General features: G+C 35.6%; 6 protein-coding genes and 1 pseudogene across 11 annotated transcripts in view; 6 read left to right on the forward strand and 1 right to left on the reverse strand.

Annotated features, from left to right (window-relative positions):
- The first annotated feature begins 19490 nt into the window (after positions 1 to 19490).
- Positions 19491 to 24650, forward strand: LOC106450803 (cadmium/zinc-transporting ATPase HMA2). 3 transcript variants are annotated; one of them, XM_048745335.1, is made up of 8 exons: positions 19532 to 19680; positions 20125 to 20348; positions 20653 to 20910; positions 21660 to 21757; positions 21859 to 22252; positions 22333 to 22660; positions 23045 to 23247; positions 23329 to 24650. In XM_048745335.1, exons 2-8 carry the CDS (start codon positions 20156 to 20158, stop codon positions 24513 to 24515), a joined length of 2661 nt encoding a protein of 886 aa, XP_048601292.1. In that variant the 5' UTR covers positions 19532 to 19680; positions 20125 to 20155; the 3' UTR covers positions 24516 to 24650. The 3 variants fall into 3 exon arrangements, with proteins under 3 accessions (XP_048601291.1, XP_048601292.1, XP_048601293.1); XM_048745336.1 differs by lacking the exon at positions 19532 to 19680 and adding an exon at positions 19781 to 20001; XM_048745334.1 differs by having other exon boundaries at positions 19491 to 20348.
- A 2145-nt stretch (positions 24651 to 26795) lies between these two features.
- On the reverse strand, positions 26796 to 27320 carry LOC125579744. Its single transcript, XM_048743581.1, has one exon. It carries the CDS (start codon positions 27318 to 27320, stop codon positions 26796 to 26798), a length of 525 nt encoding a protein of 174 aa, XP_048599538.1.
- Positions 27321 to 32874: 5554 nt separating this feature from the next.
- LOC106453368 lies at positions 32875 to 35648 on the forward strand (annotated as a pseudogene).
- Positions 35649 to 36850: 1202 nt separating this feature from the next.
- Positions 36851 to 38342, forward strand: LOC106394648. Its single transcript, XM_048745337.1, has 7 exons — positions 36851 to 36973; positions 37059 to 37093; positions 37166 to 37312; positions 37403 to 37603; positions 37690 to 37791; positions 37875 to 38020; positions 38118 to 38342. Exons 1-7 carry the CDS (start codon positions 36965 to 36967, stop codon positions 38138 to 38140), a joined length of 663 nt encoding a protein of 220 aa, XP_048601294.1. The 5' UTR covers positions 36851 to 36964; the 3' UTR covers positions 38141 to 38342.
- A 5050-nt stretch (positions 38343 to 43392) lies between these two features.
- Positions 43393 to 46233, forward strand: BNAC01G08320D. Of its 4 annotated transcripts, none has more exons than XM_013892563.3 (13): positions 43393 to 43653; positions 44069 to 44187; positions 44279 to 44341; positions 44417 to 44530; positions 44606 to 44659; positions 44742 to 44810; positions 44888 to 44950; positions 45036 to 45200; positions 45296 to 45451; positions 45532 to 45600; positions 45692 to 45753; positions 45838 to 45957; positions 46046 to 46233. In XM_013892563.3, exons 1-12 carry the CDS (start codon positions 43494 to 43496, stop codon positions 45920 to 45922), a joined length of 1179 nt encoding a protein of 392 aa, XP_013748017.1. In that variant the 5' UTR covers positions 43393 to 43493; the 3' UTR covers positions 45923 to 45957; positions 46046 to 46233. The 4 variants fall into 4 exon arrangements, with proteins under 4 accessions (XP_013748017.1, XP_013748018.1, XP_013748019.1 ...); XM_013892564.3 differs by having other exon boundaries at positions 44748 to 44810; XM_013892565.3 differs by having other exon boundaries at positions 44417 to 44521.
- A 3869-nt stretch (positions 46234 to 50102) lies between these two features.
- On the forward strand, positions 50103 to 53423 carry LOC106450799 (auxin response factor 16-like). The gene is made up of 4 exons (XM_013892562.3): positions 50103 to 50338; positions 50840 to 51946; positions 52309 to 53117; positions 53203 to 53423. The coding sequence occupies exons 2-4, from the start codon at positions 50870 to 50872 to the stop codon at positions 53270 to 53272; spliced, it is 1956 nt and encodes a 651-aa protein (XP_013748016.2). The 5' UTR covers positions 50103 to 50338; positions 50840 to 50869; the 3' UTR covers positions 53273 to 53423.
- A 15963-nt stretch (positions 53424 to 69386) lies between these two features.
- Positions 69387 to 72089, forward strand: part of LOC106455055 (aspartyl protease UND) — a 4299-nt gene continuing 1596 nt past the window's right edge. The window contains exon 1 of the mRNA XM_048745338.1: positions 69387 to 72089. This exon is cut by the window's right edge and continues 1596 nt beyond it. The gene's annotated coding sequence lies outside the window, so the exon portion shown is untranslated.

Below are 72089 nucleotides of genomic sequence, written 5' to 3' on the forward strand. Positions count from 1 at the left end.
GGGCTAAGGGGTAGATGTTCTAGAGATATTGTATTCGATCTTAGGACGTGTGAGGCTAGGGGAACAAGTCAAGAAGGGTCTTGATCTTGTTCGAGTTCGGTTTAAAGAGATACTTGTAAGTTCACTTTAAAAGAATACTAGTAATAACACATATCTTTGTAAAGATATTCTCTGGTGTCCTATATGCTTTACTCTGTGAGTTAGTTCTTGCATTCACAAGTGGTATCAGAGCAGTCACCCGTTCGATTATATAATAGGTGAGATCCTGCGGAAGAAATGGAGAACTATCATGAGCTGGTGTCAAGCACAAGGGTGATGTTGGATGGATCCAACTACGGACTTTGGAAGTCATGAATGAGGTCTATCATTCGTGGGATTGATGCCATGGCGTAGAAATCTGTGATAACTGGATGGTCAGAACCAAAGGCTAAGGACGAGAATGGTGTTGAATCCAACAAAGAAGAAGAACTTTGGACCGAGACAGAACTCAAGATGGCGAAGTTCAACTCCAGAGCACTCTCAGCTATACACGCCAGTGTTACAAAGAAACACTTTGAGCTGATTCAAGGATGTGAGACCGCCAAGGAAGCATGGGAAATACTGCAAACTCACTTCGAAGGAACGTCAAAAGTGAAAAGCTCACAACTGGATTATCTAGCATCCAAGTTTGAGAATCTCAAAATGGGAGAAAGTGAATCAGTTGAGGAATTCAGCTCACAACTCAGTGGCATAGCTCAGGAATCCTTGGTATTGGGAAAGAAATACAAGGATAAGAAGCTTGTCAGGAAATTTCTAAGATGTCTGCCGTCCAAGTATACCGCATACAAGGCAGCTATGTCAGTCTCACTGAACAAAGATGAGATAAGCTTTGATGAAGTAGTAGGGATGCTGAGAGCACATGAAATGGAGATTGACGGAGGAAAGAAAGGAAAGGGAGTTGCACTGGTATCACAAGGTTCAGATAACAAAGAAGATGACGATGATCCAGTAAGTATGCTTGTTAGGCGATTTGACAGAGTCCTTCGTAGAGCCGAATCAGGTCAGAGAAGAGGAAGTACATCACAACGTGCTGCAGAAGGTGAGAAACGAACATCTGAGTCAGAAAAGAATGATCATAAAGCCGACGTTCAGTGTCATGAGTGCAAGGGCTATGGACATTACAAAACGGACTGTCCAACTGTTCGAAGGAGAGAAATCAAATGCTACAAGTGCAAAGGAATTGGACACACTCAACTGCAATGCGTCAACGATCAGAAGAGTAGATGTGAGAAATCTATTATCGGGATTGATGAGACAGACTCAGAAGAAGACAATGATGAAGAAGAGCTGGCTAACTTCGTAGCATTCATTGGCATCACAGAGTTTGTGGAAGGAGAAACTGATACTGATGATGATCAGTCAAGTGCAGATTGTGATGATGGAATGAGCTACCAAGAACTGTGTCAGACGGTAGTTCAGATTGGTAAAGAGAATATGTGTCTCAAAAAGGAAAAAAGCTGGCTAGAAGACACGGTGATAAATCTCAGGAAAGAACTTGATGATTAAAGAAAGAAGGAGGCAAATACCTCAGACCTGAAAAAGGAGAATGTGAGACTTGCTGTTCATATTGAATCACTAGAGAAACAAGTGAAAAACGAGAAGACTCGATCATCAGACTTTAATGCCAAGCTGGAACACCATTACAAGACTGTCAGAATGCTCACTGGGTCCAAGGAACTTGATAAAATCTTGAGTCTGGGAAGACATGATCAGACTTCTCGAGGTCTAGGATACACTGGGTATGGAAAAAGTGATACAGAACCCATCAAGTTTGTGCCAAGCTCAAATTCCAGAGAGAGAACAACAACTGAAGGTACTACCTCAAAGACTGGCGTTGAGAAAGTTTAGAATCTCCAAAAGATGGGACGATCAGAGATTCAGCAGGAGAGATGATGTTACTACTGTGAAAAATCGGGTCACATCAAGAAGAAATGCTATCACTTTCGGGAAAAAGTAAATCAGTTGCTGAGACAAGGAAGGTACTGGTGGAATGGCTCTCGAAATCAAGTCTGAATCAGAAAATCTGACATAGGACGAACAACAGCGAACTCAACTCAATGATCTAATCACAGAGGTCCAAGATGCAGCATGGCACTTGTATCAGAAGCAGTGGCATTGATATCCAAGGATGAAAATCCATGGTACTTTGACAGTGGTTGCTCTCGTCATATGATAGGAACACACAAGAATCTCAGAGAGATAAAGCCATTGAAAGGAGGTAGAGTCACATTTGGAGATGGAAGCCAATGAGCGATCAAAGGCAAGGGAATGACTGTTGAAACCAAACCACTTCTGAAGGATGTGTTCTTAGTCAAGGGATTCAAATCAAACCTAATCAGCATCAGTCAACTCTGTGATGAAGGGTTGATAATTCACTTCATAAAGAGAGAGTGCAAAGCTGTGAATGAGGAAAACAGAGTCATGCTCTATGAAGTACGATCTGCTAACAATTGCTATGTATGGCAGAGTGTACAACAATGTCTAGTTGCACATGATGAAACAAGTCTGTGGCATCAAAGACTTGGTCACATGAACATGAGGCATATGACCAACATCATCAGGAAAGGTGCAGTCAGAGGCATTCCTCAGCTGGAGGATACATAGAAGACTGTATGCGGACCGTGCAATCAAGGAAAGCAAGTCAAAGTTCAACACAAGATGATTCAAGATATTCAGTCAAATGATATGCTTGAAATAGTACACATGGATCTCATGGGTCCTATGCAGACATAGAGCATAGCAGGGAAGAGGTATGTTCTAGTTCTGGTTGATGACTACTCAAGGTTTACATGGGTCAGATTCATTCGTGAAAAGTCTTATACACTGGAAAGCTTCAAGATCTGGGCTCTTCAAGTTACAAATGGGAAGAGTCGACTGAAGCAGATTCGCAGTGATCATGGGGAGAATTCCAGAATGAAGTCATGAGTAATTTCTGTGGACAACACGGAATAGTTCAACAATTTGCTGCACCTAGAACTCCTCAACAAAATGGAGTAGTAGAAAGGAAGAATCGCACGCTTCAAGAGATGGCGCGAGCTATGATGCATGGTAACAATGTGAAGCAGAGGTTCTGGGCAGAGGCTATTAGCACCGCATGCTACACCATAAATCGTGTCTATGTCAAAAGAGGAACTATCAAAAATCCGTATGAGCTATGGAAAGGCAAAGCACTGAACCTCAGTTACTTTCATGTTTTTTTGGTGTAAGTGCTACATCCTCAACGACAAAGAGCATCTTGGCAAGTTTGATGCAAGAAGCGACGAAGGCATGTTCCTAGGATACTCAGCAAACAGCACAGCCTTCAGAGTCTACAACTTGAGATCCCTGATGATCATGGAGTCAGTAAATGTTGTGTCCGATGATGTCACGGAAGTGGAATGGGAAAACGATAAGGAACAGAAGAAATCTACGCCAGCGGATGCATCAAAGGACCCGTTAACTGAATAAACGAATGACACAACAACTTCCTCAGAATTGACACAGGAGACAATCACTCCAAACATTCACAAAAATCACTCATCTAGTGATGTCATTGGAAACGTGAATGAAGCGAGAAGAACAAGAGGTGTGAAGATCAACTTCAGAGAAATGATGCAGTCAACATGCTTTGTCTCAAATATTGAACCAAAAGATCACACCAAAGCACTTTCGGATGAGTTATGGATTCAAGCCATGCAGGAGGAAATAGAACAGTTCATCAGAAATGATGTATGAGAGTTGGTACAGAAGCCATCTGATGATCACATAGTTGGGACTAAGTGGATCTTCAAGAACAAGATTAATAAGAATGGAATTGTGGTCAGAAACAAAGCAAGATTAGTGGCTCAGGGGTATTCACAAATCGAGGGAGTTGACTTTAAAGAAACCTTTGCTCCAGTGGCTAGATTGGAGTCTATCAGACTGTTCATTGGAATGACATGCATCATGAACTTCACAGTATACCAAATGGATGTTAAGAGTGCATTTCTGAATGGGATACTATCTGAAGAAGTATATGTGCATCAGTCAAAGGGTTTTGAAGATGCAACTAATCCTGAGTACGTGTACAAACTCAACAAGGCTCTATACTGGTTGAAGCAAGCACCTCGAGCATGGTATGAAAGGTTGACAAACTTTCTGGTTGACAAAGGTTACATCAGAGGAAGTGTTGATAAAACATTATTTGTGCTGAAGAACAAAATAGGAATGCTGGTGGTTCAGATCTATGTTGATGACATCATTTTTGGAGGGACATCGAAACAACTTGTAGATGGCTTAACTCGAGATATGACGAAAGAGTTTGAGATGAGCATGGTGGAAGAGTTGAAATATTTCCTTGGGCTACAAATACAGCAGACAGAGGCAGGTGTTTTCATCTCGCAAAGTACATATGCAAAGACATTACTGAAGAGATTTCAACTGGATCATTGCAAGGAGGCAAAAACTCCAATGAGCTCGACAAACAAGAGTTGCAAAGATGAGGAAGGAGAACCAGTGGACACAAAGCTATACAGAGGAATGATCGGGAGCTTACTATACCTCACGGCTAGTCGACCAGATCTAAGTCTTAGCGTGGGGATATGTGCTAGGTATCAGGCAAAACCAAAGAAGTCTCATCTGGTGGCAACTAAGAGAATCATTTGATATGTTAAAGGTACGATGAAACTTGGGATTTACTACTCAAAAGGATCAAATGGAAATATTGCTGGATACTGCGATGCAGATTGGGATGGAAGTGTAGACGACCGGAAGAGTACCAGTGGAGGATGTTTCTTTCTCGTAAACAACATGATTGCATGGTTAAGGAAGAAGCAGAACTCTGTATCATTGTCTACCGCAGAAGCAGAATACATTGCTGATATACCATGGATTTTACTCATTTTTAGTCATGGTATATAAGTGTTTTAAGATATATTTATTATGTTTTAGTCTTTTCAAAGCAATTAAAGGTTCAACTACTTGATAGAAGGAAATGATGCTTTTGGGGCACTTTGGAGTACTTTTACGCGTAGAGAGTCGATCGACGCTTGAAGAGCAATATCGATCGACCAGAGCCAATTAAAATCGATCGACAGCCGTTTAGCGCCATCGATCGATATTGGATCACTCGAGGATTAATCACGAAATTAGAAGATTTCATTTCCATAAAGTTTATTAATTGCAACCTAAGCCCTTAGCCGCCTGTGAGGCTATATGTACTAGGGTTTTGTATCATTTTAGAGGCAGAATGGCCTAAAGACCTAGTTTGGGGAGAAGAAGCATTTTGGCTACCATGAGAAGAGCTTAGGAATGGAGAGATAGATCTGAGACTGCATAACAGAGAAGATCTTGAACTCCTTTATTTCTATTACTTTTATTTTCTGTGTTCAATATTTCATTTGAGTTCTATTCAAACCATCATGACTTTGTCTCTCATGAATATGTCTGAGTAAACCCGATTGTTAGATTTAGGTTTCTCATAAAGGTTGAAAGTATGTGTTGCTAATAAGACTGTTAAAAATGTGTTTTGATTGTTCTTTCATGCTTGTTAAGCTTAATGCTAAAATTATGATTGATCACCCTCATTTTAGGTCTTAGGATTAATTGAGATAACCAACTGTTACCGTCAATACCTGAAATAGCCGGCATGATCTAACTGACTAGATAACAATGAGAGTTGGTCTAGAAAGTTAGAGAACAGCTTCAAACCCTCTCGCAAGGCTTGCTAGAAGAACCGTCGATCGACGCGACTATCGTTGTGTCGATCGATTGTTTGAAAGGTGTATCGAACGATGTGCATCACGTCACATCGATCGACTCTTTCTCGAGGTCAAAAGACGACAGTTGAGATCCGAGATCTAGTAAAGAAAACCTATCTGGTTTTACCATTGTTTGAGTTCAAAACTTGTCAAACCCTTTAGTTTAAACTAAGTTGCATGCTTTCATACCTGAGAATTTGCCTAAGTCTAGCTGTTTTCCCATCCTTAAAACAACTTCAACTTAAACAGCCAAACAATTTCCTTGTTCGACTCATCATTTACTGCTTTTAAACAAACAAACCTCTGAGTCTATCTTTATTTCTAATCCCTTAGATCTGTTGAGTAATCCTAGAGTCCTTGTGGATTCGATCCCTAAGTACTGCATCTGAACCTCTTATTTGAGAGAGTAATTCACTTCTTAGGGTAATTTGAGTGATATCAATTGCGATGGAGAGTTGCTGCACACAGCTGATGTGGATGAAGCAAATGTCTGCTGACTATCGCATGGATACTGGATCATTTCTGGTCTACTGTGACAACAAGAGTGCAATCGATATATCAAAGAATATGGTGCAACACTCAAGGACCAAGCACATCGACATTCGACATCACTTCATCAGGGAACTAGTCGATGAACAACATGTAGTGATTGAACAAGTTGTCACAGAATTACAACTAGCTAATCTTTTCACTAAACCTTTAGATCTTAATCATTTTGTTAATCTTTGAAACTCCATCGGGGTTTGTGAGATGTAATAAGTTTGTGTAAGTGTACAGGGGATGACAGAAGAGTTGATGCAGAGGCACCAAAAGTTCAGATTTTATCTTATATCAGAAGCAAGTAGTGGAAAAGAGCTGCCAAATATGCCGTCATGATCTGAAAAAGTACAGGTTTCGCATTGAGAGAGCAATCAAGAAACAAGGGGAAGAAGATGTCATGTGTCTCCCAGCATCAAAAAGGGAGCACAAGAAAACTCTTAAGAAAAGAAAAGAGAAAAGAAAAGAGAAAGACAAGAAAAAGAAAAGAGGTAACAACCCCCGCTCTCTCATGACGAACAAAGGTTGAAAACTGAGTCAGGACATGATAAATGCATATTTGTGCGAAAGCTAGACATGAAATAAGCCTGATGATCAGATGATGATCTAGTAGAGCAGAAGGGTGCATCTGTAGCAGAAGCTATGTCAGCCTCTGGATCACTTGACGAACAGTTGTCAAACGAGAAAAGGTAAAACAAAATCTTGTGTACTTAAAAATTGAAAATTAATATGTGCGACACGTGTTCTCTCATTGCTTGCATGTTTTATGTACTAAATGTTCTTTTGTCTAAGTGGTTGTGTCAGCAAAAGTCATTGAGTAAATGTTACCAGTCTATGTCATCAAGTGTCACAGTGGAATAGTGAAGATTTGGTCTAATCAAGTCATAAGTGGGCAATACGTATCGACATCAAAGGAAAAGGAAAAGAGAGATCGTGTGAGCCTAAATGGAAGATTTCGAATTTTTGAAATTTGAAAAACTTCCATTTTGGAGAGAGTGGGAGATATGGCGAATACCTAGGAGATCATGGGGTAATGAACCAAAAAAGAAATGATTACCCCTTGATAAACCCTAGACGCCAACTTGTTTCTCTCATAACTCTCTTTGCTCTCAAAACTCAAAGCTCAAAAGGAAAGAACTCTCTCTCTCTCAAGAAATCATGTCGATGAACAAGAACACCTCCGCCGCCGGAAAATCCTCAAACCCACCACCGCTGAGTCTTGTTGATTATTCCGATGATGAAGAACAGACGACTCCCCAGGGAAGTCAAACATCCCAGTCCAGATCTGATGTGTTTGGGACTGCAACTGAGCACCTCAACACAGAATCAGACGCTGACTCAGATCCAACAGAGCCTCACATCAAGGATGAACAGATGACAGAGAAACAAGACCATGCAGAGCCAATCATCGAACCAACGCAGGTTGAGACTCCCGCTGAGAACGAATCCGAAAAAGGAGATGAGTTAGAGAAGACTGAGTCAGATGACGTTGAAGAAATTGATGTTGAGGATGTGGAGTTGTTTATCAACATCAAAAAGCAGGCCAAAAGCAAGAAACGGAAGGCTCCATCATCGATTCAAAGAAACAATCCTGTGAGAAAGACTGCAAGAAAGGCTACCTCATCTTTCGCGGAGACTCAGACAGCTGCACCACCAACTATGGCAGAAGGAGCTTCAACAAGGGTAACAAGGAAATCAGTGAACGCAGATCATGTAGCTGAACAGAGGTATGAGAGTTTCTCCTCTAGAAAAATCATACCAGAAAGATCTGTTGATTTGAACGCTGAAGACACCTGGGGATTTATTGATATCATCAAGAAAGGTCACTTAGAGAGAACTGTCTCAGGTCTGGTTGGGTACATTCCAGAAATTGTGAAGGATTTCTATGCTGCACTACCTGGAGAAATTACCAGAGCATCAAAGGAGAGGGTAGAAGTGACTGTTCGAGGCCGTAGGTTTGAATTCTCTCCAACCAAGATCAATGAGTATCTGAATATCATGCCCCTATCGGAAGAAGAAGTGAAAGCTGATGAGGCGGCTGATGCACTCACGATTGATGATTTGGCAGAATTCCTGACAGAAGGCACATTGAATCTCAGGAATCTTACAACGTGATATCTGTCTCCGTGCAAGGCTGCACTTGTGATCCTCTCAGCATACAACTTGGTGCCATCCTCTCACAAGAATGCTGTATCATCTGATCGTTCTCGACTCATCTACAAGATGTTTCACGGAATAAGAGTTGATGTTGGAGAGATGTTCTATGCTCAGATCCTGAATCTAGCAGTGCTTCAGAAAGAGGGAAGAAAGAAAGATACGCGCTGGCTGATTCTTCCTCGCACAATCTGTGGGGTCCTTCAAACTCAATTCGAGTTGGAGAGAAAGCCAAGGGAGAAACTTTCTCCTGTAATCCCATACAAGAAGGACGCTCGTCTGGGTGAGATTTATCTCAAGAACCAAGAGGAAGAACGAGAAGCTGCAAAGAAGGCTCAGAGGCAGGCTAAGAAGAAAGGAAAACCTGCATCAACATCAACGGCAACACCTTCTTCTGGACCAACCCCAAGCACTCCTCGATCTGAGAGGACTGCTCCTTCTGGGTATGTGCCACCAAGACAGTCTCCGCGGGCTGCTGGGAAGTTTCTGATCATTCACCTGGGATCCATTGCATCCCCAGGACAATCGATAAATGCTGAAGAGGCAAAGCTGGCTCTGGATACGACCTCCAAAGCAATTCAACAGCTTGCAAACGCGATGCAGACTCTGACTAGCGTTGTGGGACAGATTGCAAGCATGATGTTTCCAAGTAAGACTTATGTCTGATTATTTATTTACTCTGATCTTTATGAATTTTAACTATGTATGCTCTCAAGCAGGGGGAGAAGAAGAGACAAACGATCCGCAGCAGCAGGATGATCAGGGGAACTAGATTATGGGGGAGAAAAATTTTAGTTTTCTCGGTTTATTATTTTGGGGGAGTGAGAGATAAAACAATGTTGCTGGTTTTTTGTGTTTTGGTTTTATGTTTATCTCTAACTCTTGAACTCGCATGTTTTGAACCTTAATTTCGATTTCAATGCACGTATTATTCAGGATATATATGTTCGAATGTGTGTGGTTGTTTGAGCGGATCTGTGCAGGAACTTGAGAGACATCCAAAGCTAAAAGGGGGAGATTGTAGATGCAAAGATCAGATGGACGTTCTGATACAGACGCAAATACAACAGCGATTGGAGCAGAGTCTGCAATAGAGAAGTGTACATGCGGATGAACAAGTCAAGATGAAGATTGCGACTTGAAGAATGGATTGCGGATCAATTCTAAGTTGATACGAAGATATTTTGGGGAGCAAGCTTGGAGATATTCACCTTGGAGAAGAGAGATCTCACGATGGAAGTTTTCTAAAAGACTTTGTAGAGGTTTTAGGGAACTTGCCATATTTGGATAGATAGGAAATATTGGGTAGATAGGCGTGGATAGCCGACTTGGTTGTATTGTATATATATTCACACTCGACCTGTGGATTAGGGTTGACGAGAGAATTGTATTCTTAGCATAAGAGTGGAGTTCGCTAAGCTTGTAAGTGAGCGAATAACACTAAGGGCTAAGGGATAGAGGTTCTAGAGATCTTGTATTCGATCTTAGGACGTGTGAGGCTAGGGGAACAAGTCAAGAAGGATCTTGATCTTGTTCGAGTTCTGTTTAAAGAGATACTTGTAAGTTCACTTTAAATGAATACTAGTAATAACACATATCTTTGTAGAGATATTCTCTGGTGTACTATGTGCTTTACTCTGTGAGGTAGTTTTTGCATTTACATTAATAACATGTTTATCTCGTCTATTTTAACTGTTTGTCGAACCAAAACATTTATGGTAGATGCGATCTGCTTATGTATTTCATAGTCTTGGGGTTAGAGAGATTATAGTGTAAGTCAGCTACATCATATCCATAAATAACTCATCTAATTCTAAGTATTGATATTAATAAATACAATTTATAAAGTAATCTCTCTTAGGAGTCATGGCCTAAAAGGAGGAATCACTTTTTACATCAACAAAAAAGATTATGTGGCCATGTTGGGCCAAGTCTTCGGTTTGACTCTGGTCTGGTACAATGGTCCCATTTCTTTTTGTATGTGGTGGTTTTAACTAACACTTGTTCTATGATACAAATTCATTGATGTGAGAATTAGAGATTTAGTGAGAGTTTAGGTTAAGACCATGAAGAAATGATTTTCCTTTTAATCTTAACAATGATAACTACATGAGACTAAAAATAGGTTTATCTTTCTAGGGCAACTAAAAAGGGCTTATTGGTTAGATAGCCAGATTTCAAAGAGAAATAAAGAAAGTAACAATGATTTTGACGTTATTGATTGTCAAGCTTTTTCTTAATTCCACCCGGTTATGCCCCTTACCATAACAGGTTGCCGGTTCGTTGTTATAACGTGAACCACGTGGAGGGTTTGTCTGCCACAGTAACAATCAAATGTAATAGGGATCGTTGTGGAGCAGTCTTAAGCACATATGAGGGAGGATATAAATCAAGAGTAGTGACGAACATATGTGAGGGAGATAGAAACTCTGTTAACATAACAGCGATCTGAAGATGATAGCCAGATTTCCTATTCCGATTGTATTTTTTTACATACCACATCACGTATGTGGAATGATTTATTGTAAGTTCATTTACAATGGAGTGATGGTGTTCTAAGTTTTAGAACCGTGATAAGGTGCATGGTGAAAGTAAAATACGAAATGGTTTACATAAAGTCAAACCGAGTTCAGTAAAACCGTCCAATTTAGACGACGAGACTTTCCGTTTGACATGAGTCAGATGGAATGTAATATATACTATGAACGTAAATAGATACATGGGAAGAATTTTCTTTCCATTCCACATAAACTACATAAGCTAGAATAGTTGTATGCACATGAACCAAAATAACCACTTACGTAGACGCTGATGTGTGCGGTTGTGCATAGATGATGACGTATTCCCTGCAGTAAATGGCCACTAATGGAATACAGCTATTCCATATAAATGATTAGGAGGAAGACACGTAAATAGGTGGAGTTATTAGAGATGTTTTACTGTGCATAGTTAAACAAGTGGTGTACCATCTTATGTTTCGTAAAACTGCAAAGAACACAAGGTTAAAATCAGAAGGTTACCATCTTATGTTCCCTTCATAAGACTGCAAAGAAGTTTAATTTTCATTTAACAACTACTACTACACATAATAGAGGATACAATTTTATATAGCGTAGAACTATTCCATATGGTAACAATCCATATTATTTATACAGTTGGACGCAAATCAAACACAACGTACTGGTGGTTGGGTTATAGAACACAAGATAGAAACGGAGAATAAGAAGAACAAGGTACAAACTATCAGGACGGAACAAAACATGTCCAAATATGTAGTCATTTTGTATTGGTTTGTTCGATGAAATAGATGCGAAGACATGAGGCAGTATGGAAAATATAGGTTTGGGCATGTGTAATAGACGTACACGTGGAAGTCGGGCAGAGACAACCAAAAACTTTGAATGAAACAACATGTTATAAAGCATCCATTTTATATGGGGGTAGTTTCCATTCGATACGACTAACGTAGAATAGAACCCTATTTGTAATTTACTAATATAATCACGAACAAAGCCGGTGAAGTGTGCGGTTGGGGGAGGCAATGATGTATTTAGTGCAATAAATTTGCAATTGTGGGTTACAGCTCTTCCGTATTTAAGAGTAGGAGAAAGCCACATACAAAAGGTAGATTTACCGAAGATATTTTTACTGTGGAGAGGTAAATGAGTGGTGGAAATTAGTACCGGTAATCTTAAATGGTGTATTCAAAGAAAACCATAAATGGTGTATTCCATATAATAATCACTGTAAATCTATGTGAAGAAACTCAGAAGCAACAAAGTACTCAGAAGCAACAAAGTGAAGGAATTTAAAGATTCACCGCTTTGAAGAAAGGAGGAGGTAATTTCGTGTGCGAATATTCTAATAAACCGGATTTTATAGGAAATTTACTCTTTTGTGATAGAATAATACTATTCTGAATCTGTAATGGAATACATTTTAAAATATAAATGGATTTCCACTTACTTCTAACTGCAGATGAATAGCGAAGACTTCTATACTATATATAATGTACTATTTAAAATGATATTATGTGCATACTAGAGCCAAGATTGAGCAATATGAAATACAAAGCTAATAGGAATGGTAATAGAACACTTAACAGTAAACACTAAACCCAAGTTAAGGAAATATAAATCCAATCCATAGGCAACCCAAATCTCCAAGCAATTAAATCCACCTGCCATAATACTGGAGACATATATTTACATTCCTCATGAGCCACATGAAATACAAAGCTAATGGGGATGGTAAAAGAACACTTGATAGTAAACACTAAACCCAAGTTAGAGAAATATAAACCCCAATACATAGGCAACCCAAATCTTTATGAAATTAAATCCACCTGCCATAATACTGGAGACATGTATTTACATTCCTCATGAGCAACATGAAATACAAAACTAATAGAGTTGGTAATAGAACACTTGACATTAAACATTAAACCCAAGTTAGGGAAATATAAATCCCAATCCGCAACCCAAATCCTCAGGAAACTAAATCCACCTGCTATAATACTAGAGACATGTATTTACATTCCTCATTAGCCACATGAAATACAAAGCTAATAGAAATAGTAATAGAACACTTGACAGTAAACACTAAACCCAAGTTAGGTAAATATAAACCCCAAAACATAGACAAACCAAACCTTCAGGAAATTAAATCCACCTCTTATAATACTGGAGGTATGTATTTACATGCCTTATGGGTAACATGAAATACGAAGCTAATGGGGATGGTAATAGAACACTTCTCACTAAACACTAAACCCAAATTGGGAAAATATAAAACGCAATACATAGGCAACCCAAATCTACAACAAATAAAATCCACCTGCCATAATACATGAGTCATCTATTTACATTCCTCAAGAGACATGGAATATGCAATGGGTTAAGACATAGTATAATACATAGTATAGTATATAAATAGTATGATATATAAATAGCAACACCTACACATCAGATATGAACCCTTCACCTCACGGTGAGCGTCCCGTATTTCTTCACAATTGAGGCCCGTTACAGAAGCAAAGCTTGTATAGCATAACAAATTGGTTCCCCCACGAAGAGCCACCAGAGTTCGAAGTCCTTCTCAAGAACCAACTGTCGTGCAAGAAAATAATGAAGAAGCATAACAGAGAAGGTATAGGACCCCATCTGCAAGACTTGTCCAAACTGTGACGCATTCAACATCGCCAGGTCCTCATCCTCTAATGCATTCTTTATCACTTCAGTCCAACGAAGATTGAATTAGTTGTTAATTCTTTTCTTGCCATTGGGTTCAAAGCATGTCTCTAACAATCTACTTGGAAGGCCTAACTCGTCCATACCAAACCTGTAGAATGAAGTAAGAGAGGCAAAAAGTCAGGACGGTGGGAATTATAATATTGAATATAGAAATGAAGTAGCACTCAAAACAGAATAAGTATAGTTAACAAATGGAAATGCATAAGATATAAAACTATGATTCCATATAAGATAGAATAATGTGAAACTAAAACTTTCTTATATTCCATGTGACAGATACTATTCCACAAAATCAACATTATTCCACAATAAATGTGCTATATACATATAAACATAATAAGTGTGCTATATACATACGTGGAATCAGCTCGTGCAGATACTATTCTACAAAATAATCACTATTTTTACACTATGTACTATCCATAGCTGATACAAAATCTCAATTTAAGCATAAGAAAGAAGAAGAGCATCAGAGGGAAACACAACCGACTATAAATTGTAGAAGCCAATTTACCTACCAGATTTGACATTCACCATAGAGAAGATTGTATATTTATCAGTGACAGAGACAAACAAGTGTAATGCCAGAAAAACAATGATATTCTGTGTAATTCAAAAGGCTGACAGACTAAACAAAACAAGCAAACACACAAAGCATAAATCAAAATGACAATACAATAAATATGTTACAAACAAGGAAAGGCCAGACAAGCAAAGCAGAATAGCAAGTGATACTATCTTAAGTGAAATAGTTCAATTCGATACGAATACTGTTTCATTTCAAATGGACTCGAGTTTATAAATATCATACTATGTCTACTTAGTGAGCATTTGTAAGCTGTGATATTCTACACATCTTCCCCTAAATTACTACACTACTTATTTTGCAGCACTGGCACAAAAATAATTCAAATTAAAGGAACCCTCCCACAACCCGGAAAAACCCAAACCCTCAATCAAATTGGAAAAGGCCGATGAGAGGGATTAATTATGTAACGGTATCGATGGTATGCAACAGGAACGATGATACTATTCTAAATGGAATAGATGAATTAGATAAGTATACTATTACATCCCAAATGGAATGGAGGTTTTAAATTAGATAAGTATACTATGAGACGAGCCCAAATAAAAGAAAATAAACACAGAGGAAGCAAAGATGAAGAGAATTTACGGAAACAAGGGAGAATTTACAAAAAATTCAGAGATCTGAGAAGAATCGAGTTGGTGAAGTTGGATAGGAAGGGTGTGTTACTAACCGCAGCTGAAACTCTAACGCGGAACCTTAACGCCGAACACGATTGAAAGGAAGCACGAAGAAGATGGAAAAGCTGTCGATTGAAGGTAGAGGGGAGGATTTGGAGCAAATCGGTACCGGAAACCACTCAACCTCGAAAAAGTTATCAACAAAAGTGAAAATGGAATTGTGAATAGAGGTAAGACACGAGATACCTTTTATGCAGTTAATAATTTAATTTTTAATTAATTTTGGTAGCAGGTTGGCCGGTTGAGTTTAAAGGGTATTACAGTATTAATATGTATATATAACTCCGTGTACAGAAACGTTAGGAAAAATAGCTATTGTGTGTATTATAGTTTTTTTCATGTCTATAAACCCCAATTTCCCAACTAAAAACAAACTTGGCTTACAAAATAAGCTAAAATATAAGTAAATATCGGAGTTACTGTTCACCGAGTTACTATTTACTTTAACAATATATTTCTATCAAAATCCTCTAGAAGGCATTTAGAGCATGATTATTGGAGGGTTCTTAGGGTGAGGTTTTTAGTGGAATATAAGAAACCGTATCTTAACTTTTAACTAAAAAAACTAAGAACCGGTTCTTAAATCTCTTATTTAAGAGCCGGTTCTTAGCTTTTTTAGTTAAAAGTTAAGAGACAATTTCTTATATTTTGCTTAGAACTTTACCCTAAGAACCTCCCGTTAATCATGCTCTTAAACTCTTTCGAATTCTATTGAACTCTCTTCTTTTGTTATTTATCACTTCATGTCAACAATTGTTGCTGCTTATTCTAGAACGTGTGTACGAGTTTAGGGATGCGAGTATTGCGGCTACATGCATCTGTAATTGTTACGTTGGTTTGGTCTTGCTATAAAGAAACTCAATCTCTTATCCATGGATGAACTTGAATAAATACCATCAAGATTTCATGAACAGAATGTCTGAGTAAGGTGACTATAAAGCTCTGCTGGGAAACGTTATACACGTTCACTGTGATAAGAGTTGAATTTAATGAACCAGTACACTCAAGTTTGGTGAGGTAACATATGTTAAACCTAAGACATTAAAGGACATAACATAAAGCCAATTGCATGTGCAACACTTCACTGATGCACGCTAAACTTCAAGCGAATACTCACAATCGAATTGCAGTAAATATAGTTTTCGCTATATTTAGTACTATAATTTACAAGGGTGTAAATGTTAATAAATTATACTTTTGTAGTTTCATACAACTTCAAATCTTAATTTTAGATTTAGTATATGGATGAAAAAAACTAATCTTAAACTATTTCCATGAGGATACATTAACCAATATTTGTTGTTTACGAACTTTTTTTCCTAATAACTTCACATTTAATATACGTAATACATGCACGTGGTATTCTCTTATAGAGGATTCTATCTAATCTTACCCAAAAGTAATCATTTTTTTTTGCCAAAATGTGAATTTCATATTAATATGAGAAGAGTTTGTAATTGCTTACAAAAATTTTTAGATAAAAGCTTGAGTCAGCCTTGGACAAAAAAATAAAACAAAGCTGAGTCAACATAAGCATTTAAAGAACCGGCATGTTATTCAAACCGTAGCCATTGCTGCATAAGTGGGATAAAGGGCTTTAGTTTCCTTTTTCTCAGGATTGTATCCCTTATGAAGCGATCAAGGATTTTGAACATAGCTGCTGGACTTCGAGTTTTACCATCATGTAGACGTCTATTCCTCTCAGTCCAGATGCTTGATATTGTTGCTTGAGAGACGAGTTTCTTGAGCGTTCGGCTTGTGACAGCATCTTGCATAGATAACCAATCAGAGAGAGCAATCCCAAAAGTAATCATGGAAACGAGGAATCACACATGGATTTCCATTCTGTAACATTGTACTTTGGATTCTCCACTATAATTCGTAGTACACCTTTGCTCTCGTGTCTCTGCCGGACCAGATTAAAACTACAGTATCTTCCCCAAACAAACTCTATTTTTACATTTTATCTTTTTTTAATATATAAAAAGGCTTGAGAAAAATAATTCTAGGCATATCGTAAAACGTACGCCTACATTCGTAACGTATCGAGAACACGTTCTATTCTATCCATTTTATCCAGTTCAAACGTTTCTTTACCACCCACGTATATTCCAATCATTTAAAAATTATATATGAGACTTTCATTCCCATATTTTTCATGTATGAGCTTATCCTCTCCTAATCTCAAGTGTTTTATTAAAGTCAAATTACATATTTTAGAAATGTTTATATAGAAAATCTTTTAAACATATAGTATTTGACTTTGTAGTCTCTAAAAATGATGTAATTGAATTTTTGGTATAAATAAATTACAGTCCAGTCCGGAACGTGGTAAGAGAAGATGGTTGGGACGACACGTTTTAAGTTCGATCTATTTGCCGCGTGAAACTAAGTCACATTGTTCTGGACAAATACTTACGACACATTTACATATCTGGAAAAAAGATATATCCGTAGACTACACTTTTTTTGGAAATTAGTCTCGGCACATAAATCCGAGATACTTCCAGATTAATCAAAAAAATAAATAAATAAATAAGTAAATTACCGTTCATGTGGTCAAAAGGTTGCACAATATATTACTACCGCCAACCAATTATTTAAATATGAATTATTGTTAGTTTTGGGAGAAATATACGATATCCTTAAATGTTTTACCAAAATGAATTTCTCAAAAAAAAAAAAAATTTACCAAAATGAACGATAAATCAAAGGTACAGATCTCCACCAATATTTTTATTCCAAAGAATAAAATCGAATGTCACTTTTCTATTATACACAAAAAGATAAATAATAAAATTAAAAAATTAATTGGAACATTTGAGATTTGAGAGAATAGGAATCAGAAGAAGCAGCCTAACACTGACATTACTAAGGAATTTACATTATTAAGGTAATATATCTGACGATTCTTCACTCACACAAAAAAAAAAAATTTGGAAGCATATCCCCTGTATATTAATCGAAGAACATTTGAAAAGATGTAACCTCAATTTTGTAATAATTAAAAAAATTTCTTGCTTATGTGTCAATCAATTAGGTACTTAATTAATTCTACGTGTCAGCCTCACATTAAAATTGAAATACATGTTAGTCCAATTCGATTTTTATATCTCACTAGAAACATTTAATACCAGCTATATGATATCATATGATATTAACTAAAACAATGTGACTATTTATTATATATTATTTCCTTAAATAAAACCTTCGGAATTACCTAATGTGATTATGATATATATAGTAATTAATGATTTTAAATAATGAAGATTTGCTAATAATATGTATGCTTTTTTATCATTTTTGTTTATTTCTTTACTATTAAAATAAATTACATAATTACATTAATCATATATTAAAATTTTATATTTTTTGTATATGTTGTATTTTGAATTTTTCAAAAGGAGTATAAATTACTAAAACTATTAAAAGCCTCACATAAAATTTTATGATCAATGTTTAAATTTTTCTATAATAAGATACAATGATAATAAAATCATATAAATAAATAATTTTATTTTAATAGGTGTTTATGTTAATACAGTATAACCTCTTTAAATTAATACTCTATAAATTAATATACACTAAAAATTTCTATAAAATAATATAATTTTATAGTCCCAAATTGAGTTTTTGGTTCAATTAGTATATCGATAAATTAATATCTCTATAAATTAATAAAAAATTATAGTTTTGGTGTAGTCCCAACATTATTAATTTATAGAGGTTTCACTATATATATATATATATATATATATATATACTTCATATCGTTTAAATCTAATTATATATCATATATGATAGATAAGATTGATTGTTTTGATTTATTTATTCTAAAATGATTGCGAATAAACAAGAGCGGTCATTTGACTTATATGTGCAAGCCAATTTATTACATAATAATAACTGATTTCTTAGTTATTTAATATATAATTATTATTTTATTATTTTATATTATGCAGAAAAATATAAAATAAGTATTTATTCTGCACAAGGCACAGATCTTAACCTAAGTATGTATATTTTTAATAATTTTGAATCTTAAACATTTTCTAAATCTCAGGCCAAAATAAAAGAAAGAAATGAGAATAAACTCAAAAATCAATATTTATATCGAGCAATAACCAAAATGACACAAAAAGGAGAAAAATATCGAAGATAAATAGGATTGGCACGTGAACGTAAACTTTTCATAACCATAATTAACTTTTAAATTGCTAAATCATGATATAAAACTGAGCTGACATAGTTTTATTGTAACCAAATAGTAGGCATGAGATTCTTCGACCTAAACGTTAGGTTTTTATGCGATAAATAATTTTTTGATCTAAAATATTTTAAAAATGAGATCAGTTCATTAGTAAACAAATTATGTAATTAACAAAAAAATGTTTAAGGGCCAAATATATTAATTCGATCAATAACATAAGTTTTTTTTTCATATGATATTTCTTAAATAATTTTCATATAAATTTATCATGCGCATAGCGCAAGTCTTATCCTAATTATTATGATAAATAAGTTACCTAAAACCACCAATGATCTTTAAATCCCACTTTTAACACATTTGCCTATATAAAGCAACCGCCACTTACATCTTCTTTCACCCTCAAATCATCATCTCTACATCAAAGTACACAAACCGAATTAAACCAAACTAAACCGGTCTGATCATTGTTATCTGTCCCTCTCTGCTAGCTCTGTCTCCATCTCCGGTATTCTACTTTTCCTGTCTGCTTCACAAACATTTCATGACGAATTTCGAAACGCTCTTCTCCCTTCTCTCTCGCATTGTTTTTGTGACTCTTTCTTTTTCTAATTTTTTTAGTGATTAATCACTATATGATATTACAAATAATATTTTGATACCTTTGCAATGATCTATCAGCTTTAATCTTTTGTCTTTTTTTGAAATGATAAAGAGTTTCGGTAAGGGAAAACTCAAAACTCATTCCCCAAAATTTTGTTTCCTTTGTTTCCGCCAAGTGTAGAGTGAACATAAAGACAATGTTATCACCCATCTTCTCTCGAAACACGTTACGTGCATTCCCCAAAACGTTCTTGCTTCTCTGTTATATCACCAGCCACGAAATCGTATTCAACAAATAAACAAAACCCACAAGTAATATATTCTCATAATCTTTCGTTTTCTTTCACAGTTTTTCGCAGAATCAATAAAACCAGAAAAAAATGGCGACCAAGAACGAGAAGAAGATGACCAAGAGTTACTTTGATGTTCTCGGAATCTGCTGTACATCTGAGGTTCCTCTGATTGAGAATATTCTCAATTCTCTCGACGGTGTCAAGGAGTATTCTGTCATCGTGCCGTCAAGAACCGTCATCGTCGTCCATGATAGCCTCATCATCTCCCAGTTCAACATTGGTAAAGCTCTGACAAAAAAAAAATATTCTCATATTTTAATTTGTATACTAGATACTTTTTCTCTGTATCATACTTTAATAAATGTCCCACTCAAAAAAATGATCGATTTGGCGTTGCAAACGTCATATTTGTGAGCTTATTGCGTAACGCATCATTCACATGACTAACGTTTATTATATCTTTTTCCTTTTGTATAATTACTGAAAACATTATCTTTCCATTAAATCAGAAAGACAATGCAATACTTTTTTTTAACACATATTAATGTATTTAATTTATTAAATAATTATGTGCATGGTTGCAGTTAAGGCACTTAACCAAGCTAGGTTAGAAGCAAATGTGAGGGTAACAGGAGAAACCAACTTTAAAAATAAATGGCCAAGTCCATTTGCGGTGGTTTCCGGCTTACTTCTCCTCCTTTCATTCTTCAAATACGTTTACTCTCCGTTCCGTTGGCTTGCCGTTGCAGCCGCCGTCGCCGGAATATATCCAATACTAGCTAAATCTGTAGCATCCATTGCAAGGGCTAGAATCGACATCAACATTCTTGTTGTAATAACCGGTAATGTTTTAGCTTCTTTTTTTTTTAAGCTTTTCTTTGCTTCTTTTCTGCTTAGTTATTTACCCTAAATTAAGAAGTGCTATGATTTATGAGGAGTGAGTCTCCAATTTTCTTATATGCGAATCACAATTCTTACAACATTAACTAAGGTGAATATTTTTTAAAAAAATGGTTATAGTAGATGGTGAATATTTTCTTGTGATTTCAAAGTAGCATTAAAAAGGCCAAATGCAGAGGAAAAGAAACACAAAAACTACCGAACAAAACTGCTATATGTTGATCATTATATTCTAAACTGACCCATCATAATGTTATATAGACACATACTTATATCTACCATCTACTATAACCTCTGTTGATCAAAAAGGTTATAGTAGATGGTAGATATAAGTATGGGTCTATATAACATTGTGATGGGTCAATTTAGAATATAATGGTCAACATATAGAAGTTCTGTTCGGTAGTTTTTGTGTTTCTTTTCCTCTGCATTTGGCATTTTTAATGGTACTTTGAAATCACAAGAAAAGAAGAAAAGAAAAAGAAAAAATGAAAGCTGCTTTCTTGCAACTTTTGTTTTTCGCTAAAACCATTTTTAAAATATAGTTTCTTCTATTTCTAAAAAGGCATAATGGACGTTAGATTAGCAATAATTGCTCATTCTGAAGCTAAAATGTTTAAAAGTCAAATAATTACTCAAAATATGAATTTAAGGCTTTAAAGCTAATAATACTCTTCTTTGTATCAAACAGTGGGAGCAACACTCGGTATGAGAGATTACACAGAAGCTGCAGCAGTTGTCTTCTTATTCACAATAGCTGAATGGCTCCAGTCTAGGGCTAGCTATAGGGTGTTTGCTTCCACCATTTTCCTTTTCTTGTCATGCAAGTTTCCAAAAATACTGTGATTGATTGATTCAAGCATTGGTTTTACTGTAAATAAAATTTCCAGGCAAGCGCGGTGATGCAGTCACTGATGAGTCTAGCTCCACAGAAGGCAGTGATAGCAGAGACTGGAGAAGAAGTTGAAGTTGATGAGCTCAAAATCAACACTGTCATAGCTGTCAAAGCTGGTGAAACCATACCTATTGATGGAGTTGTTGTGGATGGAAACTGTGAGGTTGATGAGAAAACCTTGACTGGTGAAGCATTCCCTGTGCCTAAACTGAGAGATTCAACTGTTTGGGCTGGAACCATCAATCTAAATGGTTACATAACTGTGAAAACCACTGCTCTAGCTGAGGATTGTGTGGTTGCTAAGATGGCAAAGCTAGTGGAAGAATCTCAGAACAGCAAAACAGAAACTCAGAGATTTATAGATGAATGTTCTAAGTACTATACTCCAGGTTAGTAAGCAAATCAGAAACTGATTTCAAGTTCTTGATGTTCTTGATTGAGACCTCATATTCTCTTGCCTTGCATGCAGCGATCATCCTCATATCGCTCTGTTTTGTGGTTATCCCATTCGCATTAAAGGTTCACAACATGAAACATTGGCTGCACTTGGCCCTAGTTGTGCTAGTAAGTGCTTGTCCTTGTGGCCTTATTCTCTCAACACCAGTAGCCAGTTTCTGTGCCCTCACTAAAGCAGCAACATCAGGACTTCTGATCAAAGAAGCTGATTATCTTGAGACCTTAGCCAAGATCAAAACCGTTGCTTTTGACAAAACTGGGACCATCACTAGAGGCGAGTTCATAGTCATGGATTTCAAGTCACTCTCCAGAGATATAAGCCTGCACAGGTTGCTTTACTGGTGAGAAACATCTAATTCTCATCTTTCAACCACTTTTCTTAACACTTTGTTTTATTAAAACTTATTTAGAACATATTACATCGTTGGCAAGTAAGACATAACGAAAATGAAACACTAATGGTCTTTTCCACACCTGGAGACCACCGAGGACAAACATTATTATGACACGTTAGCGATACCAAACTGATCTTGTTTCAAAATAAATTAGAGTAGATGTTCCCAGTCCAACAATATCAGACGGACTTTTAATACTTTTATCGGACACATGACAATAATTCTCATAGTCTAGATAGATCTTCTTCTTCAGTTGCCTAGATATTTTAACCACTTTAGTGAGATACTTTGTGAATTTTCCTGAGAGTTTTGGAATGTGACTTCTGTTAGGGTATCAAGCGTGGAGAGCAAGTCAAGCCATCCAATGGCTGCTGCACTTCTGGACTATGCAAAATCTGTCTCTGTTGAACCTAAGCCTGAATCTGTTGAAGACTACCAAAACTTTCCAGGAGAAGGCATTTTTGGGAAGATTGATGGCAAAGAAGTCTATATTGGGAACAAAAGAATTGCTTCCAGAGCTGGGTGTTCATCAGGTAATGCGATGTTTTAGATCATTGAGGTTTTGGGTTCTTGTTTACTCTCTAAAGGTTTTTGGTTTTGGTGTATGTGCACAGTTCCAGATATAGATGTTGATACTAAAGGAGGAAAGACGGTTGGATACGTCTATCTTGGAGAGACACTAGCCGGAGTTTTCAACCTCTCGGATGCTTGTAGATCAGGTGTAGCTCAAGCGATGAAAGAACTCAAATCTATGGGAATCAAAACTGCAATGTTAACCGGAGATAACCAAGCTTCAGCAATGCATGCTCAAGAACAGCTAGGTAACGTTATGGACGTTGTTCATGCGGAGCTTCTCCCTGAAGGCAAGTCCCAAATCATCAAAGAGTTTAAGAGAGAAGGTCCAACGGCTATGGTGGGAGACGGTTTGAATGACGCACCAGCTTTGGCAACAGCTGACATTGGCATCTCGATGGGTGTTTCCGGCTCTGCGCTTGCTACAGAGACCGGTCACATAATCTTGATGTCTAATGACATCAGGAGGATACCGCAAGCGATAAGGCTTGCGCGTAGGGGTAAAAGAAAAGTGGTGGAGAATGTGGTTTTGTCTATTACTATGAAAGGAGCGATTCTTGCTTTGGCTTTTGCTGGTCATCCTTTGATTTGGGCGGCTGTGCTTGCGGACGTGGGGACTTGTTTGCTTGTGATCCTTAATAGCATGTTGTTGCTTCGAGATGAGCACGTTCCTGGAGGGAAATGTCATAGGGCGGAGAAAGGTGAAGGTGATGTTGTTGGAGACATGGAAGCAGGTTTGTTACCGAAGCATTGCAAGTCAGGCTGTTGTGGAAAGGAGAAGCAAGAGGTAGTGATGAAACCGGCTAAAACTAGTTCGGGACATGGGCACTCTGGTTGTTGTGACAAGAAACATAAAGATGATGTGATGATTGTGAGAAAGAGCTGTGAATCAAGGTGTTGTGGTGACAAGATTCAGCAGCAACCAAACCAAGACGAGGTGAAACAGAGCTGTCACAACAAGGCTGGTGAGTTGAAGGAGATAAGGCTGGACCTTGGTGATAGTGATTGCAAGTCGGGTTCACCATTGGTCAAAGGTTGTTGCTCAAGGCCTGATGCTGATCCCGTGGTAGCTAGCTTGAAAGTGAAGAGTGATGGGAGCTGCAGTGAAAGTTCAAGGAAAGGTAATAACGAAGAGGCATATTGCGAGGTGAAAACGAATGAGTCTAACTGTAGCAGCAGAGAGAGGAGCCACAATCATAGTCACAGTCACAGTCATCACCACGAGTGAAAGAGATTGCGATTGAACAGCTCTCTAGCTTCTCGCTCGCATTTGAAAGCCTTTCATATTGTAATCATCAACAAGGATGACGTATTATTGATAGAGTAACCAATTAAAGAAAATGTGAATGAATCCTTTTCAATCTTCTTCTGTTATCATATAGTTAAAACATATCTTTCGTCATGATTGTAAAATCTATATTCACCGCAAAAGGATAAGAAGAACATTACAAATTTAGAACAGATACTTAACATGTAAAACTTATATCCTTCCGTTTTAGTTGCATTAAGAAGATTTCAAAGACTCAGACTTAAGGCTAATTACAATATTTACAAAATTGGCGTTTATAAAACATAATTTACAAATAACACCCTTCTTGGAACATGGTCATTCGTTACTCGTTTGGGTAACATCTGAGAATCATAAAAAAATAAATGGACAGATATGGAAGACCCCTTTTACTTAAATTTTGACTTGGTACACGCTTTCTCAGTCTCTCTCGCGAATCACGCTCTCTCTCTCTCTGACACTGTGCTTGCTAAGTCCTCTGTTGCAGTCTCCAATAATGGCGTTTTCTAAGCCACTTTTCTTTCTCTTCCTCCTTACGCTCTCCCTTTCCCGAACACAATGGCCCGTGCTGTGAAAGCTTTGTTGATCGGAGGCTCATCTATTCTGCTGGCATCTTACACAAACTCTGCAGTTGATAATCTACTTATCAAATTAAAAACACAGGTCCCTTATCCTGTAGCCAACCTTTTTTAAAATTTTTTTTCATGATTATGACTCTTCCATCCATCTCTGCAATAGTTAGAATTATGTTGTCACTCTGTAGCTTGATTGTACATTTAAATTGTTACTCTCTATTTTGAAGGGAATTGAGTTTTTACTTATTGGAAGAGACGACGAGGCTGTACACGAAGAAGTTCGAGAGAGTTGCTTTTCAGGTATGAAAATATTCTTGCAACTATTTATAGCTTCGAAGTCTTATAGATATAGGACTTATCTTTGTGGCAGCTATGGATATGTGCAGTGTCGACGACATCAAAAAAAAAGTTGGACCAGGTCAAAGTTGTGGCCTTTACTTGTCTAGGAATCAACAGTCCCTACCTTGTGAATAGGCGATTTGACGTATGCATTATTGATGAAGCCGGCCAAATTGCCCTCCCTGTATGATCTCTCATCCCTAACCAATAGTTTGACTAGAAATAGAACTCATAAGAGTCGACACGATTGAGTTTGAACTGGAATAGTATTGAAAATGCATGGTTAGGTATCGATAGGACCTTTGCTGTTTGCCTCTACATTTGTACTTGTGTTGGTGACCACTATCAACTACCGCCACTAGTGCAGGTGGATTTTTCACGAGATGATATGATACGGTTTTCCAGATATGCTGCGTGCTTTTGAAGCCAGGGACCAGAATGCGATCAACAATCCAGTTGAAGCTTCCATAATAGCTGAGGTACTGAAAAATATTAATGATGCATCGAAAGTTAAAGAAAACATGGGCTTACTTTAGTAATGGCTTAGATTGTGGAGGAGCTAGTTAACAATGGAGTGGATAGTAAATATATTGGAATCATTACTCCATATAACTCACAAGCGAGCCTCATTCAACAAGCAATTCCAACGGCGTCTGTGGAGATACATACTATTGACAAGTATCAGGTTTTGGCTCTAAGACTCTTACCATTCTTTTCTCAAGCGTGTATTCTTCAACAGCCAACACCTTTTTGATGAGATGACATGGTTTAGGGAAGAGATAAAGACTGCATAATAGTATCCTTTGTGAGATCGAGAGAGAAACCAAGGATCTCTGGTTCTTTTTTTTTTTTTTTTGAATGAATGTTAAATTTATTCACCAAAAAAACCTTTTTACAACTAGTGCATACTGTTTACTTTAAGACTTTAAACTCCAAAAACATCTTAAACATTTGTAATTCTAGTTGAAAACCAAAATTGCATCATCTCATCCATTCCTTTGACTCCCTTCCTTCTCAAGACACTGATTTTGTTTCTGATCCCTTTGTCTATCATTCTCTGCACCACAGATAGTGGAAGTAACTTATCCCCATGCCTCACTTTGTTGCGTTCCCTCCACACTACATAAAGAACTAACTGAAAAGCATAACGTATGCAAAACAGCCACTTCTTCTCCTTATTTCTGTCTATTATAAGCTCCATAATCTCGGACCAGACGTTAGTATAACAACTCCCCATAATACCTTTGACCGCCTTTTCCCACATTTGAGCAGAGTAACAACACTCAAAAAACAGATGATCTCTCGATTAAGTGCCCAAGTTACAAAGCACACAAGTGGTGACAGTACCTTGGCTCCATTTAGCAATCCTATCCAGCGTCGATAATCTGTCCCGAGCTGCTAACCATGCCATAAAAGCGTATTTAGGCGTGGCCTGCTTCATCCATATTCCTCGAGACCAGTCACAGTAAACTTTGCTCACTCTCAACAGCAACCAAGTTTCTTGAGTAGAGAATGTCTTCCTATACCCCGACTTCCTTCTCCATAAACTCACATCCTCCTCTTCAGACCTCAAGTTACTCACAATGACACTCAGCTCTGCTTCCATATCTTTTAGAATGCTCGTACGATGTCTCTTTCTCCTCCTTGTATTAAGAACCGCTTCTTCTACCGTCGCATACTTAGCAACCCCCATATCAATAATTCCTCTATCCCCCAACACTTCAGACAATACGCCCTTCTCTGACCAATTGTCAAACCAGAATGAAGTTTGCCTCCCATTCCCCAGCTCTCTCTTGTAAAAAGTCTTTGCAATACTCCTCAGTTTTAACATCTTGCGCCACATCCAAGATCCAATTTGGCCATTTAACTTTACTTCCCAAAAACACTTCCCTTTGAGAAGATTCATCTGAATCCATTTACCCCATAAAGAGTCTTCAGATAGCATTCTCCAGATCAACTTAAGCCCATACACCATATTAACTTCCCTCAAGTTTCTAATTCCCAACCCGCCTTCACCCTTTGTACTACAAATTTCCTCCCATGCCACTTTGGAGTTTGTTGATTTAAGAACCGGTCCAGTCCATAAAAAAGCCGAGCATATCTGTTCCACCTCCTTAATACAGCCTCTTGGGAGTCTGAACACAGTAATCCAAAAGTTGATAATACTAGTAATCACGGCTTTGATTAATTGCAACCTACCCGCATATGATAAGAACCGGCATGTCCAAGAACTGATCTTGCCTCTGATCTGCTCCAAAAGGGGTAGATAATCTTGTTTTCTCATCACTTGTGTCATAAGTGGTAGTCCCAAGTAACGTACGGGGAGTTCCCCAGAAGCAAATTTAAAATTCGTTAGGATTTCTCTCTTCTCTACTTCTGCTACCCCGGCCATATAGATGGTTGATTTCTCCACACTTATGCTCAGTCCTGACCAACCTTCAAAATCATCAAAAACAGAGAGGGCTCCCTGAACAGACTCCTTAGATCCTTCTACAAACACCATGAGGTCATCAGCAAAACAGAGATGCGTGAGTGATAACTTTTGGCAACCCGGGTGCAATTTAAACTTCTTCGCTGCTGCTGCTTCATTAATCTTCCATGAAAGCACATTCATACACAACACAAATATATACGGTGATAGTGAACACCCTTGACGAAGGCCTCTGGAACTTTGAAAGTAACCAGCTAGATCACCGTTTACTTGTACTGAATAAGATGGTGTAGTGATACACAGTTTTATCCAAACGGAGATTGGCATAGGATCAACGTTTTCTTTAACTTTCAAAGGTGAGAGAGAGGAGCATATAGTGGTGTTGAGTAATGTTTATTCCATTATTGACACATATTTTTTTTGTTTTGTTTGGTTTGCACAGAAAAAGTTGATAATGGTAGGATCACAAAGAACACTATCAAAAGTTCCACTTCTGATGCTTCTGCTGGACAAAGGTTAATGAGCAGTCTGGTGTCTTGACTCTTTCTCCGGGGGACCTAAAACCATAACAAGTCATCAAGAATCGTTTCCAATATATTTTTTTTGTTTTTCACCATCTGAAATGGAGTATCTTCGTTTTTTTGCCAAAAGGACTGAAAGTGTATAATTCAATTAATGTATTTTTCGAGTCTAATTTTCTTGATAAAAAAAAGAGCTAATTTGGTTAAAAACAAAGGAAAAGTGAAATATTAGGCATATACCAATAACAGTAAAACTTAAGAATCGTACCTGATGTGGCATGGAGTAGATTAACAATATTGCCCTTCTTACTCATAGGTATTTCGATTCTCAAATAATATAGCTGGCGTGATTTTTATTAGGATATGCTAAAATCTTTATTTGAACTAGATTTGCTAAAGTTACCTCGGTAAATGAGGGTATACAGTGACTTGTGCAGAGTAAACCTCATCCACTTGTTTACTGACTTCATCTCCTCTAAATACAAAATAGTTCGAATACTTTGTATTGTTTCGAAATTGTGGACCTCATAAATTGAATGTAAATTATCAGAAAAATCTGGTTTACGAACATTAAAATTGTATGGTCAAAATAATTTACAGTCTAATAAAATTGTTGGTTATCTATCTAAAATAATTTATGGTTGAAATCATAACGCTAATCCCAAAACCTAAACCCTAGAACTTTACCAAATAATAAACCCTAAACCCTACCAAATAATAAACCCTAAACTCTAACCTAATAATAAACCCTCAGCCATAAGATCTAAATTCTAAATCAATACCATAAACCTTAAACGCAACAACAACACCTTAGACTTTAAACCATTGATCATAAACCTTTTTTTTGTCATCGATCATAAACCCTTAATAATACACTAAACCATATAGACAATTTCATTAAGCCTAAGACCTGGTAGATAGAGAAGAAATATAAGTCTATTATCAGATGTACAATTTTTCTTGTGGATGGTTACTATATTTTTGGATGGCTAACACAATTAATGAACATGTCAATTATAAGATTGGCTATAAATTATCATATCCCTACACTCAATAGTTTTAACCATAAAGTGAAACCTCTAAACTCCCTGCAGTGTATTGTATAAGATTGTTTGTTAATTTTGTAGTTGGATGTGTAACTTATAAGATTGCTTGTTAATTTTGTAATTGGATGTGTAACTTGTTTAATAGCTTGTTAATGGCACTTAGAAACCTTATTTTCAATTATCCAGAATTCATTGTTATGGTACAATAACTTTTCTAACTATCCAATAAATAAAGTTTACGGTTAACAATTTTGCGATCTGGTAATAAATTTAATTATCCAAACACTGAAAAGACAATAATTATTGTCTTTATTTACAAATAAAGAACCCACTTTGAGTTGTTTTTGGTCAAGATTAACTTTCGTAGTGACTTTAGTTATAACTGCAAATATGATTAATTTTGCTGGCTAACATAATACTTACACCTCTAGAAAATTAATTATTCGAGATTAAAATTAGATTTGTTGGTAATGTCAGATTGTTACACCGTCAATAAAATATTTACACGGTCAATAAACAAGATCTTTGTATAAAAGAATAACATGTGGTTTAAATAATATTGTACCTTATCATGTAGGTACATATATACACAACATGCATTATATATATATATATATATATATATATATATATATATATATATATATTAGATGGAGGCGCAGCTTCACCGGAGACGCAGCGGTAGGAAACTTCACAGGAGATGCAGCGGCGGAGAGTTTTACCAAAGAGGCAGCGGTGGAAAACTTCACCGGAGATGCATAGGTGGAGAGATTGACCGAAGATGCAGAGGCCGAGAGACCCTAGCTTGTATCATCATCATGAACAATCCTTTAAATCCATCGTCCACCTCTTCCTTGATTGCCTTTACTTTTTTTTTTTTCTTGATCTTTCTTTGTCATTGTCACAATGAGCTTCTCTATTTCAGCTTCCAAAAATTTCAATCTCGAGACATAACAAAACCTATCTTATGATCTTTCTTCTCCTGATTGTGATGATCTATTCCTTTCTTCACAAGCTTCATAACAATCCCCAAACCCTTGTGTTCATGGAAAAGAAACAAATAAACATTTGAAATGGGATGAGATTTTTTTTTTTGTCAACGGAATGGGATGAGATTTAGAAATCTAAAAGCCATATAACTCTAGAAAAGAAAAGTTATTTTTTGGGTTTAAAACCAAATAGGCGTTGAGAGATATGGTGTAAGACATTGTGGAGGTTATACTCAGGTTTTAGGTTAAATCAAATCTTTTTTGAAGATTATGTCAGACAATCTAGCGAGTTGGAGAAAGATTGGAAATAGGGGTATAATGGTCTTCAATTTCACGCGAATAGTAGAGCACAGTTGATTTTGGTATTTTGCTAAATACACTATCTTCTTTTGGTAGGAACACTAATTTCTCTAAAAAAAAAAACATGAGGGTATCTAACATTTGATCAGTACCATTAAAAGTAATCATTTTGGATGAGCTCTCATCAAGCCTTTGAAAATGAGCAATTAATTGGTCATAACTCTCCTATCACCCACAACAGTCAGAAATCTTAAAGCATTGTTTGTTAGTCTTTTGTTTTGAATCATAACCATTAATTTATAATGGATCGTCGTCCACATAAAATTGTTTTTATTTTGTCACCAAACAGTAATGATATTGAAATCATTAACACATTTCAGTCTAAGATTAACAAAAGACAAAGAACTGAGATATCTAACAAAGAATAAAAGTATTTAATATCTCTCTCAAACAAAAGCATAAGCAACTCTCTCTCAGGCAGTCATCTCAACATAGGCCTCTATCAAATTTGCGTAGACTCTCGTGTAGCCCTCAACGCCAAATTCAGTGCCGCCCGATTCCTGGCATAGATAATATAAGTTTCTTTTCTCATCATGAGAGGATCCTGCGGCGAGAGTTACATGTGAAGATATGGGAAGAGGAGGATTCATTTCTTCTTCTGTAGGGAAGAAAATACCCTACATAGAAAAAAAGTTAGGATTAGACGCTAAAACCCAGAAAAAAATAAATTTAGATGAAAGCTAACATTACCTTTCCTTGGCATTGCCAGTAGCTCTGATAACTAAGAAACCTTACTGAAACAAGGTCTCCCTCTTTAATTAGAGTCTGCAGACGAGAGTGGAAGATCTCATAGCCCGTATATGCATCTTTATGTTGGTAAAGGAACGCACCCCGGAAATTAAAAAACCGTATTTTTCAATTTGAGATTTTATCGTAAAAGAAAGAGATATGGTTCCGTTTAATTATAATAGGAAGTGGTTTTAGTAAATGCATATGGGTTGTTGTCTTTTGTATTCCAACATTATAGTTGTTGAGAAAGGATAATATCAAATTATGAATACTAGGTGGTTGCCCGCGAATTCGCGGATATAAATATTATAAGAAAAATATATATTATGTATATAATGTCATAAATTTTGAATAATAATTAGAAACATTAAAATAAAAATTTTAACTTCAATTAGTTTGAAAACCAATCGTAAAGTTTCTATAAATTTGATGTAAAAATAAATGATGAATATTTAGTAATAACAAATGCTTGTAGAATTATATATGTAATTATCACCTTAACTTCTCCAACATATATTATGCATCTTCTTGGGTCTCTTCTTATTTTTTTTCGTTATCATTTTGTTCTTTTTACTAAATTTTTGCTAATGTTTTCCTAATTTTTTACATATTTTTGTCAAATATTTATTTCTTTCTCTAAATAGTAATACAAAATATAAAATCATCGAACCAAAATTTCATCTTAAAATTCTTTTCAATAATAACATTACCTTATTCACTATATTATTTGACTTAAATGCAAAACATTTTTTAAATCAAAGTTCTCACATGATCCGTTAAATATAATCTTTCCAATCTTCAAAACCTAATTATTTATCAAACATATATGGACATTATAAGAGATTGGTAATTGTTATAGATACAACTATATTTTTATATGAATATGAAATCATTATTTCTATAAATTATTTTATATTCATTATTTTATGTAGTATATAAATATAAAAATAATTGATTAAACATTATTGCACTTTCAATATTTTAGAAAATTAGCTACCATTAATTATGATTTGTAAATATCATTTATGTTATTTGGCAAGTGATAGTAATTAGTTTTATATTTGCCTTTTATTTTAGATATAATTAAAATATTTTTTTAAAAGTTCCATTTATTATATTTTGTAGTTTATGAATAAAAAAATAATTGATCAAGTGTTAATATTGTTTATATAATTTCAACAATTAGTTACCATAAATCAGTATTTGTAATATAATTTAGATTTTTGGGCAAGTGATATTAATTGGATCTAGATTTTTTTTTTAAATCTAAATTATCGACCAAGCAAATTATAAAAAAAATCTTAAGACTTCACAAATGATCGATATGCAGTCACTGATGAGTTTAGCTCCACAGAAGGCAGTGATAGCAGAGACTGGAGAAGAAGTTGAAGTTGATGAGCTCAAAATCAACACTGTCATAGCTGTCAAAGCTGGTGAAACCATACCTATTGATGGAGTTGTTGTGGATGGAAAGTTGGAAACTGTGAGGTTGATGAGAAAACCTTGACTGGTGAAGCATTCCCTGTGCCTAAACTGAGAGATTCAACTGTTTGGGCTGGAACCATCAATATAAATGGTTACATAACTGTGAAAACCACTGCTCTAGCTGAGGATTGTGTGGTTTCTAAGATGGCAAAGCTAGTGGAAGAAGCTCAGAACAGCAAAACAGAAACTCAGAGATTTATAGATGAATGTTCTAAGTACTATACTCCAGGTTAGTAAGCAAATCAGAAACTGATTACAATTTCTTGATGTTCTTGATTGAGACCTCATATTCTCTTGCCTTGCATGCAGCGATCATCCTCATATCGCTCTGTTTTGTGGTTATCCCATTCGCATTAAAGGTTCACAACATGAAACATTGGCTGCACTTGGCCCTAGTTGTGCTAGTAAGTGCTTGTCCTTGTGGCCTTATTCTCTCAACACCAGTAGCCACTTTCTGTGCCCTCACTAAAGCAGCAACATCAGGACTTCTGATCAAAGGAGATGATTATCTTGAGACCTTAGCCAAGATCAAAACCGTTGCTTTTGACAAAACTGGGACCATTACTAGAGGCGAGTTTCATAGTCATGGATTTCAAGTCACTCTCCAGAGATATAAGCCTGCACAGCTTGCTTTACTGGTGAGAAACATCTAATTCTGATCTTTCAACCACTTTTCTTAACACTTTGTTTTATTAAAACTGATTTAGAACATATTACATCGTTGAAAAGTAAGACATAACGAAAATGAAACACTAATGGTCTTTTCCACACCTGGAGACCACCGAGGACAAACATCATTATGACACATTAGCGATACCAAACTGATCTTGTTTCAAAATAAATTAGAGTAGATGTTCCCAGTCCAACAATATCAGACGGACTTTTAATACTTTTATCGGAAACATGACAATAATTCTCATAGTCTAGATAGATCTTCTTCTTCAGTTGCCTAGATATTTTAACCACTTAAGTGAGATACTTTGTGAATTTTCCTGAGTTTTGGAATGTGACTTCTGTTAGGGTATCAAGCGTGGAGAGCAAGTCAAGCCATCCAATGACTGCTGCACTTGTGGACTATGCAAAATCTGTCTCTGCTGAACCTAAGCCTGAATCTGTTGAAGACTACCAAAACTTTCCAGGAGAAGGCATTCACGGCAAGATTGATGGCAAAGAAGTCTATATTGGGAACAAAAGGATTGCTTCAAGAGCTTGATGTTCATCAGGTAATGCAATGTGTTAGATCATTGAGGTTTTGGGTTTTTGTTTACTCTCTCTAAAGGTTCTTGGTTTTGGTGTATGTGCACAGTTCCAGATATAGATGTTGATACTAAAGGAGGAAAGACTGTTGGATACGTCTATCTTGGAGAGACACTAGCCGGAGTTTTCAACCTCTCGGATGCTTGTAGATCAGGTGTAGCTCAAGCGATGAAAGAACTCAAATCTATGGGAATCAAAACTGCAATGCTAACCGGAGATAACCAAGCTTCAGCAATGCATGCTAAAGAACAGCTAGGGAACGTTATGGACGTTGTTAATGCGGAGCTTCTCCCTGAAGGAAAGTCCCAAATCATCAAAGAGTTTAAGAGAGAAGGTCCAACGGCTATGGTGGGAGACGGTTTGAATGATGCGCCTGCTTTGGCTACAGCTGATATTGGCATCTCGATGGGCGTGTCCGGCTCTGCGCTTGCTACAGAGACCGGTCATATAATCTTGATGTCTAATGACATCAGGAGGATACCGCAAGCGATAAGGCTTGCGCGTAGGGGTAAAAGGAAAGTGGTGGAGAATGTGGTTTTGTCTATTACTATGAAAGGAGCGATTCTTGCTTTGGCTTTTGCTGGTCACCCTTTGATTTGGGCGGCTGTGCTTGCGGATGTGGGGACTTGTTTGCTTGTGATTCTTAATAGCATGTTGTTGCTTAGGGATACGCACGTTCCTGGAGGGAAATGTCATAGGGTGGAGAAAGGTGAAGGTGATGTTGTTGGTGACATGGAAGCAGGTTTGTTACCCAAGAGGGGTGATGAGAAGCATTGCAAGTCAGGCTGTTGTGGAAAGAAGAATCAGGAGAAAGTGATGAAACTAGATAAAACCAGTGAGGGCCATGGTCACTCTGGTTGTTGTGACAAGAAACAGAAAGATGATGTGATGATTGTGGGAGAGAGATGTGAATCAAGGTGTTGTGGTGACAAGAAGCAACCAGACCAAGACGAGGTGAAACAAAGCTGTCACAACGAGGGTGGTAACTTGGAGGAGATAAGGCTGGACATCTCGGTCAAAGGTTGTTGCTCAAGGGCTGGTGCTGATCCCGTAGTAGCTAGCTTGAAAGTGAAGAGCGATGGGCATTGTGAGTCGAGCTGCTGTGAAAGTTCAAGGAAAGGTAATAACGAAGAGGCGTGTTGTGAGGTGGAAACGAATGAGTCTAAATGTAGCAGTAGAGAGAGGAGCCACAGTCATAGTCACTGTCACAGTCACCACCACGAGTGAAAGAGATTGGGATTGAACAGCTCTAGCTTATTGCAAATCATCAGCAAGAATGATGTATTATTGATAGAGTAACCATCAAGGAAAAATGTGAATGAATCCTTTTCGCTTTCCTTATCAAAATCTTCTTCTGCTATCAAATAGTTAAAATTATTTTGCTTCCTCTGGATCCCATGTTGCCAACCATCTCTATATCTATCCCCAGACTGACCAGAATCATCAACTGAATTCTCCCTTCGAAATTTGCCTAAGTAACGCTTTAGAATCATGTGGACAAGCATATTTGAACAAAAAAATAAAAAGTATTTTTTGGTATTTGTAGTAAGAAACATGTGGTGAATATGATATTTCCCTGAATGAGTGGTTCAATCATGACATAAATGCAAAAAGAAAGACAAGGTTTCTTTTTGAGAAAAAGACAAAAATAACACTAAATCAATTTTTTGTTCACAAACTAGCATTCAATGTCAAAAGTCACAAAAATAACACTTAATGTTTTATCAAAAGTCACAAACTTAGGGTTTATAGTTAAAGGGTGGGGTTTATGATTTAGGGTTTAGAGTTTAGGGTTTAGAGTTTAGGGTTTAGGGTTTAGATTTTAGGGTTTAGGGTTTAGGGTTTAGGATTTAGAGTTTAGGGTTTAGGGTTTAGAGTTTAGGGTTTAGGATTTAGGGTTTAGGGTCTAGAGTTTAGGGTTTAGAGTTTAGAGTTGAGAAATGAGGTTTTGGGGATAAGATTTCAAATTTTGAAAAATAAAAAAATTAAAATTTTCAAAGGATAAGCTTAGAAATGTGCTATTTTGGTCATTTTAGTTTTTGAGTGCTATTTTTGTGATATAAACTTAGAAATGTGCTATTTTGGAGATTTGTCCTTTCTTTTTTGGTTAACTTTATATCTGTTTAAATTACACACAGAAACAAATGAAAATTTAATTACAAAGAGATAATAATCCTGAATTTTTTTTACACTTCCAAAATTATGGAAAGTGATGTAACAACATACTTTTACCAGCTGTAATTTATTAATTAAGATATATAAGTTCACTTTATAAAGTGAATTTTGAAATATATAAAATACAGTTCAAAATAGAACTCAAAGATTATGCAACTTCATCTCTTCTCTAGTCTTTCATATTCAAAAAAAATCAAAATGATATTTTCTACATATTGCCATGATTATAAAATCTATACTTACCGCAAAAGAATAAGTATGAAAAAAGAAAGAAGACAATAATGGAACATTACAAATTCACAACAGATACTTTAACATGTAAACTTATATCCTTCCCTTTTAGTTGCATTAAGAAGATTTTCAAGACTCAGACGAAAGGCTAATTACAAAATTGGCGTTTGCAAAACATATTTACAAATAACACCCACTAGTCATTACTCATTAGCACGTTGAGAATCCACGCGAAACCTAGGGAAGTCGCCATGGACGAAGTAATTATTCTTCGATCCTTATCATCGCTTTCTGTTTCTTGAATTAGTTGTTTCTTCAGATCTGATTAGATCTTATTTACTTTAGGATCTGGAATTGAACGGTGGGATTCGAAATAGCAGGTTTTGTTTCTTTTTGAGATTTGTATATATCTTAACAAGATAGAGATCATGTGTTAATATCCTTTGAAACAGTATTATTAGCAGGATGGTGGTTGAGGGATACGACACCTCCCCTCCTAGGGAGGATGTCGAAGAGGCTCTGAAAAAACACTTCGCATCACGTGGAATAAAGTTAATGCATGTCTCTGTTCCCGTAGACTACAAATGTCGTAATCGCAGGTTTTTGTGACTTCTTCCTCCTCCAGCTTGATCGCCATGCTGCTTAGTCTATAATAATCTTTGTGTGTGTTTTTTTTTTTTTTTTAACAGACGCGCCTTAATCTATGTTAATGGAGAATGTGAAGCAGAGGCGTTGAAGCTTGATGGAAGTTACGTGGGAGGTCTTGTTTCAAAAAAAAAAAGTAACGTGGGAGGACGTATCTTAACAATTACGGCTTACCCTTTTGACGACAATAGCCTTGAGCATCTCTTTGCTCCTACCAGTGACATAGACGAATACCGACAGCACACGTAAATTGATTTTATTTTTCCTTTCTTATTTATTTATTAGTGGAGAATCTTTCTTGTCATGTTACGATCTCCTGCAATATATTTAGGTTGAAAGTTAGAGGATTTGATACTTCCCTCTCTCTGAATGATATCAAGAAGATGCTACTTAGGGTTTTCCCCGGATCCGATTGTTTTCCTCTCTGGGACGGGTGTGTTTTCTTCCTCCCACCAAGTTTACTGGTTTAATTTTATCAGTTGCGCTAACTAAAAAGCCTTGTTTGAGTTTTTGCAGCTCAGCTTTGCTTTATCTCCGTGGACAATATGCTATGGACGAGGCTCTGAAACTTAGCGGAGGTTCTGTGGAAGGCTTTAAATTTGCAGTTACTGAGGTCCTCCCAGAAACTGTGATGGAGACTGGCATCTCTCTCGCAACTGCACGTACGTTACCTTAATTTGATTCTTTATTTTTTTCTTTGAGAAACGTAAGTGGAGAAAACCCTTTCATTCATTGCGTCTGTTTGTTTGTTTGTTTCAGGTAGCTTTGGCTTTCGTGGATAATTCTAAAACCAATCAGAAGATCAAGACTACCGACTAGAAATCTCTCAAATGCTGTCTCGTGTTATTAACTTGTGTCATGCAATGCCTCCTTCTTTTCTCTTGTCTGGATGTTGAATGTTATGTTTTTATTTGTTTTTTATGATAAAACTCTGTAAAACCACTTTGACAAACTTGGTTGTCCAATCAATAATCATTATGGTAACTCGGTTTGCTAAAGTGAAAACGAAGTTTAGTAACTCAAGGTCCGAGACTTTAGTTAGCTTTGTACATAGATAAAAACTAGGTGCTTTGTCCGCACATGCAGACTTATTTTTTGTGAACATTTATTAGTTTATGTTTTATTAATTCAAAAATCAAAATGATATTTTTTATTTATATTTTTTTTTAAATTAAATCAAACATCAAATTATTTATATATGACAAATATTTTTATTTATACAAATGATTTTTTATTAATATTTAATTATAAATAATTTCATATCTTAATTTTCAATTTTTATAATAGAATAATATTATTTTAAGATAACAATACAATATATAAGATAACAACACAATATAATAAGAATTATCTTATTATAATATATATAGGAATTATCTTTTTATTTTTAAATATATTTTTAGATTTTGGATAATTCTTAGTTTTAATTACCTATATTATTAAAAAAACAAATTCGTTTTATTTTTTATTAATTTATATATTTAATTTATTAAGGGTATAATTGATATTAACCACTCTAACTTTTAAGTGAGAACTCTGTTACTAAAAATTATTTCGCAAATAATAGTATAGATATGAGCTCCCAAAAAGCTTTTTGCCTCTGAGGAAGCTGATGAGCATTCTTTTGCCATATTGGGTTTATAACTAGCTGTAATAATTTATTAATTAAGATATATAAATTCACTTTACAAAGTGAATTTTAAAATATATAAAATACAGTTCAAAACTGAACGCTTATGCAATTTCATCTCTTCTCTAGCTTTTCATATCCAAAAAATCAAAATGATATTTTCTACACATTGTCATGATTATAAAATCTATACTCACCGCAAAAGGATAAATATGAAACGGAAAGAAGACAATAATGGAACATTACAAATTTAGAACATATACTTAGCATGTAAACATAGCATCATTGACCCAAAAACCCACTTTGAATCTTTTAATGATTTTTAAGTATAAAATGTTACTTAAGAGACCTAGTTAAGAGACACCAATATTTTTGTGCTCCAATGAAAGTCTTTTATTTAGAGGTTTTTTTAAAAAAAACCTAAACATTGTTTTATTAAAGATAAAATTTATTTATTAAATAAAACATAGTAAAAAATAACATTTTAAATATATATTTTAAAATAAAAACATAAAAACAAAGATGCCATAAGATGAAAATTATTTAGAAAAGTTGTTTTGAAAATTAATCAAAATTATCATCAATTGATCCTTCAAAATTGTTTTGAGAAGAAGATGCTATAAAATGAAAATTGTTTAGAAAAGTTGTTTTTTTTTTTTTTTTGTCGTCAACTTTACAAACTCATACAGACTCTGTAAACCAAGCCGGGAGATATTGATCCATGTGAATGACGAAAGACGGCTGAATCCTAACACTGCGTGCTAGGCTATCCGCCTTTGTATTCTGCGCTCTTGGTACATGAACGATCTCTGATTGGAGAAAACTTGCTCTCAGATTTTTGATGTCTTCCAAATAACTTGCAAAAGCTGGCCACTCTTCTGGTTCCGAAACCATCTTCACCAATTGAAAACAATCCGTTGCAAACGTAACCTGAGATTGCCGTAAATTTCTCATACATTCCATAGCCCAGAGTAATGCTTCCATCTCCGCATGGAGAGGAGAAAGGCTAGCCCGAACATTCCTCGCCCCCAGCAACCCAGCGAAGCCTTCTAAAGTGATGTGCCAACCCTGGCCGGAGAAAGTATCTTTCTCTTTCCAGGAACCATCTGTGAAACACCATCGTCCTGGATTTAACAGTGAAGACCTAATCTCTTCATGTGGGACCATCCTCTGTTCATTCACTAGTTGGGCTTCAGCCCAAAGGGTTGATTCTGTTTCCGCCAATTTGAGCGTATCCCTAGGATCAATATCCAGATTACTAAAGACTTTACTATTCCTTCCTTTCCAGATATACCATAGTATCCATGCAAACTGATGATCATTTAACTGCGGCAAGACTCTCCAGAAAAGATGATCCATATTTGCAAAAAGGGATTGTGTGGGAAATATAGTTGGATTTGATGGTATCTTTGAGAGAGCCCAAACCTGAAGTGCTGGAGGACATTCGAAAAACACATGATTTATCGATTCCTCCTCAGGTCCGCACCTTGTACAACATATATCGCCAGTTATCCCTCTCGCTTGTAAATTTTTCTTAACCGCTATACAACCTGTCACCAACTGCCAGAGAAAATGTTTAAGCTTTGGTGGACACCTGACTTTCCAGCAGAAGGATTTCAAACCATCGACCGTAGGTCCAAAAAATGCTGGTGGTTTTGCTCTATCTGGGTAAACTCGTTCTACCTGATATCCCGATTTAACCGTGTATTTCCCATTTGTTGTGAAATGCCATCCATCTTTGTCCTCCAACTGATATCTACTCAGTCGTATACTCTCGATAATTTTCACATCCTGTGGGTCCACTAGAGCCTGAAGTGCCTGCGAGTTCCAAATTCCCAAAGTGGGGTCTATAAGAGAAGCCACTGTGAGGTCATGGTAAAGATTGTGTTGGTTTTTATTTGCTGGTCTCGGGCGAGTGGTTGGGAGCCAAGGATCATTCCATACAGAGATAGAAGATCCTGATCCCACCCGTTTGATTAGTCCTTTGCTAACCAGAGATCTAGCTGATGTAATACTCCGCCATCCATATGACGGAGAGTATGAGCGAATCGGTTCCAGGGGTGAGGCATTCCTGAAATATCGACCTTTAAAAACTCGAGAAAATAAAGTATTTGGCTTCTCGATCAATCGCCAAAACTGTTTACTAAGCATCGCTGTATTGAAATCAGTGATGTCTTTAAAACCCAGTCCTCCTTCCTCCTTGCTAACACATACTTTATCCCAAGATTTCCAATGCATACCTCTCGTACTTCCCCCGGGGCTCCACCAAAATTGGGCTACCGCACCTGTCAGTTTCTTTACGGTTGCCTTAGGCAATCGATAGCAGGACATCACATGATTTGGTAATGCCGTAATCACCGATTTAATAATCACCTCTTTTCCTCCTTTTGTAAAGAACTTAAAAGTCCAGCCATTAACCCGTTTGTTTAGTCTATCCTGCACGAAACTAAAAACCTGAACCTTTGAACCCCCAAGATTTTTTGGTAATCCTAGATAAGTTCCCATTCCTCCATGATTCTGAATGCCCAGGATGTCTCTCATTTCTTGTCTATTGGACTCTTCAATTTTATGTCCAAATTGGATTGAAGACTTCTCAAAATTGATGAGTTGACCTGACACCATCTCATATATAAAAGAAAAGTTGTTTACAAGATATATAGAAATTGTTTTAGAATTATATGACCCAATCTCCACCTCCAAGTTCTTGTTTGGCGAAGTCACAACAGGTTCAGACTGCATAACGTCAATCAATTCCTTTACGTAAGTGTTTCAAACTAAACTTTGTTAACTGAGACTAAATTAAATGCTCATACAGATTGGGTCTAGTACTGGATACAGACATATTATGTTGGCCACATGCTTGCTTTTATGTCCCCATCAGCAAGAATGATTGTATTATTGATAGATCGTAACCATCAAGAAAAATGTGAATGAATCCTTTTCGCTTACCTTATCAAAATCTTCTTCTGTTTTTTTTTTGTTTTGATAAGTGAAAAATAGTCTTTTGTTATCGAATAGTTAAAATTATTTTGCCTCCTCGGGATCCTATGTTGCCAACCATCTCTATATCTATCCCCAGACTGACCAGAATCATCAACTGAATTCTCCCTTCGAAGCTTGCGTAAGTAACGCTTTAGAATCATGTGGAAAAGCATATTTGAACAAAAATAAAAGTGTATTTTTGGTATTTTGTAGTAAGAGTGGTGAATATATGGTGTGATTGGTAACCATCGTATGAACAATAGGAACATATAGGAAATGAATGAATGTGAATAAAATTTTAGGAATGACGAAGGGTATGAATGGTGATCAAGGAACGACGATGAATAATGCATTTTTTAACATTTTTTTAAAAAAAAAATCATCATTCACAAAGAATAATTTTTTCTTCTATTTTTTTATCATTCCTTTTTTTTGTAGAGAAACAAAGAACAAAGTTATTCCTTGTTAAATACTGGATGAAACACTTATTCATTTTTATTCGTGCAATTTTATTCTTCTACGTTTCTTTTCTATTCGTTCTTCTTATTTCTAGAATGGTCACCGGTCGGATCTGAAGAATGATGATTCTTTATCAAAATTAATAAAGAATTGATTTGTTCTATAATTATCTACAAACAAATGAATGAAAAAGAATGAAAATAAAAATTTATTTCTCATGAATAGTAAAAAAATAAAAAATATTAGGGAAAATTCTTCCTGTTCTATTGGTCACCAGTGATGTTCCTGAATGAGTTGAGGTTCATGAATAAATAAATGCAAAAAGAAAGACATGGTTTCTTTTTTTGGTTAACTTTATATCTGTTTAAATTACACACAGAAAAAAAAATTATTACAAAGAGATAATAATCTGAATTTTTTTACGCTTCCAAAATTATGGAAAGCGATGTAACAACATTACCAGATGTAATTTATTAATTAAGATATATAAGTTCACTTTATAAAGTGAATTTTTAAAATATATAAAATACAGTTCAAAATAGAACTCGATCGAAGATTATGCAGCTTCATCTCTTCTCTAGCCTTACATATTCAAAAAAATCAAAATGATATTTTCTACATATTAATTGTCATGATTATAAAATTTATATTTACCCCAAAAGGATTAGCATGAAAAAGAAAGAAGACAATAATGAAACATTACAAATTCACAACAGATACTCTAACATGTAAACTTATATCCTTCCCTTTTAGTTGCACTAAGAAGATTTTCAAGACTGACTCATCAGACTAAAAGCTAATTACAATATTTACAAAATTAGCGTTTGCAAAACATATTTACAAATAACACCCATTAGTCATTACTCATCAGGGTAACATCTGAAAATAATAAAAACTAAAAGGACAAATATGTAAATAAAGAAAAGATAGGGAAGACCCCTTTTACTTAAATTTGACTTGGTACACGCTTTCTCATTCAGACAGTCTCCTTCTCTCTCTCGCGAATCACGCTCTCTGTCTCTCTGACACTGTGCTTGCTAAGTCCTCTGTTGCAGTCTCCAATAATGGCGTTTTCTAAGCCACTTTTCTTTCTCGTCCTCCTTACGCTCTCCCTTTCCCGTGAAGTCGCTTCTTCTTCCTCCTCCTCAGAGAACAATGGCTGTAGTAATGGTGCACATGAACACTGTTCGGTCGACGAACTCAAATCCACCGTCTCTTCTCTCCGTAAGTCTAACCTCTCTTTGACCCTTTTCGTATTTATAGATTTCCTCACGAAAGTCTGCAACTTTCTAGCTTCATTGTCTATGTAATGAACAAAGGTTCAGTCTTTTTGAGATTTTTCTCTATGGTTAGATGAACTTTTGCTTCTGAAGATCTGTAGCGAATGTGAGGAATAACGTTTCTTTGATTTGTTGCATTTTGCTTAGGAAGTTGTGGAGAAATGAGTAACGGTTTCATTAAAAACTTTAGCTTCCGTTATGTTTTCTGGTAATGACTGACTTGTAACGTTTTTTTTTGTTTATGTCCAAAAGTTGACTGACTTTTTATAGTTTTTCTTAGCTGCATTCATGGTTCAGAGTCTGTTAATCTGGTTGCTGACAGTTTCAGAGTCTTTTTCTTTCTTTGTGTGTGTGAAAAGAATCAATCATCAAGGAGAAGAATCAAGAACTGCACAGCAAAGAGGAGCAGATTAGAGTATTGGAGTTATATATCCGGGAGAAATCATACTTGTTTGAGACTGACATAGATTTTATTCAAGTGAGATCTTCATTCATCTCTGGATTTGATTTATTTGTTTAAAAAAAAAAATAGATGTATAAGATTGTTTGTTGTTAAATGGTTTGTTTAGTCTGAGAATCCTGTGAAGCACGGGAGTGAAGCAGAAGAAAAGGTTTATGAACTTGAGAAGCAGGTTGGTTTTATAGTTTGAGCTCTCTCTCTCTCTCTATGTGTTACCCTTTTGCCTCATTACCTTTTGCATTGACAGGTATTGAGACTTAAAGGGGAAGTGGAGTTACAACGTAATAAAAGGCTCCAAGTGGAAGCTCGAGCTGAAACCGCAGATGAGAAAGTTGAAGAGTTTAACTCGAAGGTAGAAAATGTAAGATGTGATGTCATTTAGAGATTTGATGTACATATTCAAGAGCTTAATGTACTTTCTCTTCTTTCTGTTCAGATCGATATGAAGTGGTTCTTCTCTAAGCTTGGTCTTAAACCGAACAAAACTCAGGTTAGTCAAGAAGCTAATCAAGACACATAACATGGCATAATCTTAGTGATTGATTACTCCTCTAAAGTTATTTATTTCATAGTTGCAGGCATATCTAAAGACTCTATGGCACCAACATCTTAGTCCAAATCTTCATATCACTCTTCAACAGGTTTATTTTGATTCACTTTATCCCTCTGAATGTCTCGAGTTTCACTTAGAAGACTTCTTAACTCTTCTTTGTTTCAGGTTTCCTTGAAAATTAAACAAGTCCAGAAATGGTCAGAGCCTCACATTGAAACCATGAGCTCAGTGAGTTTTATTCTTACCACAAACTTATTTACTTTTCATTCACTTCATACTTATCTCTGAAAGATACTTCCTCTTGATTTTACAGAAATGGATTCCAAGCATCAAAGAAGCTTGTGTAACATTAACCATTTACTTAGAACCAAAGGTTCACTATTTAACAGAGAAGTCCATCGAGGTGTTATCTATGTCTAAGCAGGCTTTCACACCACATATCATCCAAGGCTTTGATGTGTCACGCTACTATCTTGAGGTTAGTATATCTCCATTTTTATTTCATTCAACTACTTCTCTTCCACATTACATTAAAACATTTGAGGACCATTGCTTGTTTTTTTTTTCTTCTAGGTAATCAGGACACATACATCCCCATACACAAGCCAAATTATGACCATAGCGAAACCACACTTGGAGAAAGTACAAGTCGCCTTAGAGCCATATACAGAACACGTAAGGCATGGCTTTAAAAAGTTGGTTGACTCCACCAAAGTCTACCATCAGCAGGTATGTATAGACCATGTTGCATGCTAGCTATTTGTATTAAGAAATTAGAGTAAGAGAGTTTAATAAGCTCATTGTGTTAGGCTCAAGAAATGCTGAAGAACAATGAGATTACAAAACCGGTTGCTACCATGGATTTAGCTTGGGTTGGGGTACGTGTTCTCTACCATTTGCAAACGCATTACTCAAATTTTGTTACAAAGTCTTTAACTTTCTAAATCCCTTTTTTTTGTACTTCAACAGGCCACGGCTTTGATTGGTTTCCCTCTCATATTCATCATCAAATTTCTTTCTGCTGTCTCCAAGTAAGCTATAAACATCTTTCAAGAAAAGTTTCAATTCTTTGCAAGTAGTTACTAATTTATATCTTTTGTTTACGGGTCAAACAGTCCTAAGGGGAAGAGGAGATACAACCACAAACAAGAACCAAGCACTGGATATCGACGGGCCAAACGCCGTCATCCTCACCATTGAAACAATATAAACTATAACTTCAGGAGATCAAAAAGGTTTTGTGACTTTTACTTATATATATATTTCATTGGTTTTTGGTTCCACTCAAGATGGTTACTGAAATGTAAGAACTCTCTTTTGCAGGTGGTTTGTATTTACCTTTTTGGATAAGACTTTATTACAGTTACTAGTTTTAGCTGAAGATGTTTAGTAGAGCTGTTCTCTCTCTCTATGTAGTGACAAATCTTAGAACAATTTTCTTCAGTCAAGAGAAGAGAGAGAAAAGAGTTGTAAAACTTTCTCACATTATACAAATACACTGGTTCGGGAAATTTGACTGTATATCTATCCCGGCCTAGATCAATTGGGCTTGTACAATTCGAACTAAAAAAGCCTCTATATAATTAGACTGCATTTAAAAAAAGGATAAATCATGTTAAAACTTAAAACCCAAAAACAATATATTTTGTGAAGACAGAAGGAGAGAAAGAAAAGGACAAAGAGAGAGTCAATGTCAATAACGACTGTCTGTGTCTGATCCGTATTCATGTCTTTATATGTCTCCTCCTTAAAAAGGTCGCTTTACACTTACCCTGTTTGTTGTTTTAGCTTCCATCTCTTTTTTTTCAAATAAACCTCCATTATTGTGGGATGTTACACTTAACTTGAAGAAAACGATAAAAATGAATTGAATGGACACACGATGAACTACGTGTTCATAAAATGGATAGGTTGATCCATTCAAAAATGTTATGACCCTTTTGTGTTTTAGTTATTTAAGTTATTGGTTCATCATATATAAATTTCTTGAACACTCTTTTATACAGTATTAGTAAAGTTTACCAAATAGTTATGGATGTTAGGGTTGGGTTGTTACATTGACTGCGAAATCCCTTGGTTAATGCTTAATGAATATTAGGGATACCATGATTACCGAGGACTAATTTATTATGTTTATGACGTCTCATAGATAAACTGAAGTGAAGGAAGACCTATATATTTGAGACAAAAAATTATGTTTATTTCTGATGGTTTAAATTACGGATCTTAGCATAGTACATTATCCATATCGTTAAGATATTTCATCAAATTTACCGGAGTATTTTGACCTAAACACGATTAACCTGCAATTACAATGTCAATGATGGGAAGAAAATATAGCCAAGTTGTCGTAATAACCTGCAAGTCATTCAATCTATGTGTTTCTGAGGAGTAATCTAAATTTACTTACAGAATTACAAAGTGATGCTGAAAAACATTAACAATTGTCAAATGGAGTTGAGACACATCAAAGCATATGGTCAAACATGAGGAGTATTTTATATGCAAATGTGATAACTGAGAACCAAATCTGAACGAATAAAAGGACATTCAGATCAGATCCACTGATGACGAAATTGCCCTTGTGACATGTAAATTTTATTGGATTAACAGAAATGGAGACACAAGTAAACAATAACTATTGACAAGGATAGTGCTGGTGTTGACCTACAATATATACACATACACACTTCAAGCTTAACCATGGTTAGTCGCACGAGCTATGTCCTCTACTAAAATATGTTTTCATTATTAATTTCTTATATTCCAACTCATATCTCTATTTTATTTAAAATTAGAACTGGAATATTTTTTCGGATTCATATAGTAGATAGCAAACCTAAAAGGCGACACAGATAGCAATTAGTTAGATTTTTACACACGATCAATACAATTCATAAGCGCTGCTACAAAAAGCTGACACAAAAAGGTATTTGCTACAAAAGTGCAAAGAGAAAATCTCTGTTGGAATATATACTTTTTGCGTTAGATTTTTCTTAATCCTTTACTGAAAAGCCCTTAGATTTTGGTGAATTGATTTAGTAATGTACACTAATATTTCATAAATGCCATAAATCTTGACCTATTTGGTTTATATTTGTCTAGATAATTGGATACTGAGTTTTGTTTACCTCTGGCCTAGATTTAAAACACCTTCTTATTAATGTGAAAGCTATCTCTTAAGACAAGAAAATACCAAGACACATGCAGAAATTTATTGAGCCTTGCTATGATCGTAGTATTGATAAGCTATGTTTTATAGCATCTGCATCGCTAAAGTCTTTTTTTTTTATTTGAAAAAGAAAATAAGAAAAAATAAAAAGTGCACTAATGGCAGGTCGCCACGTGTCGATGGGACCCGCGAACAGTGCAAAAAACATACAACATACGTTTTTTATTGTGCACACTTTGTATACGGTTTATTTTAAAATTGTGGGTCTCCCTCTTTAGAGACGCGCGTTTCTGCGCGATGCAGTTCCTCTTATTGGCCCCTTATCAAGGACATAAGGAGTAAAGTTTTTTTTATTGGTAAATAAAAGTGATTAAATAAAAGTGATTAACTGTCAAAAACAGGATATCATCCTTCCGAGATGACAATGGAGTTTTCTCTAGCCAAACCATGCAGAGATGGCTGTCTACAAACTGATCAGTGCCACCTTCTCCTTTTTAAAAAGACAAATCAACCTTCGTCTTCTCAAAATTCTACGACTGCCATATCTCAGGCTGAGTTGATATTTCAGTTAAATGGGCTTGGCTTCATAGGAATCCTTACTACTCTTCAGTGGGCCTTTTGGATCATGAAACTCGGGCTTCTCACAATCGTTCAAACTGATTCCTAGCATGGGGTTTATGCTTCTACTAAAGTATTGTCTGTAACAAACTTTTGCCACTTTTAATATAATCGCACCAAATTTTAGCAAAAAAAAAAAAAAAAAAAATTGAATTTGAATGGCTCTTTCGCCACTAGACCAACCGCTAGTCGGCCGTATGGAGTAAAGTTATGATCTCGTAGGAAAATAATTCTAAATGCTTTCTTTATTCTATGGCAAAAGCATATATATGGCAAAAATGTTACAGTACCGCTCTTATATGTTTTTCATAATAACTAGATGTTTTACTGCACCATGTACGGAAATAAAGTTTTAAAATTATATTTATAAATAAATTTTTGTTAATTTTTTTGGGTTTTATTTACCTTTAAAATAAGATAAAATATTAATTTTATTCACATTTATATTTAATAATATATGTATATATATATATATATATCTTGGAAATATTTTTATTTATTTATTTTGGTTGATATATATTAAATAAAATTCTATAAAATTAAGGGAAAGTTTTGTTATGTATAATTAACAAAACATAAAATTAAATAATATTTCAAAAATTTGTAAATATTAAAAAGAAATAATCATAATATGATTATAAAATTAACTTTTTTAAAAAAAAATGCATAATTTTTTTAAGATTCGTTTTAGTAATAAAAATTATAAAATTATTTAAATAAAATAAAATAATATTTTCAAAAATTGTTATATATTACTATATTTCTAACTTTACTATTTATTGTTATATTGATGATGATTTATAAATTATTATCTTATTCTAAAAACTTACAAAAATTATAAAAAATACATTAAATGTAAATGGTCATGTCACAATTAGTCCAAACTATGTCATTTTTATTAATATGACATGTCATTATTTTACTTTCAAAATTAATGTGATGATGACATGTGTTAAAATCACTTGGTAAATATTGTACATGGGATAATTTAGATAGAATCGTAAAAGATCGCATAAAAAGTTAAAAACCAAAGTAGGTCTTTATATAGTTGAATTTTCCATTTGAACAGACTAGTCTTATATAATAAAAAAACATGGTCAGCAACAGCAAATTGCTCACATGGATATCATCAACAAACTACTAGTATTTCGTAAACAATAAGAAAAATATAAATGATATTGGGATTATCAAACTGTAAAATTTAGTGTATTCAAAGAACAATTAATGGCTGAGTTTGAAAAATAAATCTGTTTTTAAGCCGAATAGTTAATGAATTAGATGCTTCTAATCAGATTTCAAGCAGATATGTCGGAAGCACCAACGACACGTGCGGATCCGTCACGTGCGCGATTTAACTCTTAACTCGTATATCGATATTTTCTCATATTTTCGTTATTGGAGTATTAATTTTTTTAACACTCCGTATTGTCGATTTTTATGCCCGGAATCAAGGGTTTGACTTGCCATATTGTTACATTTTCTGGGACTCAGATTAATTATTCAAAATAGTACATTTTTATTTTAATCTTGGATTAATTAGGGGAAAATAAGACTAATTAAAAAGACATGTGAATGAGTTAATGAAAGTTGAGAAAAAAAAGATGGATATTTTTATTTGAAGTTTACCAGAAAGCAAAAACTCTTTCCTTCATATACAAGAACCCCCTTTTCATTTCCCTCTGTGCAACAAAACAAAAGTGAGAACTTCTCTTATCCGATTCTGGAGCAGAAAACTAGCTGCGGAATCTTCAGATTCTCAAGAAACCAAGAGAGTATTTTTTAGACAGAATCTTCAAGAACTCGCTCAGATCTAACCACTGTTCAAGGTTTGAACAAAAAATCTTCACTTCTGTCTTAATCTTTCTCTGTTTAATCGAACCCTTGTCTGAAAATTTCATCTTTGATTAAATTGATGTGGTTAAGATTTTGATTAAGCTTGTCTATGTTCTTCTCTCTACTTTCCAAGTTTACTGTTTCAGTTCTCCTACCAATCTGTTTTTTTGTTTTGCTTTATGTTCTCCCCCAACACAATCCGGGAGCACGTTCTTATGAGGATCTAGCTGAGAAATTTCTAAAATTAGATTGGTTCTATCTGAAATGATCCTTTTGTCGGATTTTCAGGAAAAAAATTCTCTAATTTTTTTTTTTTCCGGGAAAATCTCGTTTGTTAGGTATAGAGTTGACTGATACAAAAGACTTAAAGCTTTATAACATGTTTTTTAAAAGTACTTAACAAAATAAAAAGCATTTGAAGTTTAACTAATTGCGTTTGTCTTGTTTGTTGTCTTCTCTGTTCAGACAAAACTAAATACTTTTTCATTTTACAGCAAAGCACGGTCCTTAGAGGTAGTGAAAACATGATTAATGTTATGAATCCGATGAGAAGTGGATCAGAGAAAGGCTTAGATCCACAACTATGGCATGCATGTGGTGGTGGCATGGTTCGTATGCCACCTATGAACTCCAAAGTCTTCTACTTCCCTCAAGGACACGCCGAGAACGCTTACGACCATGTAGATTTCAAGAACCTCCCTATCCCTCCGATGGTTCTATGTCGTGTCTTGGCCATCAAGTACATGGCCGACCCTGAATCCGACGAGGTATTCGCCAAACTCAAGCTGATTCCTCTAAAAGACAACGATCACGAGTACAGAGAGGGCGAAGATAGTAACGGTTTGGAGAGTAATAACAGCGAGAAAACGCCGTCGTTTGCAAAGACTCTGACTCAGTCAGATGCTAACAACGGTGGAGGGTTCTCTGTCCCGCGCTACTGCGCGGAGATGATCTTCCCGAGGCTGGATTACAACGCCGAGCCACCTGTTCAGACCATTCTCGCCAAGGACGTTCACGGAGAGGTTTGGAAGTTTAGACATATCTACAGAGGGACGCCACGTCGCCATCTTCTGACGACTGGTTGGAGTAACTTCGTGAACCAGAAGAAGCTTGTGGCTGGAGACTCGATAGTATTCATGAGAGCTGAGAATGGAGATCTCTGCGTAGGGATCAGGAGGGCTAAGAGAGGAGGGATCGGTAATAACGGAGTGGAGTATTCAGCGGGTTGGAATCCTATTGGTGGAAGCTGTGGCTACTCCTCTTCTCTTTTAAGGGATGATGAGAGGAGAAGTAACTACTCTTCTCTTGCGGATAGAAAAGGAAAAGTGACGGCTGAGTCTGTTGTGGAAGCGGCTAGTCTTGCTATTAGCGGAAGAGCTTTCGAAGTTGTGTACTATCCTAGGGCTAGCTCGTCTGAGTTTTGTGTCAAGGCGTTGGATGCTAGGGCTGCGATGCGGATTCCTTGGTGCTCAGGTATGAGGTTCAAGATGGCGTTTGAGACGGAGGATTCTTCGAGGATTAGTTGGTTTATGGGGACTGTTTCAGCTGTTAGTGTCTCTGATCCTGTACGTTGGCCTAACTCTCCTTGGCGGCTTCTTCAGGTAACCTCTTCCGCAAGTTACCTCCTTTTATTCTTTACTTTGTAGTCGCTGTCTCTTAGTGTTTAGAACTGGTAATCCCACCTCGAAAGTTTAAAAGGATGAACACTATTACACAATGTTCAATAAATAGCTAGGCGGTAATTAGGCGTTTTATAGAGGATTATTGTTTAAGCGGAAGCCTAGACCGATTTTTTAAATGCTTACAATGGTTTTTATTTTATTTTAAACTGTTCTATAAAAATAGTTTTGTTTAGTTCCTATATACCGGCTACGGATTTTTAATATAAAAGATCTTGGCCCATCCGCCATTTGGTTTTAGGTTGGAAGACCAAGAAACTTAACAAGATGTTTGTGTGTTTCAGGTGGCGTGGGATGAGCCGGATCTACTCCAAAACGTGAAGCGGGTTAACCCGTGGTTGGTCGAGTTGGTATCCAACGTACATCCGATAGTCCCTTCGTTTTCGCCACCTAGGAAAAAGATGAGGCTTCCTCAGCATTCGGATTACAACGCACGGATCTCAGTACCTTCATTCGCAAGCAACCCGCTTATCAGATCAAGCCCGTTAAGCTCTGTTCTGGACAATGTTCCCGTGGGTTTACAGGGAGCCAGGCATAATGCTCATCAGTACTACGGGCTATCATCTTCTGATCTCCACCATTACTACTTAAACCGACCTCATCCTCCTCCTCCTCCTCCAACTCTCACTGTTCCTCCGCCTCTAGGGTTTCGAAACATCGATAGCAAAAACGAGAAAGGGTTCTGTTTCTTGACCATGGGGACAACACCGTGTAATGATACAGAGTCTAAGAAGTCACACATCGTACTGTTCGGAAAGCTCATACTACCCGAGGAGCAGAAAGGGTCAGAGAAGACGCAGATTTCATCAGGCGGATCGAACCAGAACTGTGTTGGGGGTTCTTCATCAGACGAAGGATCACCTTGCTCCAACAAAGCTCATGATGGATTGGGTTTGGAGACAGGGCATTGTAAAGTGTTTATGGAGTCGGACGATGTGGGTCGGACGTTAGACCTATCGGTTCTTGGCTCGTACGAAGAGTTGGGTGTGAAACTCTCTGACATGTTTGGTATTCAAAAGTCTGAGATGTTGAGCTCTGTTCTCTATAGGGATGCATCAGGAGCAGTCAAATACCCAGGAAACGAACCTTTCAGGTATAACAAGAAGCAGAGTTTTGTGTGTTTGTCCTAATCTGTGGTGATTGAGTTAAACATCTGATTATTAAATAAATGTTTGCAGTGAGTTCTTGAAGACAGCTCGGAGATTGACGATTCTATCTGAGCAAGGAAGCGAGAGCGTTGTAGTATAAGAATGAATCAGTGTGTTTTCTTGGAGCTTGAAGTTTCTGTTTATTTTTCTTTGTTTAAAAATATTTATTTTGGTTCCATTATTTTGGTTTATGTAATTTACGAAATATACAGTCAATCTATTTGCAAATAAAATAGATTCATCTTTTCTTATTATGATGTCACTTTATTTACAAAATCTAAAGCTAATTATTTTAGCTTGGTAAAACTAAAACCTAGAGACTGAAGCTCATCTTTGTATTGCTTTTCTTTTTGATTCCCTTGTCTACCATTGGAATGCAAGATCCGGTTAACCTTGGTTTAATATAGTTGAATAGTTAGATTGCTGATTATAGTTGATACTTGTATATACATTTAACTTGTAAGTTGTAACTTGTAACTAGTGTACAAAGAAGATAATCAATATAAGAGATTATTTTGAAGCTCTCTTGTTTCTCTCATCTTCTTCCTCTTGTAGTATTTTACTGAAGTAAACGTTGGTTGCGTGGCTTAGTCTACAGGTTCATGTGTTCTTCTTCATTGTATAAAATTGTGTGATTTTCGTTTTTTCACTATCGTTTCTTGGGCTCATTAATAAGTTATAGAAAGGTGTATATATGAAAAATTGAAAAGTAATAAATCTGGAAGACAAGTTAGTTAGGGTGATGCGAGGGACTTGTCTCTAGGCACATGCACAACAAACAATGGTCGGATCCTATGTTTGACAAAACACATAGTCCTCAACAACAAAGTTTAGTTGGATCTCCCTGTTTTCATTTATAAACTAAAACTTTATTTAATTTTTTTTTTTTTGAGATGCTAATGTATACAAAACGAAAACTCCTTATCATCTTCGGCTCTTCTAATTAAATGTATTTCCAATAATCAAAAGTACTATATATTTTAATCACGGCTGTCAAAGTCAATGTACGTGGTTCCAGGCTTCTTGCTCACTTTTTTTTTTACTAGAAATTGGTGCGGATACACCCAAATACTCACATAACTTGCAATATACCTTTGTTTTTTTAAAATATTTTTCATGACCATAATATCTTTGTTGTATCTCTAGATCTCTCTCTTGTCTCTTCTCTCTACTCTATATTCTAATCTCTTTATCTCTCGTATCTTCTCCTTATGCAAGTTTAAATTAAATCACAAATCTCTATTTTTTTACTATGATTCCATTGACACCCATAATGCTAATCTTATTATCTCACCACCAACTCCACTATTTTTAATTTTGAATTACAATCAACTTTTATAAGCTTCCAATCCCAATAATAATTATGTGTCGTGGCATTTTCCTGAGGTAGTTGAGTGACTTGCTGACCTTGACGAGTTCGTCATCTCATCGAAGAATCTGTTATCTTTGTTGCGGATTCATGGAGAAAAGGATCGGAAGATCTCGGGAAGAAAAAAGCTTGAAATCTACATTCTTTTCTTTAGATAACATATACGTTAGTAGGTATTTCATTACTTACCTGCTCTTATTTATATTTTAATGGACTCTTAATCGATATATGGAGTGTTAGTTTTTTGGGCTATTTGATAGATAACTGATTAGTTGTTAATAGTTTCATTAACCAATATATGATTTGTTATTCGATACATTTTGTTTGATACATAGATTGTTAGATGATACGAGAATTATCAGCTGATATATTAGTTGGTATGTAGATTGTTACTTGATATGTAAATATTTAGCTGATACATTATTTGATATCAAATAATAAATATTCATTATTAAGTAATTGATTCTTTTAATATTGATAAATATTTTCTTAGTGTTCACTGGTAGTCCAATTGTTATATATTTCTTAAAGAATCGATAATTTATCCAACTGATATGATCCTTAACAGATAACAATTAAGTAATTTATTTATTATATTAACAAACCGATAAATGTGATATTAAGAACTTAGAAGAGTTCGTCGGAGGATTAGATGAAAAAATAGAATTGGCGGTGATTGAGAAATTCAGAGATTGTGTGAAAATTGATAAATATCACTTAGTGTTCAGTTAACATAATGTGTACCCGCTAAATCTAGAGTTACATGTTTTTGATAAAGCAAGAGAGCATTTTCATCTGCGCAGTGTCAAAAGATTACTCATTTTTGGATTATCCATAGCCATGGATATTCTATCAATTTGGATCTTCGCTGGGTATATTATACCAATTGTGTCTTTTTTTATTCTTGTTTAATGTAAAAGTTCTAACACTTTTGAAAATTAATGTCCTATTTTCCTTTAAGTTAAATTATTTATTTTTCTTCTGCACCCTTATGTATTACAAGTACAATCTCTTAACTGGCGTTAACATGGTTGATGGTACAAAGTGATCTTAAAGATCTAATTAACCAAAGCTTTTATTCTCTGTAAACTCGGTGTGGTCTGACGATAGGCATGAAATATGAACATGATTAAGAGTGTTAACTGAGAATGGGCTGTACGTGTATGTATTACTAATACTAGGCCAGTATGGGATTGAGTTTCGACCTAAATGGTTTATATCTAAGTTGCATGGAAACGGAAACACATACGCGGAAACGAAACGTTTCGAAACGTGGAAACATGATTTGTATTTTTATTTGCTTTGGAAACGTTTCAGAAACGTATATATATATAATTGATTAATATGTGCATTCATTTGATTATGTTTAGTATATTTTATAATACAAATAAATAAATAGCCATTCTATTTAATCATACGATAATAAAATAAATCATCATTAAGCATCAAAGTCATATAAAAAATTCAAAATAACAAAACCCAGTACTTAAATATCAAATAGCTTAACTAAAATAAAAATCATAACAAAAAGTCAAAGACCAATAACATCATCTCCAGCCTCATTTTCACATGACCGCTTCCAACTCAGGTTCATCAAGAGAAAGATCCTCAAACTCAAGTCTCCCAAGATTAGTCTCATCCAGTGAATCAAATTGATCACCTCCAACGTCCCACATATAATTGGGACCATCCTTGTATGCAAGACTTCTTCTAGATAGAAGACGAAGATTAGTGTGCACAAGAAGACGAAGATTAGTGTGCACAAATACCAAATCTTCTGCTCTTTGCGGAGCAACCTTGTTTCTTGTTGCTGAATGTATAAACTTATAAGTGCTCCAATTCCTTTCACAACATGAAGAAATTGTTCTAATTTATTTAAATAACAAACTAATCCTTATATTTATTATTATTTATAGAAATTGTTCTAAAAAAAAAGTTTCTTAAACGTTTCCAAAACAGAATCGCGAGTTTCCAAAATAGAAATGCAAGTTTCCATTAAGTTTCCAAACTGAAATTTTTAAGAAACGAGTTTCCAATTCGTTTCCGCAAGTTTCCGAGAGATTCCGAAACGTGAAACGGACCTTCAACGGAGTTTCCATGCAACATAGGTTTATATAGTAGATCGTAATTGACGATTGGTTGAAACTCGGATTATGCAGTGTGGTACACCCAAAGTGGTAACTCTAAATGCGTTCCTCGGATTTATAAAAATATATATATACATGAAACCGAGATTTTCAAAAATCAGTATCATGTCGTTGTTACTAGAAATTATATAATTGGAACCAAAACTCAAATCTTATGGATTTAAAAGGTATGAAAATTGTATATATAAAAAATCACATGAGCATTAATTACAAATCTGAATAAAATGAAAAATGAGGGGTTTACATTATTCAGAATTGATAGTGCCAACCCTTCGTCTGAAGTGGACTCTTGAACCGAACATCACGTTCACATTTCATAATCCCAACAAAAGATTATGAGAGAAAACAAATTAACAACCAAACGAGAGATACATGGGGGGGGGGGGGGGGGGGGGGTCTTGAGTTGGATTATTCATTTAATTAATCAAACAAATCCATTAACTGGTGATCATGGTATATTTGTTAATTAAGGACAAATTTATATCGAGAAGCATCAGGTTAAAATAAGAATAATTATAAATTATAAGCAGCAGATATTAGGCTAGCTTAGGGCTTTGCAATAAACTTTTTAAACCATGGGGCTTTGCAGTAAACTTTATAAACATTGGTTGAGTTAAGACTATAGAGACAAGTGTGACCAGGGCCGGTTTAGATAAGGGAGCAAGCGGTGCGACCGTTCCGGATTCATCTATTACCTTTATTTTTTAATAGATAAGAGTTCAATTTTTTTAAAAAATACATGTATTTTTATATTAAGAATAAGAAAATAAGCCCAAATTTTTTTTATATGAAAGTATTTTTTTAAAAAAAATTGTTTTTAAAAATACTTCTAGTATTTTGGAAAAAAAAATATCTATCAAAATTATTTTTAAAAAATAATAGTTTAGAAATTAAAATTATTTTTTGCCTCGGGGCCCGGTCGAGCCGGCTCTGAATGCGAAGTCAAACATGAGAAGAGACAGAGTAGCGAGTGTTGTGGCAGTTTGAAATACCATTTCTTATAAAGAAACAAATAATTTTATTAATATACAAATAAAAGGACAAGAGAATTAAAAAGAAGCACGAGGTAGACAAAGATTCGTGAGGCAAGGAAATGCCAACTCGAAGGCCTTTCTTTACGTGAAGAAACATCAATGCATGTGTCCATCTTCCATCATCAAATATTATATCTGTCATTGTCATCTCCTTCACGTTCGTTTTCCACGCAGTACGATTTCTGTTGAATTTTCTCTTAAAAATATATCTAATACTTTTTTTTTAATATATATATCTAATACTTAATCTCGAGATTTACAACCACCAAATAAAACTTCATAGCGCTTAACTTACATAACATTTTAAAAAACATTTGTGTTCTTGACTAAAACATGACCTCAGGTTTGATCCGTGTGTGTTATTAGAAACCAATGGGAGCACATCTTCTGGTATCCACTAGATTATTGGCATACACATGTTGACAAGAAATTTAAAACACAATAAGTAAGTAAGTTAATTAGTTTTTTTTTCGAAAATGAACAAAATGTTAATTACTCTGTCTCCATCACCTCTGGCTCTAACGACGACATTGTCTATACTCTCTTCGAAAAGTATTATTGATTCTACGATTTACGAACACTAATATATTTCACATTTACACTTTGTTCAAACATAATGTGTTATTACTATACATCCGCACGTTGTGCGGATCTAATCTAGTAATAAAACTATAAAACAATTACATACTTGGATACTCCTGAAGCATCGTCAAGCATCCAACTGAAAGACAGAGTGATAGTTTCTGTGGGGTTAGTTCAGCCAAACTCCAAATGGGCTTCTCGTTCCGCGGCCCGTCTCTTCTATAACCTGCAAAAGAAGAATGCCCAAGTCTCAAGTCCATTGCTGTCGGATTCATAATTGAAACGTTGTGTTTCAATCCAAGAGAGATCAAGTGGATAAAAGTTGTTACAACAGCCAGATTCACAGTGTGAAAAGTGACGATCGAGAGATAAGATCAAGGAAGAGAGAAGACGACTTAGCTCGAGATCACGAGGTTGAAGTTCGACGGAGTTACGAAAGCGGTACACGATCAGTCTAGATCATTCCGGCAGTGACTTTCCGGCTTCATAGAGGAAGTGATAAGCTCGCTAAACTCTCTCTTGTATTGCTATGTTTTGGTGTTGATACGCCATTGTTGTTGAGCTTGTAACCTTGATCAAAGATCTGATAGTGAAGCAGTTGAGGGATGCCGTTCCCTCCCCGGTGAGTAGATCAGCGAACACCGGGTGAACAAAACTCTTGTGTTATTCTTTGATTGCTTTCTTCGATCGCAAACTTGAAACAAAAATCAAACTCGAATCAGTCACACACATTAAGCAAGATTTAACCTAAGAAATCAGATCTAAATCTCTACAAGTGGTATCAGAGCTCAAGGTTGGGTGCTAAGGCTAAGAGTTGGATCAGATCTGATAGAAGAGAAGAAGAGGTTACTTATCTGTGATTGTTTGTTGCGGTCACTGAGATTTGAAGATCTCTTGCTTGTGTTGCTGTGGTTGTTGCGTTTCTCGTCTTCTGTGTGCAGTTGTTCTTGAGATCTCTACGGTTCAAGATGGAGAGGACTCACAGGAAGTTCGAGATGGATAAGTTTGATGGAAAGGGGGGCTTCGGTATGTGGAAGTACAAGATGATGGCTCAGCTTAAAATTCAAGGTCTTCTGGCAGTGATACAAGATGACTTTATGGTAGCTTCAGTCTCTGAAAAACAAGAAGAAGGTGATAAGCCAAAAGTCGATCAGAAGAAATCCGATAAGGACTTACGAGTCAAAAGTCTGCTTTGTACCTGCTTGAGTGACTCTATCTTGAGGAAGATCATGCATGAGCAGTCTGCTCTTGGCATGTGGAAGTCCCTGGAGAAGTTGTACCAGCTCAAGTCTCTTCCAAAAAGGATATATCTGAAGCGGCAGTTCTCCTGTTACAAAATGGAAGAAGACAAGTCAATAGAAGAGAATGTGGACGCGTTCTTAAAATTAATAGCTGATCTAGAGAGTCTGAAAGTTACCATAACAGACGAAGATCAGGCTATACAGTTGCTCTCCAGTCTTCCTGTTGCGTATGAGCAACTGGTTCACACTCTTCAGTATGGTACAGGAAGAGACACTCTCACTGTCTCAGAAGTTGTTACCTCAGCATATTCAAAAGAAGCAAAGCTTAGAAAGAAAGGATTACTCAATAAGAAGAAATATACTTCAGAGGGCTTATATGTTGAATCAAGAGGAAGATCATCTAAGCGATCAGAAAATGGTAACAACAAGAAGTACAACAGATCTAAAAGCAGAGGTGATCGATCTAAGTCCAGAGGCAGATCAGATAATAGGGGTGGGCGTTCGGGTACCCATTCGGGTTCGGTTCGGGTCTATTCGGATTTCGGGTTTTCGGGTTCAAAGATTTCAGCCCCATTCGGGTATTTCTAAATTTTGGTTCGGGTTCGGTTCGGATCTTTACGGGTTCGGTTCGGGTTCGGATAACCCATTTAAATTATTTTAAAATTTTTAAAATTCATTATATACTTTAAATTTCTCAAAATCTATAAACAAAACAATATATTACATATAAATTTGAATAGCATATGTCAGAGTACCTAAAATTAACATATAAATTGGTTTGGTTTGAATATTTGGATTAAGAATCAATAAGTATTGTTGGTGTTTTGAGTATACTTTAGCTATTTTAGACATGTTACTTTTGACTATTTGTATATATTGATAAGTATTTTGGATAAGTTAAAAGTATCTTATATATTTTGATGTTCTTAATATATATTAAATCTAAAAATAATTAATATATATAGGTATATAAATCAATTTCGGATATAATCGGGTACCCGAAATATTTCGGTTCGGATCGGGTTCGGTTTCGGTTCCCTAAATACCAAAATTTTGAACCCATTCGGATATTTAATCAATTTCGGTTCGGGTTCGATACTACTTTTTCGGATCGGGTTCGGTTCGGTTTTTCGGATCCGGGTTTTTTGCCCAGCCCTAGATAAGACTAAGAAAGGAACATGTTTTGCCACATGTTTTTCATGTGGCAAAGAAGGTCACTGGAAACGTGACTGTCCAAACAGAGGACACAAGAATGGTGCTGAACAAGCAGTAAATGCAGTATCTGAAATAAGACAACCCCTAGTGCTAACATCAAGCATTCATGATTCAAGAAAAGAGTGGGTTCTAGACTCAGGTTGCACATTTCATGTAACACCAGAAAAAGACGTCTTATTTGATCTACAAGAAGGAGATGGAAGCAAAGTTCTAATGGCGAACAACACTCAATGCGAAGTGAAAGGCATTGAAAAAATCAGAATCATTAATGAAGACGGTACAAAAGTGATTCTCAGAGATGTTCGTTATATGCCAGAGATGAGCAGGAACTTAATCTCCTATGGAATGCTAGAGAAATCAGGGTGTAACTATCAAGGTGGAGATTTCACTATAACATTTTACAAAGATGGACAGAAGGTGATCACATGCAAATATGAGAAAGGTTTGTACTATCTACAAGGAACGGTGTCACGTGGTGAAGCTAATGTCAGTGAGTCTACTGATACTAAGACTAAAGTTTGGCATTCTCGGTTGGGTCACATGAGTTCTGGAGTTGCTTGTAAAGGAAGGTTTTATTCCTAAGACTGAAGTGGGAAAGCTAGAGTTCTGTGAAGGTTGCGTACTTGGTAAATCACATAAGCTAAGTTTTCCTACAGCTAAACATACTACTAAAGGCATCCTAGAGTATGTGCATTCAGATCTTTGGGGTTCTCCATCAACTCTGGGAAGTCATGGAGGTTGCAAGTATTTCATAAGTTTCATTGATGATTTCTCTAAGAAAGTGTGGGTCTATTTCCTACAGACTAAAGATGAAGCGTTCTCTAAGTTTAAGGAATGGAAAGAAGATGTTGAAAGCCACACAGAGAAAAAGATCAAGTGTCTGCGTACTGACAATGGGTTAGAATTTTGCAACAATAGATTTGATGAGTTGTGCAGAACATCTGGAATTAAGAGACATCGAACCTGCAACTATACACCTCAACAGAATAGGATTTCAGAACGTATGAACCGCACCACAGGTTTGGGACAAGAGTTTTGGGCAGAATCTACTTCTACAGCAGTGTATCTGATAAACAGGACACCAAATTCAACCATAGACTTCAAGCTTCCAGAAGAAGTTTGGTCTGGGAACATGCCTGATTTATCACACTTGAGAAGGTTCGGTTGTACAGCCTACGTTCATGTTACTCAAGAGAAAGCAAAGCCTAGAGCCGTAAAGGGAGTTTTCGTGGGTTATCCGTTTGGGGTTAAAGATTACAGAGTTTGGATTCCAGAGGACCTAAAGTGCACTACAAGCAGAAACGTTGTTTTCAGAGAAGATGAACTCTACAACGACACGCAAGCTAAGAAACCTACAGAGGGTGGGGATGATTCAGTTGACACAAACAAGCAAGCAAGTAATTCTAAGAAGAAAGTCTCATTAAGTCCAGGTCTGATTCGCGGACCTAGTGATCCCAACTATGAACATGGTGAAACTTCTGATCCTAGAAATACTAATGTATCTCAACAAGAATCAGAGTATCATGGAAGTTCAAGTGAGTCAGAGAGTGATGATGAGACAGAGGGTTTGACGTTTGTTGAAGATACTGAGTCTGGAAGTTCTACTAATAACTACATGCTTGCTAGAGATCGTGTTCGAAGACAGAATGTAAGACCACCATCAAGATATGAGGATGCTAATCTAGTTGCCTATGCTCTAGCTCTGGCAGATGACATTGAGAAGGAAGAACCTAATTCTTTTGAGGAAGCTAAGAGGAGTAGAGACTGGAAGCACTGGAAAAATGCTGCAGATGATGAGATGGATTCACTTAAAAGGAATCACACTTGGGATCTTATTGAAAGACCAAAAGATCAAAAGACCGTGGGCTGCAAGTGGATTTTTAAGTATAAACCGGGCATCCCTGGGGTTGAGGATAGACGACACAAGGGAAGACTAGTAGCTAAGGGTTACTCACAGAAGGAAGGCATTGACTACAATGAAGTCTTTTCACCAGTAGTCAAGCACGTCTCAATAAGACTGATGCTCTTAATTGTGGTGAACAAAGATTATGAGCTAGAACAGTTAGATGTCAAGACCACGTTTCTACATGGAAATGTAGACGAGAAGATTCTAATGGATCAACCTGAAGGTTATGTGAAACCTGGTAATGAGAATAAGGTGTGTCTTCTAAGGAAATCTCTATACGGTCTAAAGCAATCTCCTAGACAGTGGAATCTACGTTTTGACAAATTCATGAAGAAGGAAAGCTTTCTACTGAGTGACTATGATTCCTGTGTCTACGTGAGAAATGTGAATACTCCTAAAGCTATCTATCTACTGCTATATGTTGATGATATGCTAATAGCTTCACGAGACAAGACTGAGATTCAGTTGATGAAAGACAGTCTGAGCAGAGAGTTCGAGATGAAAGATTTAGGAAGGGCTTCCAGAATTCTTGGAATGGGCATTAAACGTGACAGAGAGAAGGGAATTTTAGTATTGTCTCAAGAAGTCTACATTGGGAAAGTTCTAAAGAGTTTTGGTACGCAGGATCCTAAGCCAGTCACAACTCCTTTGGCGCCTCAATTCAAATTGAGGAGTCAAACCAAGGCAGAGGCTCTAGGAGGAGCTGCGGAAATGGAAGCTATCCCTTATGCTAGTGCTGTCGGGAGCCTCATGTATGCCATGATAGGCTCAAGGCCAGACTTGGCACATGCAGTGGGAGTTGTGAGCATGTTTATGTCTAAGCCTAGCATGGAGCACTGGTTGGCAGTGAAGTGGATTCTAAAGTATCTACGTGGTGAATCTAAAACCAGTTTAACGTTTGCTAAGAGGTCAGTATGTTCAATTGAGGGGTTTTCAGACTTAGACTACTCAGCAGATCTAGACAAACGACGTTCAGTTACTCGCTACGTGTTCAAGGTTTGGGGTAATACAGTTTCGTGGAAGTCTAATCTACAATCAGTTGTAGCTTTGTCGACCACTGAGGCAGAGTATATGGCACTCTCCACAGCGACCAAAGAAGCTATTTGGTTGAAAGCTATATGTGAAGAACTAGGTCTACAGACATGCAGTGGCAAGATGCATTGTAATTCACAGAGTGCCCTAGCTCTAGCAAAGAACAGAGTATTTCACGAAAGGAGTAAACATGTTGCAAACAAGTATCACTTCATCCGTGATATTGTTGCTCAGGGTGATATTATCCTACACAAGATTCACACAAGCAAGAATCCAGCTGATTTCCTAACTAAGGTGTTACATGGTCTGAAGTTCAGGCTTTGCTCTGAGCTGGTGAACCTGTTCCGAGGAAGAAACGGCTTCGGGTAACGATGTGTCTCCGTTGTTGGTTACCTCGCAAAACAATAAGAGAAAATGAGGTTAGATAACATGAAAAAATTGTCAAGCGTTATCAAATCTTATTATTCTCAAACCAACTTGAAGAAAGAAAGAAGAATTTGTTACCCGAGTATTGGAAACGAGGTGGAGTTTCTCTGGAGGAGATCAGTTTCAGGTGGAGTCTCTTCGGGTTTCCTGGAACAAAAGAAAGATCAGAGTCAGAAAGGGTTTCTACAGTCAACATCAGTTCATTCAAAAAGTTTCAGTGTTCATCGGAAAAGAGAAAAGTCAGGGAAGACTTATCTGAGTTCAGTGGTGAAGAAAGGGTGAAGCTTTTGATGTCAGATGGTTGATTCTGGAGAAATCTGACTCAAAATCTGGTTCTAGCTGATTCGGTCGAGGTTCGTAGGTTCATCTTCTCGATCATACAGAGTGTTCTGATCAGAAGTTGGGTTGGCATCTTAGAGGATCTGCAGAGAACATACAGAAAAACGTCAGTCAGATGAAGATCTGATGAGAAGTTATTTTGAAGCAAAATAACTTAGAAGAAGAGAAGAGACACAGAGAGTACCTGTTGATACACGGGTTCTCAGGTGATAGAAGAGCATCGTAGACGCTCCAGTAGTCGTCGGAAAGAGACGCAGAACGGCAGAGGCGATGAATCGCCTTAGAGGAAAGGGAGAGAGACACGGAGGCTAGGGTTTCGTAAGAGAGAGACAACATTTTGGTATTCTGTCTGAAAGGTGGAGATTGTGGGTTTAGTTCAGCCAAAATCCAAGTGGGTTCTCGTTCCGCGGCCCGTCTCTTCTATAACATGCAAAAAGAGAAAGCCCAAGTCTCAAGCCCATTGATGTCAAATTCATAATTGAAACTTTGTGTTTCAATCCAAGAGAGATCAAGTGGATAAAGGTTGTTACAACGGCCAGATTCACAGTGTGAAAAAGTGACGATCGAGAGATAAGATCAAGGAAGAGAGAAGACGACTTAGCTCGAGATCACGAGGTTGAAGTTCGACGGAGTTACGAAAGCGGTACACGATCAGTCTGGATCATTCAGGCGGTGATTTTCCGGCTTCATAGAGAAAGTGATAAGCTCGCTAAACTCTCTCTTGTATTGCTCTGTTTTGGTGTTGATACACCATTGTTGTTGAACTTGTAACCTTGATCAAAGATCTGATAGTGAAGCAGTTGAGGGATGCCGTTTCCTCCCCGGTGAGTAGATCAGCGAACACCAGGTGAACAAAACTCTTGTGTTGTTCTTTGATTGCTTTCTTTGATCGCAAACCTGAAACCAAAATCAAACTCGAATCAATCACACACATTAAGCAAGATTTAACCTAAGAAATCGGATCTAAATCTCTACCGTTTCCAAATCCGACCACTACTTTTATTTCACAGATTATTCAACCATGCATATAAACTCACCAAAGGAAAGATGGGCTTTCAATCGAAGCCCAAATCAAAAAGCCTAATTAAAACTCGAAGTGTATAAGTCGGATCCATTTTATAGATTGTTTTTCTTTGTTCAAACCATTTAGTATATAGATTGTTTTGGTGTAGATAAATTGAATGGAAAACATGAACGGTATACAGAGAAAATTAGAATAGATGTAGTACAAATTGTTTTTGAAAATGGATAGAATAGCTCATTCCACATCATTTGATTTTTTAAAATTGATAATCCAATTGCAGCGTATATATAGTCATAGACCAGCTAAATGTTCCAATAGCATACGTATAATTGTCTCAATAATGATCAAATAGTTTAACCCTTTTCAAAAAAAAAAATCAAAAAAAAATTAGTGTTTTTTGAATAGTTATGTCATTCAATTACTCTCCTTGATGAGGAATAGATAAAGATGAAAGAGAAAGGAGCAGCTAAACATGATAATATATAAACATATAAGATTACCCGGTGTTTCAGACTCCATAAAACTAGAAACAAGCGAACTTCTGTCTTGTTGAAAGCGAAATGATAAGATACTTGAGTTTTGACTTTAAGCTTTATAGTTGTTTTGATATCATTTTGTAAGATAATATCCAGCTTTAATACGAAAGAATTTAATTTAGTTATAACTTCTACGACCAACATCCAACAATATATATAACTACCATTTGTTCTATAGTATTTTTTATTAATACCAAAGGTTTATTGTATATTGCTTTAAAAACATTACAAAACATCGTCACATCATAGCATGGCATCTACGATATTACATCGTTTGAATTTTGTTTTCTACTTAATTATACATATTGAAGAATTTTTCAAAATTAGGACATAAATCATATATTAATCTTATCACTCGGACAAGGATAAGTGCATATACATGTTCCATAAGCACCATCGCGGTCACAATAGCCAAGTGCCTTTATTCGAAATCTAACCCTGCATGCCGCAACACAATCAGGAATATAAAGGCACGAACTAGAGATCTTAAGATGGTAAAACTCAACCCATTTAAATCCACCTCATTTAAGATCCACTCCATTTAGATCTCATATATATTTATTTAGACCCATTTAAAAATAGGTCAATTAGGAGTACCCATTTAGAACCCGCGAAATTTACAAATACCCATTTAAATTTATTTAGATCCATTTAAACTATTGTTGATTTAATTAGAATTTTTTAAATTTTATGCTCTCTTAACAGAAATTATATGAAACAGATGACAAAATTAACTAATTTTTATTATATAAACGTAAATCAAATTATCCTAGTAAAATCAACTTTTTCCGCCAACCGTAAAACCAAGTTTTTCCGCCAACCGTAAAACCGAGTTTTCCCTCCAAAACTGTAAAATCAAAATTTTCTGCAAAACCGAAAATCAAGTTTTCTGCCAAAAACTCAAAACCGAGTTTTCCCGCCAAAAACGCAAAATCGAGTTTTTCCGTCAAAATCGAAAACCGAATTTTTCCGCCAAAACCGTAAAATCGAGTTTTCTCGCCAAAACTGAAAATCAAGTATTTCCGCCAAAACCGTAAAACCGAGTCTTCCCACCAAAATCACAAAATCGAGTTTTTCCGCCAAAATCGAAAATAGAGTTTTTCCGCCAACACCGTAAAATCGAGTTTTCCCGCCAAAACCGAAAATAGATATTTTCCGCCAAAACCGTAAAATCGAGTTTTCCCGCCAAAACCGAAAACCGAGTTTTCCAGCCAAAACCGTAAAATCGAGTCTTTCCGCCAAAATCACAAAATCAAGTTTTCCTGCCAAAACCGTAAAATCGAGTTTTCCCGTCAAAACCAAAAATCGAGTTTTCCCGCCAAAACCGTAAAACCGAGTCTTTATGCCAAAATCACAAAATCGAGTTTTCCCGCCAAAACCGTAAAATCGAGTTTTCCAGCCAAAACCGTAAAACCAAATTTTTCCGCCAAAAACGTGAAAACGAGTTTTCCCGCCAAAACCATAAAATGAATTTTCCCTCCAAAACCGAAAATCAAGTTTTTCCGCCAAAACCGTAAAATGTGTGTTTCCGTATAAACCGTAAAATCGAGTTTTTCGTCAAAAACACACAATCCCATTTTTTCACAAAAAAATAATTAATTAATTATATTAAGTTAAATGGGCATATTGTTTTTTTTCAATATCCATTTAGGCACGTGGGTTTCAAACCCAATTTAACATCCATAGCCCGAACCAATAACCGCCATGCGTCCCATATTATATTCAACTGTATCAAACAAAACCAATTTTAAATACTTAAATTGCAAAAAAGTGTTAGTGTATTTACAAGAAGTTAATACATTTAAATTAGAAGATTTATGATATGTACCAAAAGCAAACATAAAAATAGAGAACAATCTGTAAAAAAAATATTTTGAGGGAAATTTAAAGGTAAGTAAATGTATACCTAAAGATAACATCACAAAGAACAAAAACAAACAAAGAAGCTGCCTTGGCCATAACTGTTGTTTTTAGTAATAAAAAAAGCTTTCCCTCTTAGTATTGATTGTTAGTAGAATAATTTTAGCTGATAGATCTGAAAATTCGGGAGACAGAATATTTATAGAACGAGGTGAATAAGTTTCACATATACAGTTATTACCATTACACATGTTTGAACACAAATTGTTTGACTGGGACTTACAAATATGGAAACATGAAAATTAACTGAGAGAATACGAAGAGGAGATTTATATATTATGAGGTAACCAAGTTTGGAAAACAAAACAATATCTTATATCATATTTGATGAAGTCAAATACCTCTTAAGAATTTGTTAATATGGACTAATGTTAATTCACTGGATTACAAATTTACAATACATTGCAAATTCTAATAATTAAAATCTTGACATGTGCCAGTTTAATTAATATTTTATGATTTGATTTGTTATTTATTATTTTAAATTTATTAATAAAAAATTTGATTTGCAAAAATTAAGGTTTAGTCTATGTAAATAATTTAAAAATTAAATGAAAAAAAATAAATATATCAACACAATCTGGTATTGTTGTATCTATAGTATTAAAATAGAAGAATTCTTAAAAATCTATTTATTCAAGGTTATTGCACCTATTCATTTTTAGTCCTACCTATTAAATACAACTAAATATTACAACTAACATTTATTATAGCAACCAAATAATATCTTATTGTTTATTGACCGTTTAAATGATCAATTCCATTATTACTATGTTAACATACTTAATTAGACTATCTTAAAATCACTGCTTATACCTAGGGGTTGACATTTTAGTCGATACCCGAACCCGTATCCGAACCCGATCCGAAAAATCTGAACCGAAATCCGAACCGAAGTAGCAAAATACCCGAATGGGTATTGAATTAGGAGAAATTGGATATCTGAACCCGAATGAATATCCGAAGATAACCTAACATATGTATTACTTACCTTATATTTCTAGTTTATATCTTTCATTTTATTTAAAATATTTATATTGATACTACACATACTTTAAATTCATATAATATACATATAATTACGGAGAAAATGATTTGTTGCTCACTTAAAATTCATGTCAAGTTTTTTGTTTCAAGAATTAACAAAAGTTACATCCGAAATTTAAAAACAATAACCAAATTAGTGTTTTTTTAGTTTTAAAATGTTATGTCCAAATCTATTAATCATTCAATCTATTAAAAAAATAAAAAATCAGTTAAGTGAAAGTTATATTTTAAATACAAGAAAATTGAAAAATGAAATTTTAATTTTTTTTCTTTCAAAATCTAAATATCTGAACCCGATCCGAAATAACTGAATCCGAACTAAAAATACCCGAACCCGTCCCGATGTACAGAAATACCCGAACGGGTTCTACACCTCTATACCGAAATATCCAAAAATCTGAAATACCCGATCTGAACCCGAACGGGTACCCGAAAGCCCACCCCTACTTATACCCTGCCTTAAAATATAATCTCATAAATTTGGTTTATTTTTGTAATTTCGTCTATACTATTAAAAGAGAAGGATTCTTAAAAAATCTACTTATACAAAATTGTTGGACCTATTCATTAGCTAATTAATTTTTGGTCTTGCCTTATTTATCTCTAACTATACAAGATTATTACTAATAGCACCCATATTAATGGCATCATTTGATTTTTCTCTTTACCTACAAAATCGCCTACCATATATCGATACACTAAAAATCAAAACAAAAATTGGCGGGTTTAGTTTAATTATGATTACAAAATATAAAATCGGGTTGCTTACTCATTTCAGATATTTATTGAATTCAATAGTAACAGTCTACCAATCTTTATTATATACGTAGAATAAGTGTATGACTACATACTAAAACAAGTTAAGCTAATCAACAACTTGATAAACTATTTTTTTTCAATTTTAATGTATTATTAAAAAGTAAATCTGTTTTTTAGAAATATTAGATTTTCTAGGTTTTTACTAGCTCGACCGCATCATATCAAGTCACAAGTTAAAGGTGGATTTTTAGGTTTTCTCAAAATTTTAATTAACAGTTTTTTATTAAATTTGAACCAAATTATATATAGATCATCGGGTTTACCACTTTGACTGCGGGTTTGGGTCGAATATGAAAATAATTCTTATATCTTAATTCGCCTATAGATTATTTATGTACTCCACTAAAAGGAAATAAATAATTTGTACAAATAGAATGCTTTCTTCGCATCGTTAAAATGTAGATAAACAATTATGCCTCAGCATTCAGTTTATGTTCGGGTATTTTTTTTTTGCTTTTTCAGTTCTTTATATTTAGGAACCATTAAATTTAGCAATTCAGATATTTACAAAGTTCAGTTTGGTTATTTTGGTTCAGTTCAGGTAGTAAAATTAGAAACCACGTAATATCCAAAAAAAAGGGTCAAATTCGGATCCGGTTTGGTTTCCGAGTCATTTCATATAATATAAGTAAAAACATCAGATACTTTGGGGGGCGGGGGGGTTAGTTTAAATAGCAGGTAATTCGGGTAATTCAGATAAAAATATCAAATAATTTGGATAAAATTTAATATTTTAGATAAAAACATATTCGTGTAATTTAGTTTTTGGGTAATTTGGTTTATAAAGAGTATTTTAAGATATTTGGTTATTTAGAAATTAAGTATAATTAATATTTGTAGGTTTATAATTTTTATTTTAAAATTTTGGGTACCCATTCGGTTTTTTATTTGGATCCGGTTCAGTTTTTTATTCCAAAAATATAGGATCTGCTCGATTATTTATGAAATTCGTTTTAATTTTGGTTTTGATATTTCGGCACGGTTTGGTTCTTCAATTCCAGATATATTTGTCCAAATTTATACACTATATTATATAGAAATTCATATAAAAAGTATTTATTTAATTTCAAAAATAAACCGGCGCTTTTGAAGCGCAGATCAAAATCTTGGTTTACTCTCTGATAGTTGATTTCATGATTTCCTGCAATCTATTTCTCATTGATCACTCTTGAGGTTCCATAACACTTTCAAGTGTTTCTGGTTTTGCGGCTGTGCACCACTTCCAAGTGCACACTTTTTAAATGCTTAACCAAAGTAACACCTAATCTGCAACTATACTCGTCTTCTTTGAGATGACTACGTAGAAACAATGAAATTTTAACAGCTAGCAATTATCTAAACTCGAGCGAAATTCCATTATATTGTAGCACTCCATCTGCATCTTCCCTAGTTAAGGCACCTAAGCGGTCCTTGGACATGAAGAGTGTGTTCAAGAAGTTGGTTAAACCGGGTGTTATCAGCTTAATTGTGACCCCCTAAGCATTGCTGGTAATTTGAGCATCATAGAAATGTGATGTCTTAGCAGGGTTATAAAGTAGGGTAAGATCTCAAAGCAAAGAAGGTTTCTTTTGAGAGATTTCTCTTAAATAAACTTTTTTTTTTTGCTTTTAAGATCATAACCTCCGTTATCGCTCTGCTGGGCTGCCGCACCTACTATGTTCAAACCACCAGTAATGTCTGGACCACGGCTACAGCTGAGAATCGGGACCCGACCCAACCTCGCTCTATGACTTCATCTAAATCTTCCCAGGTTGAGTCAAAAACATCTTCAGTTTTTTCTTTACTTTCTCATATGTGTGCTTCGTTTGGTGGAAGTTTCATCAGAAGCTCGCATGCTTAGGCCAATCTTCACTCGTGAACAATTCCACATGAGACCGTGAGAAATATTGAGAGTATGATGAATCAAATACACTGCCAAATTGGCATATTTCGGTTACTTGCATGCTATGGAGGATTGATATAATCCGTTTGATGCTTCTTTTGTTTCACTTTGTTTTTGATCTTTCAGTCTTTTCTTTTAATCGTTTTGTTAATCTTTATTGTTTTGTATTACTATTCATTCAACGTTGTTCAAGCTTCTTACTTATGATTCGTGCTATATAATGTCTTGAATAGGCGTCCAAGCCATGTGAATTTTATATGTTCTTCTGTAAAAATCTTACTTTGTGGAAAAACAAAACAAAAACCTAATACGCAACTAATCTTCTTTACAATGAAAATTTAATAACTAACAATCTTCTTATATAGTATAATTAAGAAGTAACCGTGATTGATTAATAT

Source organism: Brassica napus, chromosome C1, assembly GCF_020379485.1.
Source record: "Brassica napus cultivar Da-Ae chromosome C1, Da-Ae, whole genome shotgun sequence".
NCBI lineage: Eukaryota > Viridiplantae > Streptophyta > Magnoliopsida > Brassicales > Brassicaceae > Brassica > Brassica napus.

Bases quoted from the DNA above. Each gene is read 5' to 3' on its own strand.
- LOC106394648 (XM_048745337.1), top strand. The intron at 37,094-37,165 runs GTTTTGTTTCTT...CCTTTGAAACAG, and splicing joins GGTGGGATTCGAAATAGCAG to TATTATTAGCAGGATGGTGG. The intron at 38,021-38,117 runs GTACGTTACCTT...TGTTTGTTTCAG, and splicing joins CATCTCTCTCGCAACTGCAC to GTAGCTTTGGCTTTCGTGGA.
- LOC106450799 (XM_013892562.3), top strand. From the start codon at position 50,870: ATGATTAATGTTATGAATCCGATGAGAAGTGGATCAGAGAAAGGCTTA. The intron at 51,947-52,308 runs GTAACCTCTTCC...TGTGTGTTTCAG, and splicing joins CTCCTTGGCGGCTTCTTCAG to GTGGCGTGGGATGAGCCGGA. The intron at 53,118-53,202 runs GTATAACAAGAA...AAATGTTTGCAG, and splicing joins CCAGGAAACGAACCTTTCAG to TGAGTTCTTGAAGACAGCTC.
- LOC106450803 (XM_048745334.1), top strand. From the start codon at position 20,156: ATGGCGACCAAGAACGAGAAGAAGATGACCAAGAGTTACTTTGATGTT. The intron at 20,911-21,659 runs GTAATGTTTTAG...TGTATCAAACAG, and splicing joins CATTCTTGTTGTAATAACCG to TGGGAGCAACACTCGGTATG. The intron at 21,758-21,858 runs GTGTTTGCTTCC...TAAAATTTCCAG, and splicing joins AGTCTAGGGCTAGCTATAGG to GCAAGCGCGGTGATGCAGTC.
- LOC125579744 (XM_048743581.1), bottom strand. From the start codon at position 27,320: ATGTTAAAACTGAGGAGTATTGCAAAGACTTTTTACAAGAGAGAGCTG.
- BNAC01G08320D (XM_013892563.3), top strand. From the start codon at position 43,494: ATGGCGTTTTCTAAGCCACTTTTCTTTCTCGTCCTCCTTACGCTCTCC. The intron at 44,951-45,035 runs GTGAGTTTTATT...TTGATTTTACAG, and splicing joins ACATTGAAACCATGAGCTCA to AAATGGATTCCAAGCATCAA. The intron at 45,452-45,531 runs GTATGTATAGAC...TCATTGTGTTAG, and splicing joins CCAAAGTCTACCATCAGCAG to GCTCAAGAAATGCTGAAGAA.